Consider the following 71,000-nt stretch of genomic DNA (forward strand, 5'->3'; position numbering starts at 1 on the left):
ACGGGCATGTGTCTTTTATACCCCTGTGTATCAATTCGTTGATGAAGATATGCAAAAATACTATGAAGTAAAAAAATCACATCACAAAAACATTTTTTTTTCATAACATGTTTTAAATTTGTCGATATATCATTGTTTTCTATTATTTTATTTTCTAAAAAAACCATTGACCAAAAGACTTTAACTTACATAGTGCACATTTAAATTGGTTCAAATGATAAACCCAGGGTTAGGATGAGGCCACAATTAATGTTAAATTAATGTTTTATAAAGGAACAAATAGGAAAACATCTGGAAATTTCTTCTTCTGAGGAGAGCAGTGGTTGATCATATTAATAAAGAAGAATCCCCGCATAGCTTAGATTCAAATCTGTTGAAATGATGACACTGGGTTAGGATGAGGCTACCCATAGGGATCAATAATTTCTTTTCCACACATGAAAAAAAACTTTAAAAACCCTTTCAAGAACAGCAAAGCTAAGATTACTAGTAGTTATATTGATATGTATGGAAGCATCATCAGAAAGTGTTGATTTTGGTTTGTTTAAATGATGACCCTACTGCCTGGGTCATTAGTTTAAGAACAAATAGAGGATCAAAGTTTTACATAGATATTTAAAGGATAAACATTTAAAAATTTTCTTCTGAACAATAGCAAAGCTTTAATTAGTTATATTTATATCAGGTCCTCAGGTAGTATAGATTTAAATGTGTTTCAATCATGACCTCCGGAGGTCGTTGAAAGCTCAACAGGTATGAAATATTTTAAAAAAAAAAAAAGGTTGAAAAATCTTTTTTTTTCCCCTGGGGGGAGGTGGCGCTTGAATTTTACACCCCCCGAGGGTCATGATTTGAACAAACTTGAATCTACACTACCTGAGGATGATTCCCTATAAATATAACGAAGCCTGGCTTTGAAGTGCTTTTAAAGAAGCTTTTAAAAGGTTTCCCTATATGTTTTTACACTATCTGAGGATGATTCCACATGTGTTTCATCTTTCCTGGGCCAGTGGTACTTGAAAAGAAGATTTTTAAAGATTCTTTTTCTATATATCCCTCTGTAAAACTTTGATCGGCCATTTTGGCCCCACCCTAACCCCGGGGGTCATGCATGATTTGAACAAACTTGAATTTACACTACCTGAGGATGATTTTACATGCGTTTCATCTTTCCTGGCCCAGTGGTTATTGAGAAGAAGATTTTTAAAGATTTTCCCTATATATTCCTATGTTAAACTTTGATCGGCCATTTTGGACCCACCCTTGCCCCGGGGGTCATGATTTGAACAAACTTGAATCAACACTACCTCAGGATGATCCCACATGAGTTTCATCTTTCCTGACCCAGTGGTTCTTGAGAAGAAGATTTTTTTAAAAATGCCATTAATTTTTCTCTAATTCATAATTATCTCCATTTGGAAAAAGGCCTGGCCTTTCATTTGAACAAACTTGAATCCTCTTCACCCAAGAATACTTTGTACCAAATTTGGTTAAAATTGGCCCAGTGGTTCTTGAGAAGAAGATGAAAATGTGAAAAGTTTACGACAACAACGACGACAAACAACGGACAAATTTTGATCAGAAAATCTCATTTGAGCCTTCGGCTCAAGTGAGCTAATAAAACAAAATGATTTATCCCAATTAAAGGAAAGCGAATAACAGTTCCATGACTTTAGAGCAAAAATACCTTCTTTCTTAGATTTGTTTTATCAAATTTAATTTATAAAATATATTTCCACACTTGTTATTATTTTTGAAAAAATTCAAGATCAACCATAAAAAATGATCAGCTTCAATAATTGTAATCCTCTGATTTAACTTTGGGTAAATTATATGCGAAATTTCACAAAAAAGCCTCGATTTTTTTTCTTCACAAGTTACAAGAAAAGTTTATGTTTCTGGACCCTAGTTAATTAAAGCATGAAAAATGGACAATTGTTGAAAAAAAAAATTATATCTCATAAATATCTTCAATCTCAGGAGCACAAACTAACTTAAAACCTTAACTCACAGGACCATGAAACGCGAGGGTTAGAGGGGGGGGGGGGGCGCCCCTACGTTATGACTTTTAGTATTTTATTACAGTAAATTTTCTTTTAGATGCCCCCCCTTCCCCATCATCCGGCAATACACGTTCTCTTTTTTTTGCTCTAAGGTTGATCACTAGGAAGTTCCAGTATTTGGACAGATAATGATTTTTTGGCTTTTTTTTCTGAGACCCCCCCCCCCTTTTTAAATCCTGATTTTAACTTTTGTCGTTTGCTAGTACCACCAAAGCCCAAAGAAATTGTGACATTTTATATAAAAAGATTTGATACATATAAAAGAAATATTTCATATACAAAAAAATTACAGAAGTCTTTACACAGTTATATTGCCTTTTTCCTTTTTAGTTATACGGTATATAATATTTACCAATAGAAAAACCGAATATTTACAGCATAAAAACCTTCCCAGTCTAATATACATAATATTTTTTTTCCGTGTATGATTAGCAATATTACAACATTTGATGTTGGGTGTGTACAAATATAAAACATTACTTGTTATTTAATAACTGATTTCAATCGAATGCAACATTTTCTTGGGGAAGGGGGGGTGGTGTCAAGGAATGAAGAACAAATCCGAATACCTAATGCATGTATATAGTTTAATTATTGCTAATCCGAGATTTCTTATATTAATGAAAATATTAGCTAACCCGATTTGGGGCTCAAACTATAGCAATTAAACTTCATATTTTCAATTCACAAATTCCTTTCAAAATCTATCGTTTTCTTTATTCTTACTTATTCTTACTTTCTTATTTATTTTTTTATCGTTTACCAGCTGTCTTTGTTGGTGATTGTGACAACAGAGTCTGATTTCAAAACTTTGCTCCCGTGGGAAAAATATTAAAAAAATCTAGGATTATCCTAGGCTTTGTCACCATAAAAATTGCATGAAAACTCTTATCTGAATAAAAAAGAAAAATATAAGTGACCTATCATTAGAATCAAACATTAATTTTATAGATATTTTAAAAAAAATTATTACTCTACACAGTGCTGCTCTGCACTTTGTTATTTACACTTTAGGTTAACCATTTAGCATATCAAAATTAATATAGAAATTTCATTCAGTAAAAAAATGTTTTAGAAACCAAAGATTATTCTTTTTAAATGCTATTACCCAGTATGTACCCGGTAATAACCCTTTTAGATACTAAAGGTATATTTAATTCATATATTATCAATCAAAAATAAAATTCATGGTAATACAGTTTCTCTATAACATGTTCGGAAAACATCAAAGGAACAAAAGTTCATTAGGTCGCCACGAGTCCCAAACAATGTGTACAGGGTATACACAGGGACCAGTAAGTAAGTGTCAATCAAGTTCCAGCATCCAATGATGGACCTTCATAAACTTGATTGACAGGGCTACCCAGACCAGGTATTTTTGAAGGCGGTGCTTAAAATCTCTGCCTTTAAGGATTTTTTTTAAATCAGGAAACACGGTTATCTTCACCGACCCTCACAAACCCTGGGATGAACGCATATTGAGTATTACATCTCATTTCATGAGATATTGTTGTATAATATGGTAAAAAAGTAGGGGGTCATATTTCTATGGGGTCATTTTTCAACGTGTGTGGTGTCGTAGAATTAATGGTCTGGAAGGGTTTTCTACAGTCGAAAAATGACCCTACTTGCCGTAGAATAATGACCGGGGGTCATTTTTCTACATAGAAATTTGACCCCCCGGTCATTATTCTACGGGGGTCAATTTTCCTCGTTACATCGGCATCAATATATGTATAAATGATGGATCCAGTCCTCTTTATATAGCTTGTTATGATGGACATGATAGCACGGTACAACTGTTACTGAACAACGGTGCCGACATCAATTTATGTAAGAAGAATGTAGCCAGTCCTCTTTATATAGCTTGTCAAAATGGACATGATAGCACGGTACAACTGTTATTGAACAACGGTGCCGACATCAATTTTTGTGAGAAGAATGGAGCCAGTCCTCTTTATATAGCTTGTCAAAATGGACATGATAGCACGGTACAACTATTACTGAACAATGGTGCCGACACCAATATATGTACAAACGATGGAGTCAGTCCTCTTTATATAGCTTGTTATGATGGACATGATAGCATGGTACAACTATTACTGAACAACGGTGCCGACATCAATTTATGTGAAAAGAATGGAGCCAGTCCTCTTTATATAGCTTGTCAAAATGGACATGATAGCACGGTACAACTGTTACTGAACAACGGTGCCGACATCAATTTATGTATAAATGATGGAGCCAGTCCTCTTTATATAGCTTGTCAAAATGGACATGATAGCACGGTACAACTGTTACTGAACAACGGTGCCGACGTCAATTTCTGTAAGATGAATGGAGCCAGTCCTCTTCATATAGCTTGTCAAAATGGACATGATAGCACGGTACAACTAATACTGAACAATGGAGCTGACATCAATTTATGTGATAATGAGGGATTCAGTCCTCTTAGGATAGCTTGTCAAAATAGACATGATAGCACGGTACAACTTTTACTGAATAACGGTGCCGACATCAATTTATGTGGTAACAATGGATTCAGTCCTCTTCATGAAGCTTGTTATAATGGACATGATAGCACGGTACAACTGTTACTGAACAACGGTGCCGACATCAATTTATGTGATAACGATGGATTCAGTCCTCTTTATATAGCTTGTCAAAATGGACATGATAGCACGGTACAACTGTTACTGAACAACGGTGCTGACATCAATTTATGTACCAAGAATGGAGCCAGTCCTCTTTATATAGCTTGTAAAAATGGACATGATAGCATTTTACAACTGTTACTGAACAACGGTGCCGACATCAATTTATGTAAGAAGAATGGAGCCAGTCCTCTTTATATAGCTTGTCAAAATGGACATGATAGCACGGTACAACTGTTACTGAACAACAGTGCCGACATCAATTTATGTGAGATGAATGGAGTCAGTCCTCTTAATATAGCTTGTCATAATGGACATGATAGCACGGTACAACTGTTTCTGAACAATGGTGCCGACATCAATTTATGTGATAACGATGGATTCAGTCCTCTTTATATAGCTTGTCAAAATGGACATGATAGCACGGTACAACTGTTTCTGAACAACGGTGCCGACATCAATTTATGTGATAACGATGGATTCAGTCCTCTTTATATAGCTTGTCAAAATGGACATGATAGCACGGTACAACTGTTACTGAACAACGGTGCTGACATCAATTTATGTACCAAGAATGGAGCCAGTCCTCTTTATATAGCTTGTCAAAATGGACATGATAGCACGGTACAACTGTTTCTACAACAGTGCTGACATCAATTTATGTACCAAGAATGGAGCCAGTCCTCTTTATATAGCTTGTCAAAATGGACATGATAGCACGGTACAACTGTTACTGAACAACGGTGCTGACATCAATTTATGTGAGATGAATGGAGTCAGTCCTCTTAATATAGCTTGTCATAATGGACATGAAAGTACGGTACAACTGTTACTGAACAATGGAGCTGACATCAATTTATGTGATAATGAGGGATTCAGTCCTCTTCACATAGCGTGTTTTAAGGGACATGATAGAACTGTACGACTGTTAATGAACAATGGTGCCGACATCAATGTACGTAATAAGAATGGAGCCAGTCCTCTTTTTATAGTTTGTCAAAATGGACATGATAGCACGGTTCAATTGCTACTAAAAAGCGGTGCCGATATCAATTTATGTTATGGTGATGGATTCAGTCAAAAAGATTTGATAACACGGCATAATTGTTACTGAACGACGGTGCTGACATCAATTTATGTGAAAAAAAAATTGAGCCAGTTCTCTTTAAATAGCTTATCAAAATGGACATGATAGAACGGCACAACTGTTATTGAACAACGGTGCTGACATTAATTTATATGTAAAAGATGGAAATAGTTCTCTTTTGATAGCTTGTGAAAACTCACCTTGCAGCACAATCGAACTTCTATTTAATTCAGGTGCTGATGTAAATTTATGCAATAAAGGCAACGGCTGTCCGCTGTCCCTAGCATGTTTCAATGGTAATGACAGCATGGTTATTTTTTTTTTGTTGTTGAACAACGGGGCAGACATCAATTTTTGTGACAAGGAGGGAACCAGTCCTCTCTACATAGCCTTTGAAAATGGACAGTACAGCACGGTCGAAGTGTCATTATAAAGTAATGATACTTGCGTTAACTTATGCAATAAATACAATAAGAGTCCATAACACAGTTATATGGTCAGGACAGTATCGTTGAACTCTTACTACAATGTGATGCTGGGTTTTTATTCTGACAATGGATTCAGTGGTTTCTCAGTACCACGTGCGTTCACATTATTTCTGAAATATGGAATGAAAGTAAAGTTTAGCTTTGAATATAGCTGGCAAAAATGAGCGGGATAGTATCATATAGAATTTAAAGCATTTATGAAAAAAATACATAAAAAGAAGAAAGCACTTGCTGTTTCCTTCAGTTCAACATTCAGATATATCGACGATGTATTATCAATTATCACTATTTTACGGATTCTCAATTTATAGTGCCAAATCGACTTTGGGAAATGTCAAAAAAATTTGTGAACTGAATCTGACACGATATATGTCATTTGAAACTTGAAAGAGGATAGTTATTAAAAATCACAAATTCATTTACATACTTCATACTATGTTTTGTTGACCTCCTTCGAAATGAATGCTGTTGTAGGGCAAATTTCAAACAAGATATTTACGTGATGTTGAAAAGCCACATTTGGAAACGAAAGAAATTTTTTAATACAAAATTAAGATAATACACATCAAATTTGTTAACTATAAACAACATTTATGAATCCTTTTAAGCACGTAGGTAAAGGGATGTGAAATCTTTGTTTCAATTATTAGTAAAGACAAAACAGGGTCAATTTTCATTTTAATGAAATTATTTTCTTTTTATTTTAAAAAGTTTTTATAAAATCTGAAGATGAGCTATATAATGACATTAATCCCTAAAATTCTTCATTATTTGATTCTTATTAATCTGTTCAGAGAAACGCACATTATTTAAAAAATTAGAAGGTAAAATATTTCGTCATTAACCTGGTTACGAAGAGTTTGTAAAATAACACGTAAATATCGCACAAAGATATCATTCAAAAATAAAAGTATATTCAGTGGAAAATGATTATGCTATTTCAAATTATTGAATTTCATGAATATTCCTATCTGTGTTATTGACAAAGGGTTGAATTGATAATTCAAGTTATGATCTATCTGTATGGTTTATTCCCACTTTCCAATCAATTAATTTATAACCCCCTCCCCCCATCCACTGTTAATTATTTCAAATGCTTAATTGCTTGTGAAAACTTTATCGCCAAATCTCAAAAACAAAATAAAGTTACTCCCACCACCCTAAAAAAGTTTGTTAATAATCACAGTTGCATATTACATGTGCTCTAAAGAGCAATTTACATTCTACATTCATATAACGTACATTGAATTTTCAGTACCATTGAAGTATGGGTAACGTAAATATCTTTCTGAGATTTATCGTAACTTTTAATGCTGTTGTTTGATTATTCCAAATGAATGTTAATTAAAAGCATATTCTAGTGCGCGAGTGTAAGGCATTTAAACCCATAGGAAACAGTGCAACTCTCTTACTTAATTTGTGAATAAATACTACTGCAAAATCACTAATTTTCGTGGGGGTTTAATTTTCGTTGTTTTCGTGGTATGAGGAACGAAATGTAAATTTTCATATGCACAACAAATTAAAATTTCTTCATTCTAGAAAATATGTGATTTTACAGTAACACGTAAATATCGATGAATTTTTTAACCAATGGATTATTAGAAAAGAGGGGCTTTTTTAATAAATACAGATAAACAGTGTTTTTTTTACTGTTCCATGCAATAGAAGAGGTGTTCATGATGTTATAAAATGACACTTCATCCTATTGAGTCAGTTTAGCAGTCCTTCAAGTCCTTTTGAATTTCCAAATAGAAAAGTATTAATTTTGCGACGACATCAAAATTTGATAAATATATTAATTTTTTTTTTAATTTGTGACACGCATATGTGTGAAGGGTGTGATATTCAGAAAATATAGCTCAAATGTAGGACAACATTACTTAGAAAAAGATATGTAAATGATTTAAAAGTTCTTTTTGGTTGAAAATAAAAACTTAACGATGAACGGCGACAGTAAGGGAAATATCGATTTCTGCTTTAAAATGCGATTTTCTCCTAAGATAATCATTCAAGTTACAACAAACAATTATTGTATTTTAATCAACAACCAACAATGGTTTTATATGACAGCCGGAAATAGAATTTAATAGAAAAATTATATAACTTAAATCACGGTACAATTTGTAAAGCGAATTGAGACTATACTTTGAGAATCAGTGATTTACTCTCATTGATATGTCGACTAGCTATATTCTAGTGAACTTGAAATCAAAGACACCATAAAATATGTCACTTCTGTTTCATATTGGAATGTTTTGGAAAGTTCTATTGTATTTTTTATGGCATTGTTAGCAAATATAACCTTTGAATGGGTATTATTTTGGCAGACATAATTATACCAAGTTATAGGCTTTTTTTAACAATCCCTCCGGAATACTATCGGGAAAAACATACGGCTCACGGCAAATGTGACCGGTATCCCGGTCAAAAGGGGATATTTACTTCTCTGTAGCATCTGATTCTGCCCTGGAGTTTCTCGGCGTCTGTGTTTCGTGTCCTGTTCAGAGATATGTAGTGTTTGTGTCGATTGATCTTTTTTTCATAATTTTTTTGTGATTACTGTTAATCGCCAAATTTTCTGTGACAACTTATTTTTTAGATATGGATGATTTGTATTTAAAAGTGAGATAGAGATATTGTACTTAAAAGAAATTTTCTCTGGAGTTCGTGTTTTTTTTTTCTATATCATATGTAATAATAATACTTTTATACGCAGAAATTATTTCTTCAAGTAGACACACAAAAAAAGTTCTTTCGAATAAAAAAGTATTTACAGAAATTTGTTAAGCTTACTTACACTTGACATTGGTCTTTCTATTTTATTGTACTACTGCTATTTATAGTTGTAAGTTATAAAACTTTAAGTATAATAAAACGTCTTGTTTCAAAAGAGTAAAGTTTTGCGGTTACATAAACCTCTTTTTATAACTGGCAGGAAGGAGGCAGTCTGTTATTTGATATTAATTTATGAAATTGCAATGTATTTCTGCAACATTTTAATTAATTTTTCTTTGAGATGTGAAATAATAAAATAATTTATTTCAATGTAATTAATTAAGGGCTTTATTTATCTTACCTGTATACGGGCGACACTTGAGTTCGAACCGTAATGTTTACAACAAACAGTAATATTCTCTGGATTAATCAGAATTAGATTGGACCAATTATTGTTTATTATATAAAGATTATATTTTCAGGGGGAATAAATTTCAAGTATTCCCTATTATGTACACATCTTCACGGGCATGTGTCTTTTATACCCCTGTGTATCAATTCGTTGATGAAGATATGCAAAAATACTATGAAGTAAAAAAATCACATCACAAAAACATTTTTTTTTTCATAACATGTTTTAAATTTGTCGATATATCATTGTTTTCTATTATTTTATTTTCTAAAAAAACCATTGACCAAAAGACTTTAACTTACATAGTGCACATTTAAATTGGTTCAAATGATAAACCCAGGGTTAGGATGAGGCCACAATTAATGTTAAATTAATGTTTTATAAAGGAACAAATAGGAAAACATCTGGAAATTTCTTCTTCTGAGGAGAGCAGTGGTTGATCATATTAATAAAGAAGAATCCCCGCATAGCTTAGATTCAAATCTGTTGAAATGATGACACTGGGTTAGGATGAGGCTACCCATAGGGATCAATAATTTCTTTTCCACACATGAAAAAAAACTTTAAAAACCCTTTCAAGAACAGCAAAGCTAAGATTACTAGTAGTTATATTGATATGTATGGAAGCATCATCAGAAAGTGTTGATTTTGGTTTGTTTAAATGATGACCCTACTGCCTGGGTCATTAGTTTAAGAACAAATAGAGGATCAAAGTTTTACATAGATATTTAAAGGATAAACATTTAAAAATTTTCTTCTGAACAATAGCAAAGCTTTAATTAGTTATATTTATATCAGGTCCTCAGGTAGTATAGATTTAAATGTGTTTCAATCATGACCTCCGGAGGTCGTTGAAAGCTCAACAGGTATGAAATATTTTAAAAAAAAAAAAAAGGTTGAAAAATCTTTTTTTTTCCCCTGAAGAACAGCAAAGCCATGATTACTCATATATTTCAAATATATTTGAATTAAAACCCCAATTGTAAGGGAGGGACTACAATTAATTTTTTTACAACGGAATATAGAGGAAAATTACTTTGAAAAATCTTAATCATTTCTGCTTAAGAAAAGCAAATCCATCACTAATTATTATACGCAACATTGGAAAAGTGTTAAATTTAGGTTTGCCCCCCCCCCCTCTCCAATTCTTTAAAAGCTAAATTGATTTCCAATTTTTGCTAACCAATGTACATTTATATTATGTATACATGTAAACGTCATTCTCACGGAATTAAAAATTGCAAGATCTTTCTGAAATCAATCCTTATAATTCTGTGTGTAACATTTCTTAAGACAACTCGCCCCAACATTTCTTAAGACAACTCTCCCCAAATTTAGGACAACTTGCCCCTTCTCAAGAGAAGATGCCCCACTTATCCTTTTCATTGAATAAAGTGTATGAGAGGAATCAATGGGTATAGTCATTTAACTATCTTCATGTAAAGAGCGATTTTATCAAATTTGATTACATCTAAAAATTATTAGTTAGAAACAACTTCGAAAGCTTAATTTTTTTTAATTTATATGATCAAAGACCATGACTTTATACACTTCTTTTTCACCATTGCATTCAAGAAAAAAATAAAGAAATAATCATGCTAACAAGAATTTTGTGTAACCGATTAAAAAGCTATTTCAAATGTAATTGTAATGAAAATATGTTAAAGTATACGTTAATTTAATGTTAGCTTTCTAACAAAGTATTTGTATTTGTTATCAGATCTTAAATCCATGCATTGCAAATATAAAGACGATCTTTTCGCTTTAACAATGGTAAAAAAAGAAAAAAAGCTATTCAACCAGAACAGTGGGTATTCATTTATTCATTATAGATTTAAAAACCGTCCATACCGATCTCAAATATCATGAATGGCGTCTGACCTAAACGTTTCCTCTTACACAGATTATCAATATATACAAAATGGATTAATTTCAGGAACCATGTTCTGGGTATATTTAACATGATTTATGATTGAAAAATCTGTAAGTATTTTTTTTTCAAAGGGAATTAACTCATATAAATTCTACAAAACAATATATTTATTTATTGGGTACAGTTTTAAACACCGAATTGAATAATTATTACAATATGCAAATTACTCCTCCATGGCAGCTGATCCCACCTCTGATATTTCGGAAGTCGGTGTTTGCTCTGCTCCTATTATGTATTGCTTTACGAACTTTGATGGTGAATACTGTTCTTTATCTTCATATCCTTCTTAAGGTAGCTAAGGACACCTGACCCCTAAAAAACCTGTCAATAGATTTTGTTGAAATTTTCACAAGGTGTAAAGGGATGTGTAATGAACACTTAGTCGAAATATGAACATGGCATTGTGGGTAAATCACGAAACCAGGAGGTAATGAGTTACCTCCCCTTTCCAGTCACTCCAAAAATCATAATACAAGATAATTATTACCCCCCAAAAAAATATTGTGCAATATGCATTCAATATTAAAAATTATTTTTTAACAATATTGATACTATTAATTTATTTTAACTATGGATTGTCTGAACATATATAAATTAAGAGAATAATCCATGTAAAACATTCGAAATTCGACTAATTTGGCCATTTTCATGCACACAAATTTGACACTTTTTAAATTCTAAAAAAAAATCTGTCCAATAGAATTTTTATTTTTTATCATTATATGAAAGATCTGTCTAAAACTATTCTTCACTCAAAAAATCTTGGTCACATTGAGGGCTAATAAAGGTACAAGATGGCCCACAACTACCCCCCCCCCTCCTCTTTTGGTTTCCCGTCGTAAAGGTAAGAATAATGATTAAAGTGGCTATTCAAAAAAATGCATAGCAAATTAGGGAAAAACAACTGAAGAAATAAATCAGAAGTAAAAATCAATTGCTAATAAATGACTAAAGAAAATATTTTTATGAAATAATAGTACATGTAGAGTTATAACTTGAAGAGTTACCTCCCCTCTCCCCTCACAATAAAATGTAATTAAACCAATATTGAAATTATCCATAAAAAGTTCTTCAACAAAATTAAAATATGAATTTATATTTCAACAATAGATACTTGAACAAAAGTGTATTTAAAAAAAAACACATTTAAAAATTCTTCAACATGATCCCTTTTGATTACTTTCATGCAAACACATTCTTTGTTTTCTTATAGATTTCTAAAAAAATTATTGTATGACAAAAATGTCCAATACTATTTTTCACTCAGAAATCTTGGCTGCATTAAGAGGTAATTAACTATTAAGTTACAGAATGGTCTAATACACCCCCTCCTTTTATGCATCTGATATTGTTTTCATTGCAATGTCAAAAATCCCCCTAATTATTAACATGTCAAATGCATTCTACTTTGTCCAAAAATACACTTTGGTCATACAGAATAAAGAAATCCATCTGACATAGCACTGCAAAATTCGCAAATTTCTATTTCATAGAAGAATAAGAATATCATTGAAAAAAATATGATCAGTACTCTTTCAAATTCATCAAAAGTCATTTTATTCCATGAGCAGGTAGGATAATAACATTTAATAAGCCATTCCAAGTCTTTTTCTTTTTGGCATCCAATCCCACCTTCGTTTTTGACACCCACATGTATCAGACATATCAAACAAAATCAGAACCCCTACACTTACACTTGAATTTTTTTTGTTGAAATCTTTGAGTTCTGTAAATTTCTCAAATATGTACAATAAATATGTCATAGGTGGTGTACTTTAGGCATTTATTATTTTGATTTTGCTGAAGAATAGATATTTCTACCAGAAAAGTAGATTGATGAAATAAGATCCTCAGATTTACACTATTATTATTACTATAGACATGATACACGTACAGTCTGTGTTTTATTTTTTGGTTCATATTTTTTTTTTCAAATAGGTACATGTACGTAGGTTTTTGATTGAAGGTTGGACGCTAAACAGAGAAAAAAAAATTAAAATGGGCTTAGTCTAAAACAGTCCTTGACCTGAGACATAAAATTACATAAACTATACCTAAAAATTAAAAACAAAATGACAATGCTGCACCGGGACATAACACTTGATGCAGGACATTTCATATTAAAAGTTAAAAAATAAAGATTCTACATGAATATCTGGAGCAGCTTATTAAAAAGCCTGAAAAACACTCACAGTGTATATTATGCATAATAGAGAATATCTGTTGATTTGCCTATTACTGAACCCGACATCACAAGTCGACATTAAATTATGCATACATTTTTTTTTAAAAAGAATAATCTACACTCTTCAGCAGTATAATACTGCAACTGACATATACAAAACATAACATAGTACATTAAATATGAAAGGCTGCATGTGGAGTGATATATTACCACACCAGACATAAAACAGGGTAGATTAAATATGAAATGGGGAAAAAAATCTAAGTATATATGTGGAGTGATTAGTTTCCACTTTAAATGTAACACTCAATCAAGATATACATGTACCCGGTAATATAAAGCTGACAAAGAAAAGTAGTCTATTGACTATATTAGTTTATTTTCAACAAGCTATTCTTGTCCTGCTCGTTTTTGGAAGGAATGAAAAATCATTCTTCCGTTGAGCTGCAGTAGTTGAATCATCATCAGCATGAATGGTCTGGACTTCACATTCATATACCTTGTACTCTGTACTGATGAATCTATCTGTAATTTATAAAATTTAACAAATACATTATCAAAGACAGTTATGTCTTATGGAATATCCTACCCAGAAATCCGTAATATACATGGGCTTACATAAGCCCTATGCTTGCATTTGCAACATTGCTTATGAATATTTTCAGAATTAAAAACACATTAAAAGTTTATTGTTTATTGTATGGCAGATTTTGGCCACAGTGGTCAGATAAATGTATTTCAACAATCAACAACAACTTTGGGGCCGCCAGACAACAGGGCTCACCCCCTACAATAACATTTTATGTGTCGTCCGAAACGGCAAGTAGCATGCTGGGTTGGCTTTCACAATCATGCCACCGACACATCAACATTCTTTTTACTTTAAATTATTTATATTATTTATTTATATTATGAAAATATTATCAAATCAACATCAACGTAACAACAGTCAACATCAACGTAACAACAGTCAACATCATATTTCACAACCAACTTGAAGGTGACGATATGGCTACACCGCAATTATAATACCACTGTGACGAAATGTAGGTTTAAGGATTCCCGTCTTTTCCACGACCAACTTAAAGGTGACACTATGGTTTTGTCGCACTTCCTGATGAAAATTAAACCATTGTGACGCGATTTATGTCCAAGAATTCTTGTGTCTGCTTCAACAACAAACTTAAACGCTCGATCCTGTGAAGAATTGGGTCCAGTCCTTTATTTATTAAATTCTGCATCATTTTTAACTTCTAACATTGAATCTGAGTTTTTAAATATCAGGATCCAACGCCGTTAAAGGTGATGATATGGCTTCACAGCACTTCGTGTTGATAATTGAAATAATGCCGCGGTGATAAGATGTACGTCTGAGGATTCCTGTGCCTGAAGACAGCTAATGTCATCTGAAAGTACAAAACTTACACGGCAGAAACTCTGAACATGTAAAACAAAGAAATTAAAGGTGGTTGGGTGGGAGGGAATTTTAAACAATTTTAGCTCTGAATTTCTAAACCGTCTGCTGTTTATCGGCATGGATAGAAAAAGGAAGTGTGGGTATTGTAAGATCAGAGTGCAATACGGTTTGTTTATAAAATTCCGGACAAAATTTCCGGATTTCACAACTGACTGATACACAAAGTAATCCATTATAAATATACCATTCTTTCAAATCAACAACATACACATAATATCATCATCAATATTAGCTTAAAACTTTATTATAACAAAGAGAGCTTTGATAACGGCATATATTTACAGACAAGCTGAAATATATGCAATTATCAAAGACAGTTATGTCTTATGGAATATCCTACCCAGAAATCCGTAATATACATGGGCTTACATAAGCCCTATGCTTGCATTTGCAACATTGCTTATGAATATTTTCAGAATTAAAAACACATTTAAAGTTTATTGTTTATTGTATGGCAGATTTTGGCCACAGTGGTCAGATAAATGTATTTCAACAATCAACAACAACTTTGGGGCCGCCAGACAACAGGGCTCACCCCCTACAACAACATTTTATGTGTCGTCCGAAACGGCAAGTAGCATGCTGGGTTGGCTTTCACAATCATGCCACCGACACATCAACATTCTTTTTACTTTAAATTATTTATATTATTTATTTATATTATGAAAATATTATCAAATCAACATCAACGTAACAACAGTCAACATCAACGTAACAACAGTCAACATCATATTTCACAACCAACTTGAAGGTGACGATATGGCCACATGGGCACCTGATGAATGTGTGCATTTGCAGACATACATTCAGGTTGCCCACCGCCACATGGTGGGGGTAGGAACCTTCAAGCTGACCACTGTGACTCTGCCAAAAGGAAAACCCAATTCTATGGACTATAAATATGCTTTGTTATTATTTACAAGGAAATTTTTTGCTTTCACCCCAATGACCCCATCTGAGAAAACACCCCAAGGGCCCCTGAATGATGATGATGGAAATTTGGTTCCCAACTCTGACAAGTGTGATTCATCCGAGTGATACAATATTGCAATTATTCACCTATCAATTGGGGACGCATGATACCCCCCCCCCCTTTCCCATTTGAAGTACCCGTTTTGTTTCCCATCAGTTTAGCCTATTACTTGTCTGCTTCATTGCTCTAACATTTCTTGGGTATCTCAATGAAATACAGGGTAGGAGAAAAACCAAATACTAGTAAGAGTAGTATTGATGAAGATACTAGTAACTAAATATCCCACTTATTTCTATACCATAGTCGTGTGCTTAATTTGACCCACATCATTGACCCCATTGTGTGTGAGTAATTATGTTAGAGGGTCCCCCAAGTACCTAACCTTCTGAACTAGTTCAATGAATCAACCCCCGTATATTTGCCATCAGAATCTATATCCCTCTTTGTTTTAGCCCAAGGCTCCACCCCTGGTCTAACACACACTGCTATTGATGACGTTCCCTGTTTATATAATTGATGAGCAGTGCCAGATATCCATACTATAAATTAACCTGGTTTGGGGAACCCTGTAATATTTATTATCAAATGCATGCAAGCTAGTACAATTGAATGTGAAAACTTAATGATAAATGCAGCCTCTATTCTGGAAGAATAAAAAAAAAAATAATACTGGCTCGATATACCAATATGTACAATGACTTGACCTTTAACTGCTGAGAATTGATATACCGCCAAAATGACAAAAGAAGGGTCTTTGGTCTTACTTTTAAAATTTAGCCATTTCCTGCATTAGGTAAATAAATGAACCATGGTTATTTATCAGAACTTACACCCCCTTCCGAAAATGAAAAGTTTTAGAGCACCTTAAAAACAATTGACTAATATATTTGTGGGTTAACATAACTAATACCCAAAATGCCCTGAGAGCTGTTGCCCCTATATATACTAAGCCATTTTTTCTCTCTAATTGTTAATTGAATATTAATGCTGCCAATATTTTTTCTTGCACTGCTCCCATTACACCCCCCCCCTCTTTTTTGTTTTTTAACAACTTGGTATAATTTTAAAATTAGCAACTTATTATTCACCTTAGAATTGATATCTCTGAAATCCTCCAATACTTTAACAAGTTAAAACTAAGAGTTGGATTAATTGTCGAAACTGTCCCCTGGACATGCACTGTTAAATGCGGACAATGAATTCTAGACTACATATGTATGTTTTGCTTTTAATATGATGTTATAATGCACATGCGTCAAACCTACTTTTCTAATCGAAAATAATTCATGGAGACCTTAAACATGAGTGTACAGAATGCTTACCAAATTCAATGTTATCTGTATGAATTAGAACACCCCCCCCCCCCCCGATCGTATCTGACAACAATATGGGAGCTAACTCTTGAAATGTTTTATGCTTAATGACCTGATCTTAGCAATCCTGATAGTCTTTGGAAAGAAAATGTCTTGAGCTTCTTGCAACAAATGATTCCATTCTCTCATCTCAACCGTCGACCTTTCAATTAGTTTACATAGCAGATACATGAGTTTCTTTATCTTGTTTCTATCTATCCTTACAACTTTTAGCACTGTGTCACTTTTCCAGGTCTAGGAATACTAAATGTCTCTGTATGTACAATGTATTTGATCTTAATGCTGAGAGAAACTTGAAAATCATTGCACACTTCATGACATGCTGGAATAATAACAGTATACGCCTGATCCCCTCCTACCCGCAAGATAAAATCGACAAAGTACGGCTCAGCAATACTAAAATTTCATTTATTTATTATAATCCTCTGTAATATCATTAATGTTGACATTTTTTTCAAAAATTGTAAGCTAAATGGGACATCCAGTGGGTAAGCACTTTTCAACACAGTAGTAATCCTTAAATCTAAATCCCTACTTCTGTCCCCAGGGTATATTGGTAGTAACTAATTTTATAAAATGCACTTTTATTATCAACATTCTTTAAGTGTACTTACTGAGTTAACACATGGTTCATGATTTGGAAATTGTTCTAGAAGCCAAAAGCAAATTTTCAATTAAAACAAAGATTATTGGACCTGTATTATTTATACATGAATCCCTGTACTATTTTATTTATTTGCTTCAGAGATATGTCAACTAAACATGGCATGATCTGGACCTCGCTTAAATTTATACACATTTTCATGAATGAGCATGGTTTCATCAAAATAAACCCCCTCAAAATTAAATGCATGCTGTTTACCTCAGAATTCCTGTATTTATGATTTACTTTCAACCAAAACTATATACATGTCATACGCCCCCCCCCCCCCCCCCCCCAGTTCTGTATATATATCTATACGGCTGAACTAAATTTGCAGAAGTCACCATAAAAATTTAAAATTACCTACCGGGCCCAGCAAGTTCAGCTTGCATGTATTTTAGTAACTGATGATCAAATGTGTGAAAAGGGGGGGGGGGTATATAGGCATCCTTCCATTTTTATTGTTGTGATTTTTAGACGGTGCTCTGTTACTTACCACTATAGTTTACTGTTGATCAAGGCTTCAAAACAGAAGCCCTGTCTAGAACATATGAATCAAACTTTTGCTAAATGAAAGAGTGCATTTATAATTAAATTGTTCTGATCAAAATACAAACATTCTGAATCAATCAAACTGAAGAAATTGATATGGAAAACAAACAACTATTCTATAGCATTACATTGTTTACTTCCTAGAAAGTGTTAATTAATTTATTTCTTTACTCCAAATGAAATGGAAAATTGGTGTCAGGAAAATTAATGTTGATTTGACATCGTGCTGTCTCAGTACTTTGATTTTATTTTTTAGTGTTCAATCTTAGGTTTGCTTAGCATTTGGCGATCATTACCCAATATTGAAAAATTGCTCACTGGCTGAGTATTAGAAATTTGATTTATTTTAGTATTTATTTCTCAAGCAATCAATATATTTCATTCAACAATCCTTCAACGAACGTCTTGTTTACATAATGGCCCGATGTTAATTGAATTTAGTGATGTTCCGTCCTATGACATATTTTACTTTTACCTGTTGACTGGTTGGAATTTTAGGTCCCCATAACGGCGCTTATTTCCTGTTTCCTTCCGTTGCAGATCGATTCCTTCCCCGGAGAAAACCTGATACTGTGCCTCTCTTCCGAGATGTCTTGTTATATATTCTCTCACTCCATCTTGTCCTTATAAGTGACATGCTTATACCGTTTGTTTAAAAATTAAGTTTCACAATTGAGATAAAGTATAAATACACAACTGAATGTTAGAACCGTCACATATGTTAATCTTTAGAGCATGCTGCATTTTGTCACCAAATAATCTCCGAAAATCCAAAAATTATGAAGCCATCGAAAGCGTTCCAGGTTTCAAATGTCTTCTAAAGCGTTTCATATTACTGATAATTCAAACAAACTAACATTTTGTCCTTTACTTAACCATGATTTTAAACAATTTTAGCTCTGAATTTCTAAACCGTCTGCTGTTTATCGGCATGGATAGAAAAAGGAAGTGTGGGTATTGTAATATCAGAGTGCAATACGGTTTGTTTATAAAATTCCGGACAAAATTTCCGGATTTCACAACTGACTGATACACAAAGTAATCCATTATAAATATACCATTCTTTCAAATCAACAACATACACATAATATCATCATCAATATTAGCTTAAAACTTTATTATAACAAAGAGAGCTTTGATAACGGCATATATTTACAGACAAGCTGAAATATATGCAAATATTATCTGCAGTCAACGTCAAAATATATTTCCCACGATGTCTATATCTTACATATAGCATATCGGTGAAAAAACATGTATATGTAACAGGAAAAGAGAATACATATGGATGGACCGGGAATCAAACCTGAGACCCCTGCATCACTAGTCATGTGCTATACAGACTGAGCTACCCTTGGCGATATATATCCATGACCAAACCATTACATATTACATACATGTATATATAACTTGCAAAAGTTTACACCTCATACATGTAAATTGCCATTTTTCTAAACTTATTAAATTTGGCATAGCAAAATTTAAATGATGACTTAACCATTATCACTATTATGCTTACATCAAGATCCCCTGGTCTGCTATGGGTTGGTGGTTCTTTACCAGAAAGTACCATCTTGATGGCTGAAAAAAAATAGATAAAATAAATATACATCTATACCAGCAAAACCTAAGTTTAATTATATTAGTTGATTGGCAAATCACTTTTTAACCAGTAAATCTAACATTAAATAACATTAAATTAAAATGCCCCACTGCCTGGCCAATATTCTAACTATACAGCAGCAGTAATATAAAGATTTGTCAATTTCATCAGACCAGCAAACAACATGTAAACAGTTTCAATGTTTACCACACTGTCACAGTTTTTACCAGTGAAGAAAAACAAAAATAATCTGTCCAGGGTTGGACACTAAGGATAGTCCGCTGGCACGCGACAACTGAATATTGAGTTTAGACTACTAATCATGCCTTTAAACTTGCCCTGCAGGGCTACTGTAAATTTTACCAAACTGAAACACTCACGCAGAGCAACAAAAATAATTATAATTTACACAAAATTTACCTGATTATTGATAAATGAATTTAATTTTCAAACATATTTTATCCTCAAAATTATTTTTGTAAGTCAAAATGGAAATACTTTAAAGGTGAATCGAAATACCCTAAATGATTATAAATGTGGAATTTTTTTGAATAGAAAAATATCTTAGGTACAATCTGACAAAAATTAGGCCCCCAGTAATCTTGGAAATAAAAATAAATTATCTGTCCTTCACTGTAAATACATAATATGACACCCATAAAATTTGCCCCCCCCCCTCCCATCAAATGGATGGCAGTCCCTTTATTACTTTCTCTGAATTTACTAATACTAGGGTGAAGTTTAATGCTGAATTAAAATAGGCCTATTATTATGAAAGTGTGTCATGTAAATATCTATAGATATGACTTACCGGTAGCTACTTTTGAGCTGATATCAACAGTGTTCATAAGCCTCTTCATCGTATTCCTTTCGGGGCCGGGATTCCCCGTGGAAAGTTAAGTGTCGATAAATCCATAAATAGTGCAGTACTATCAATCCCATTTACATGTACCGAGTTATGTTATTTATGTACATATTTTGAATTGTATTGAGGTGTATTTACATTATTGAAGGCAACTTCTTTTGTCCAATAGATTCAATTGCTTTAAGTTTTATCGACTGAAATAATATATTGATTTTCAGATATTGCTTTAAACAAAACATTTAATCTTATCGTTATAATGTTGTTGATATGATAAAATAAAGATATAGTTATATCAATTTTAATTTATGTATATTTGCGATAAAGAAGTCAGAATAAAGTCAGAATAAAGTGTTTTTGAATTATTTTGGCGGGGGTGGAATTCCAATGAACCTTCACTTCACTCGGGATTCAGTGAAAGCTTTAGTATCATGTCAGCATTTACGATTAAAGACTGAGTCAAATTAAAAAGTATATCAAAAAAGGGAGATTGAGAGAAATTGAAAGTTATAGATCCATAGTGGGCTATTGCACCGATCACCACTTTTGAAGAGGGGGAGACAAAAGTATCTTTGTGCGCCACATCCAGCTATAAAAAACCCAAAACTGAGTACAGCAAAGATCCACTGATATGTCCCCAAATTTGAGAAAATTCTTGCAGTTACGTAGATTATTAAATCCCTTGGGGTGTTTTTCTTGTTATAAATTTATTTTGGCTGACACTACACTTTCATCCTTTAAACTTTGTGATTAAGCTTATACAGATTGGCTGAAATCACAAATTATTTAATATTATTGAAAGCAATAAGAAGTTAGATCTGGTGTTTTTATATTTTTATGCAGGGGGGTGGGGTTGGGAGGTTTCAAGACATTCATGAGTCAGATTCTATGTATATCACAGAGTGAAATATCAAATATTTACAAAGTACATATATAATCAGTGTTACTTTTTTAATAGTGTTACCAGGTACTTTCTATTTTCGCTTCATTAGCGATTTAAAATCCCCATTGAAATCAAGAGATATAAGCATTGAACCATGATAGAATATATCATATTCCCTCTTCAAAATGATGGGTACAATAATTTCCTATGACATTGCATATAATTTAACTGATGATGTCTTTCCATCTCCATTTTTCAAATATTTTTGAATTTTATTTCAGCCTATAATAGTACACGATAGCAAATACATGGTACATAAGCTTCCCAAGTGAAGTGAAGATTAATTAGAATTCCCGCTCCCGCCAAGTTAATTCAAGTACCTTTTTCTGAAAATATTCATATATTTATATCGATATAACTTCATATCTACTAGTATTTCTTCATATCGACAATACTATATTGACATGAATAAATATTTTGTTTAGATCAATATTTGAAAATTAGCATAATATTTAATCGATAAAAGTTAAAGCAATAAAAGCTAGTGAACAAAAGAAGTTGCCTTCTATTATGTAAATACACCTCAATACAATTCAAAATATGTACATAAATAAGGAGGTATAACACTTTATATATTGATAAGTCGATAAAATATAAGACAATATACAAAGTTATAACACAACAGGTGTAGAGCCATATACGCTTCCGTAAGAAACAACTTCGTAGGCTTAAATAATCAAAGATCATGATTTTATACACTTCTCTTTCACCATTGTATTCATGAAGAAATAAGACGTACGTATTCATGCTTACAAGAATATTGAATAATCCATTAAATAGCAATTACGAATACATGTGTACTTGTAATGAAAATATGTTGAAGAATTTTATGTTAACTTTTAAACAAAGCACTTTTATTTGTTATCATATCTTAAATCAGCCTGTATTCACTCAGTACACTGTATTGCAAAAATCTTATCGCTTAAACATGGTTGAAAAAAAAACAGCTATTCATCCAGTACAGTGGATAATCGATTGTTCACTATAGATTTAAAAACCGTCGAAACCGATCTCAAATATCATGTATGGCGTCTGATCTACATATTTCCTCTTACACAGATTATCAATATATACAAGAAGGATTATTCTTAGGAACCATATTCTGGGTATTTTTCACATGATTTATGACTAAAAAAATTGTAAGTATTCTCATAATGTACAAAAAGAAGGGAAATAACTCATTTAAGTGTACAAAGCGAAATGTTTATTGATCAGGTACAGCTTAAAACGATGAAAAAATCATTAACTACCGTTATTTTATTACAAAGTTTTATAATGAAGAAGCATAAGAATATGCAAATTAGGAAAGCATAAGCAAGTTTATTGATACATGTTTATAATAAACACAGTTTTATTTTATGATACTCTTGGCATTCTTTTTAGAGAAGCAGACAGGCTATTGCCTACATCCACTTCTCTTTGCAGACCTTCATGTTGGTATTCTGGAAAACATGTAATTGAAGGCGGCCCACACTTCAACTACAATGTCGTCTGAAATACTGTAGAAGTGGAATATATGACGGTGTTTTTAATTTTATTTTGTTAACAATTTAATAATTTTCGTGAACTTTCAACAATCGTGACTTTTGTTTCACTTCATGTCTATCAAACACAGGTATAGCGCATTAATATTTATAAACTATTCACCGTGAATTCAAAAAAAAAGAAAATTCCGTTTTAAAAAGTTGGGTCGCATTATTAAAAGCATCAGCAGAAAATATAATAAAATTCCTAAAATGTAAATTTATTTCCAATTTATGTGTATTTTTACACACCATGATTTTCGCCATGAATAGCAAATATTTAATCAAATAGAACTTAAAATATAGCTTAATTTCACAATAATAGTGTTAAACCACTATGCGCCTTTTGCAACAATCTAATTTGTGGTATGATTGATCTTGTATACTGTGAAATCACAAATTTTTGTGGGGGTTTAATGTTCGCTGTTTTCGTGGTATGACAAGACGAATTCGTGTCCACCAAGAAATGTAAAATGTCACACACTTAAGTACTCAATAATTCTTGATCCACGAAATCAAATCCCCACGAACCAAGAAATTTTCACCCCATGAAAATTTGACCCCACGAAAATATGTGATTTTACAGTATGTTCTCCGCCTATAACATCATTTGGGTTATGTGCTTTTTTAATCTGATTCATATACGTCATGCGACAATAAATATATTGAGGCAGCATACATACCACAGACAAAACTTCGAAGAATTTTTCCTAATAAGTAGCACGGATAAATCGGAAAAGTCATTGATAAGACTTTTGCTATCTTTATGAAAGAGGTAGGTTCACAAACTCAATAAAATGGCCCTGTCAATATATTAATTAACTCACCAAGTCTGAAGGTCCCATTTCGAACATCAACATAAAGTAGAGACTTAGAGCCTTCAGTTCATGTAAAAAAAATCGTCTGAGAGTCAAACTTTGGAAACTCGGACGTTGTGAAACTACATTATTCTTGATTTTTTAAGAAAATGGTTGAAATTGAGCATCTTTAACTTTTGATAAAAATATGAGCCCTCCCCGCGATCCAAAAAAAATTTTCATGGACTAGATTCTTCTGATATTGTTCTTTCATTTTATAATTAAATGATTTAGATTAGAGGTTAGGGGCTATGCAAAATATTAAAAAAACAGCTTAATTTTTTCGTCTTTTTTTAGAGAATTTTTCCAGATTTGAGGAAAATGACGAAATTCATGACATCATAATACATAGACAAGAGACAAAATTACGTCATTTGTATTGGATATGAAGTCACCAAGGGTCCAAGTGAAATTTAACATATTTTAAACTAAAACTGAGTTGTTCTGATTTTTCAAAAATTCACAGGGCCAAACATGGACCAATGTGACATTTCTTCTCTATATGTTTTAATGGGACTTATACTACAGGGTTAGGGTTACCACGTGACATCTATTATTAGAAAAATATGCCTTAATGAAAATGTGAAGAGTTCAAAACTTCCCCGAGGTTAATTAATTTCTATTTGAAATAAAAGTAATGTACAATAATTTCTGTACCATGAAATATGCTACTAAAATCGTTCTCTCCTAATCCTTTCACAGAAATAATTATTCAACACTTACCAACATTTTTACATTTTGTGTATAGGATTAAAAATTGCATCACTTCCTGTTTACCAGACGATTCTAGCAACATTTTTCAAAAATAAGAGGACAGGTACTTTCAATAGAAAGAAGAAAGTCAGTTCAAAACAACTTATGCGGCGTAGTGTTTTGCATTTTTTTGTTAATGACGACAGAGGAAAGGCTGATCGCTAAGTAAAAACACTGTTATAACAAATTGTAGAAAAAATATTAGCATACCTGATTTATAAGCTTTAGTTCCGGATGAATTCCACATGACATTTCTGCTATTTATGAATGCTTTTTAACTCCGATTCCTGTGTTTGTTTACAAGAAATCTCGTGACGTTTCACTTTCAATCTGCTGATCAACAATTATGACGTCATGAGTTTGGTTATATTTAACCCCTGACATAAACACAAATATTCATATCACCTGGAAACGACAATATTCTTGTTTTGCATGTATCTATTACAGCTATGGTCAAATATTTTAATAAAAGTGGGTCTAACGCTAAGGTCGCATGAACAAATTTGTTAGTATCAAAAGAAGTCTTTTCACAAGAAATACACTTGTGGAATATGAAAGCACAACGGTTAGCGTATTGCGGATAAAGAGATAAACAGACAAAATAGAGGAAAATGTAGTCCCTGTTAGATTTTAGAATCATTAGTACTATCTCCTTTCAAGTTCACCAATATTAAGAAGGAGAATAAACGATCTCCCAAGTTTGTAAACTCGCTTTTAAACCTAGCAAACATCATCCCTGAAATCATTTGCTAATATATCAAAAGCTCCTTTTAGAACGTAAGTTAGGCTTTTATTACTGTTCAACATGATAACAACTTCATTGTAATTTCAGAGTGTTTATTAAAAAAGAAGAACCCAAAGAATGGCTTCTACGCCAGACCCTGGCGGCTGTTCCAGGTTTGCTAAACTAGGAATGGCAATAAACGAAGAACTGACCCAGGCCTGTAGAGATGTCTTAGAAATGGAGGTACCTCCTGGTCTTGTCTATAGCAAAGTGAAAGCCTCATCAATTTATAAGAAAATACGTCCCGAGCAAGAACTTCGTCTCATAGGCGCCAAAACAGATGGTTATAAAGAATTTGATATTACTTTGTTATATACACTGATAAGAAACATTTGTACAACAATTCCTCGTCCGACAAAAGGTTGGGGTGGGAACTCGATGCCGTCTGTAGGAGAAACAACGATTGGTGATGATGTTGAAAGGATCAGGTTGATAAGAAACAACATGTTTGAACACATAAGCTCGGCTTCTACCTCACAGTCAGAGTTCGATGACACATGGCAAATAATAACTAATGTCTGCCAAAGACTGCAAACGTACACAAAGAAAGATTATATGTCTGGCCTGAGTAATATTCAAAGTCAGGCCTTAGAAGAGGAAAATGAAAAGGCCATAATTGAAAATCTTGAAGCCAGTTACAAAAGTATTACAGATCTTATGGAAAAGATGTCTTCTTTGGAATCACATTTGTTAGGTATGAATTCAAAATCCGAATTTTAAGAGCTAAAGAATGTTTACTGTGTACTTATTAAGTTTGGAGGAACAGTGAGTGTTAATTTTTCCGTAAAAAATACATTTCTTTCGCAGTTTTTAATCAGAATTAATTTTGCAGATAAATGTTTATAGTAAATCTTTAAGGCCGCATTGTGCAGCTATTACCCAATATCGATTTTCAAAGCAAATTATACAAAACGCACAAGGGTTTTTTTTGGTCAAATTAAAATATGTGATGAGTATTATTATATTGTACAAAATATGTAGGAAACACAGAATTCTTCAACTGGTTTCCAGAGAGGGCATCTCTAAATGTCAAATTTAGAAAATCTTTTATGAAGTACTACAAAGAATGACAGATACAAAGAATTTATACCAAAATTAAGAAAGATAATTGTGGGATTCACTAAATTCTGTGTTACATTTTATTACCTAATATTGTACACTGTTGCCTTTATAACATTTTAAAACCCCCAATGAAAAAAATACATGAAGTATCCTGCCTTAAAAAAATACTTTTGCATCGTCAATCTATCTATCGTTTGAAAAAAAATCCCTTTACAAATCAATAATGTACATATAGAATTCTAATTAAGTTTCATAACCTGTCATTTCTGAATTGAATTCAATTCTATTATTATTTTTTTTTGGGCGGGGGATTCTCTAAATTTGCTTTATTTTATTAAAAAGCACAAAGAAATGAAAAACTTTATTGACCCCTTTAAAGGAGCATTGACACAGTTTCAGCTTAAATTTAAAAAAAAAATTATTTTTACAAATATTTAATTAATGTCTTTCTAATGATTATGAAAAATTTGAACGCCAGTTGTCCAGATACAAGACAGATTTAGAGCTGCTAACTTTTTTATGTAAACAAGGCTAGTGCAATGTTTGTTTTGTTTATACAGGTTAATATACTAATATTTCTTCGTTAAAAGTGGATAAAAGTAAGTAGAATTTAATTTTAAATACAATTCGGCAGTTACTTTAATTTGCTGAAATTCATTTTGTATAAATATGCTATTTTCTATATATAAACAAAATCAAGTCAAGATCCTTGTTTACATTATGAAGAACTTTAAGTTCAGTATCTTGTTTTAATCAACAAATAATGTGCAAATGTTTGCTCATCAATAGACTATAGGTAAAAATAGAAAACATTAAAATCAGTTGAAACTGTGTACAGGCCCCTTTAAAAAGAAATTCAGACTGACTTCGTAGAGGCTAAGAGTCATGACTAAAAGCTTTTCTATACACCTTCATGTGGCAAATACTTTTTATTAATGTCAAAGACATTGAATTTATTTTAGGAATTCCAGTAGTAGATGAGATTCTTAATGCCTGGCGAGAAGAGAACAAGACTTTTGTTCCTACAAAAGCAAGTAGGATTGTCGAAGAAATGTTTAAAAGTCATAACCTAGTCATAGTGGTCGGAAATTCTGGATCTGGCAAATCGGCGATTATTCAGCATATTGCACTCAAGCATAAATATCAGGGCAGTAATGTTATACCAGTGGATGAAGTAAGAGAAATAAAAGAGAAATTTTCATATTCAACCAAAAATGATACCCTTTTTGTATTAAATGATCCTTTAGGTAAAGAATCTTTAGATGAAATATTGTATACTTTATGGAAAAATTATCAAAACACGATAGAGACTTGCTTGAAGAAAGCCAAACTTCTTTTGCCCTGTAGAAGATGTGTTCTTTATGACAAGAGAGTGAAGGGTATTTTGTTTGAGGAATCCACCATAGTAGAAATTGACACCGAAACAAATCGATTGACAGATGAAGAGAAAAGATCAATCCTCAATCAATACACACAGAATCGAGACCTTTCTGATGAAATTGTTTCCGAAATAATCAAAACAGAAGCATATTTCCCATTGCTTTGTAAGCTTTTTTCTAGGCCAGTTTACAAGGAAAATGGGCTTGACTTCTTTAAATCTCCGAAAAGGTTCATTAAACAAGAAATAGATATTTTCAAGAGAGTAGACAAGAAGAAATTATGTGCTCTTATTTTAGTTGTAGCTTTTAACAACAATCTAAAAATAGATACAATTGTAAGGAATGATGATTCTCAGGAGAAATATAAAGACATTTTAGAAATGTGTGAATTACCAGAAAACACACATATTTCGATTTTTCGCAGTACTCTCCAAGAACTTAAAGGATCATATGTCAAACGTGTAGGAAATTCTTTCCAATTTCTTCACGACTTTATTATGGAGATAACGACTCTTGATTGTCCACAAGAAACAATACAGTACGCAGAGAGTGGTTTTCTGAGACGTCGGGTGAAGATAGAGGACGATAGAGAAGAGGAAGATCGCGATCCCTTCACTGTTTACCTTCCTGAAGAGTACATTGATGATCTCGTGGACAGGTTTATCATTGATATGCAAACAGAACATATTGTAGATGTTCTATTAAATCCATGTTTGAGAAATAAATGTGTGATAAGAGATTTTGAAGACAAAATTGAATTATTAGAAAATCTATCAAACATTCTCTCAGGTATTAACGGGGTTTTAAGAGATATATCAGAGTTTGGAAAACCGTTTAGTGATTTCAGCATATCAAGACTAACTTTTCTTGACTGGAGAGGTAAATTGTGTCCTTTAGTTGGCTTTATAGTACTATGTCATGATGAAATTTCTCTGTCTTTTATACGATGCATAGACAAAAATGCATTGCAGGATCTTTTAGTTTTTTCTGCCGTGTGTGCTAATGGAACATTACCACTGTTTCATAGTCTTAGCTTAGAATACAAAGAAATGGCTATAGAAGAACTTTTGGGGGTTATTTTATCCCATCCATATTGCTTCAGTCTTCCATAACTATGAGATTATTCCAGAGTTAATAAGACTCGGTGCAGACGTCAACATGTTGAGTGCTGGTGATGTTTGGACTCCGTTAATTTTGGCAGCAGGGAATGATGACGAACATTTAAGAGAAGCTGGAAAGAAAACAAAAGAAAGAGAAAGACGTAATAAAACCATTTCCTTTTTATTGAACTATGGCGCCAAAATCAATTTATGTGGCGACGATGGAAAACCTCCTCTGTGGATTACTTGTCAAAAGGGATATACAAGCACAGTACAAGTGTAACTGAACAACGGCGCCGACATAAATCTATGTGATATTCACAGAGTCAGTCCTCTTTATAAAGCTTGTCAAAATGGACATGATAACACGGTTCAATTGTTACTGAACAGCGGTGCCGACGTCAATTTATGTGATAATAACGGAACAAGTCCTCTTTATATAGCTTGTTATAATGGACATGATAACACGGTACAACTATTATTGAACAACTGAGCCGACATCATTTTAAGTGATAATGATGGATTCAGTCCTCTTTGTATAGCTTGTTATAATGGACATGATAGCACAATACAACTGTTAATAAACAACGGTGCCGACATCAATTTATGTAACATTTATGGAGCCAGTCCTCTTCATATAGCTTGTCAAAATGGAATTGATAGTACGGTACAACTGTCACTGAACAACAGTGCCGAAATCAATTTATGTGATGAGAATGGAGACAGTCCTATTCATATGGCTTGTCAAAATGGACATGGGAGCACGGTTCAACTTCTACTAAACAACGGTGCTGAAATCAATTTATGTGATAATGATGGATTCAGTCCTCTTTCAATAGCTTGTCAAAATGGACATGATAGCACGGTACAAATGTTACTGAACAACGGTGCCGACATCAATTTATGTGATAATGATGGATTCAGTACTCTTTATATAGCTTGTCAAAATGGACTTGATAGCATGGTACAACTGTTGCTGAACAATGGTGCTGACACTAATTTATGTAACAAGAATGGAGCCAGTCCTCTTTATATAGCTTGTCAAAATGGACATGAGAGCACGGTAGAATTATTACTGAACAACGGTGCCGACTTCAATTTATGTTATGGTGATGGATTCAGTCCTCTTTATGTAGCTTGTCATAATGGACATGATAGAACTGTACAACTGTTAGTGAACAACGGTGCCGACATCAATTTACGTAATAAGAATGGAGCCAGTCCTCTTTTTATAGCTTGTCAAAATGGACATGATAGCACGGTACAATTGCTACTGAAAAACGGTGCAGATATCAATTTATGTTATGGTGATGGATTAAGTCTAAAAGACTTGATAGCACGTCACTAAACAACGGTGCTGAAATCAATTTATGTGATAATGATGGATTCAGTCCTCTTTCAATAGCTTGTCAAAATGGACATGATAGCACGGTACAAATGTTACTGAACAACGGTGCCGACATCAATTTATGTGATAATGATGGATTCAGTACTCTTTATATATCTTGTCAAAATGGACTTGATAGCATGGTACAACTGTCACTGAACAACTGTGCTAACATTAATTTATATGAAAAAGATGGAAACAGTTCTTTTGAATAGCTTGTGAAAACTCAGCACAATAGAACTTCTATTTAATTCAGGTACTGATGTCAATTTATGAAATAAAGGCAACTGCAGTCTGTTTTATGCAGCATGTCTCAACGGTGATAACAACATGGTTAAACTTTTATTGAACAACGGTGCCGACATCAATTTATGTGACAACGAGGGAACCAGTCCTCTCTGCAAAGCCTGTGAAAACGGACATTACAGCACGGTCGAATTATTGTTATTAAAAAATGATACTTGTGTTAATTTATGCAATAAAGACAATATGAGTCTACTGTACGTAACATATTTATATAGTCATGACAGTATTGCTGAACTTTTACTAGAATATGGTGCTGAGTTTTTATTCTGACGATGGATGAAGTGGTTTTTCAATACCAAGTGCGTTCACATTAGTTCTGAGATATGGAGCAAACGTTGATTTGGACTTTTATCATAGCTTGCAAAAGAAATTAAGCGTGATGCTTTCACAAGGAATTTACCGCATTTATTCAAATAATTTCACGTGGGAAGAAGAAAACACTTGCATTGGCCTTCAGTTCGGTATTCCAATGTATCAAAGACGTATTATATACTACCAATACATACTTTCACTCACACATTTTCTGTATGTCGACAAGCCAAATCCTGAACTTAAAATAGAAGCCACCAAAGACTCTTCCAATCCTCTTCATATCGGGATTAATCTTAAAACTCTGTTTTTGGCATTTTTAGCAAATATAAAATTTCATTAGGTCCCATTTCGCCAGACATGTTTTGTACCAAGTGTTTTTGTACTTAATTTGACAAAGGAACTTTCCCTTTGTATATCGGATCACTACATAGGTCTTACGACAAGTCCGGTCGATTAAAAGGGGATGTTTACTTCTCTGTTGCATCCGAATCTATCCCTGGAGTTCCTGGTGGTCAGTGTTTAATGTTCTGTTTATAGATTTGTAGCGTTTATAAAACATTGTGAACATTGAGCATTTTATAAATTGATGTTAAATTTAAGTGATGACTGTAAATTGACATTTTTTTTTTCTCTGCAAGAAACTTATTTCTACGAGATGTATATTTTGTATTTAAAAGCGGAAAAATAAATAAAATATGCAAAAATTAATTTTTTTGCAGGTAGACACACAATAAGGTTTATTCGAATAAAAAGTATTAACAGTATTGAATTTATTAAGTTTACTTACACTTAAATGTCATTGGGCTTTCTTTTTCATATTGTACTAATACTAATCAAAGGTGTAAGTTATAAAAATTCCAGTCTGATAAACTTCTTGTTTTAAGATAGCAAAGTCTTGCAGCTCTTTTTATTACGGGCAAGAAGGAGGCATGAAGTCTGTTATTTAATATAAATATATGCAATTACTCGGTATTTCTGCAATACTTTAATCAATTTCTCTGTGAGATGGGGAATAATAATTTATTTGAATGTAGTTATGGGCTTTATTTATCATAATTCTATACGGCGACACTTGCGTTCGAACCGTAATGTAAACAACGAACAGTAATATGCTCTGGATTTATCAGAATTCGTTTGGACCAATTATCATTTATTGTATAAAGATTATGTGTTCATGGGGAATAAATTTCAAGTATTCCTTATTATTAACACATCTTGACGAACATGTGTCTTTTCAACTCATGTATATCATTTCGTTGACGAAGATACGCAAAAATTCTATGAAATAAAAATTCACATCACAAAGCATTTTTTTTTAAATTTTATATTTTGAATTTGTTGATATCCGTGTTTTTTTTTTTCATCCTTTTCTGAACTACAAAATGTGTGTATCAATTTTGTTTGTTTTATTTGCTTAATAGTGCTTTGTTTTATATTATGTATTGTTTATTGTTTGTAAACCAGGACAATTTATTCCCTTTTGTAAAGAAAGGAAGAAGGAAGGAATGTTGTGCAATTTTTTTTAATTGAATTACCATTAAAATTGCACATCGAAATTTATAGTACGAGTTACAACTGAATTTAAAGTTTTAAATTACGCAATAATCGTGCATAAATAATTGTGAAATACTGTAAACATATTACATTTGGCTGTGTATTCTTTTTAGCGCCTTTCGCGGAAAGCAGCCTCCGCTAAATCAAGTACATCGCTAAATGCGTTGTGTATAAAGGTTTATGTAAAGCACATTCAAAAAGCGCTAAATCAAATCTACGCCAACTTGTTGAAAATTCAATTTCCGCCAAATATTGTACACGCCAAATATAATACATTTTCAGTTTGCAAGTTTTGTTTGCGTTTGATATAGAACATGTAAATATATTTTTAAGGTCATACTTTATACAGTTTTATATTTTGTGATTAACTGTCAGAAAATATAATTTCCTTAAATGAAATAACTGACTTTTTTCTTACTGATTGCTAGACCATCATTTTTACACTGCATTGTCCACGGATTTCTTCCGTTTTTTTTTTCAAGCAATTACTGACATATTTATGCCTCTTGGATTTAAAAACAAGAGGCCCATGGGTCACATCGCTTACCCGAGCACTGTGGCTAGGAAAAATTAGAAATTGGTTTACTATTGATAAAACTATATCAAAAAGTTTTGCCCCGCCCTACCCCTGGTTTGTTTGATTTGAACAAACTTGAATCTACACTTCCTGAAGAGGCATCCATATAAATATGAACAATTATGGTTTTGCTATTCTTGAGAAGAAGATTTTTATAGAGTTTTCCTATATATCTCTAAATAAAACTTTGGTCCGCCCTTGTGGCCCCGCCTTACCCCCAGGTTTCATTATTTGAACAAAATTGAATCTACACTACCTTAAGTGGGATGCTTCCATATAAATATTAGAAATTATGGCTTTGGGTTCTTGAGAAATTTTTAAAGAATGTACGTATATATTTCTATATCAAACTTTGGTCGGCCATTGTGGCCATTTGTTCTTGAGAAGATTATTTTTAAAACTTACCACCAAATTTTCACTAATTCTCAAATGTCTCCCCTTGCATGAGGGCGTGGCCGTTTATTTGAACAAATTTGAATCCCCTTTACCCAAGAATGCTTTGTGGCAGGTTTTGGTTGAAATTGGCCCAGCGGTTCTTGAGAAGATGTCGAAAATGTGAAAAGTTTACAGACAGGGGGACAGCTAGACAGACAGACGGACAGACGGACGCCGGGCAAAATGTGATCAGTCAATTAAAAATAAATTTATTGGGCAGGGGAGATCTAACTGTTTCACAAACTGTTTGCTTAAGATTTTTGTTTGCATAGATTGTTATTTGTATGTCTAATCAGTAGACAGTTTGATATTTGAATATATAACTGAAACAAAACTTATTCAAATCTTAAACAAAAATTATACACAACTTAATCAGAATTTATACAATTAAGGATCAAGCTAAATTTTGTGAAAATACAAAGATGTGTTTATCAAACGCCTCCCGAAATTAGTAGATTAAAATAATTTCCTGGAAATATGATTTTTTCATATTATCGTTTGAAATGCTATACCGACATATCAGTCGTGATATTAAACAGAAAATTTGAGAAAATATTAAGCTCCATCCGTTTTATGCACCTTTAAGAACCTATGTAATTTTACTTTTATTTTATAATTTGTCTAGAATTCATCAGTCAAATTATGTTCTATGTGCTTTTCTGAATCCTGAATTAAAAACAAATTACCTATTAACGTTTGTTTACTAGAATGCTCACATCCTTCTTCAATATTCAAAAATTGTGAAAATGTGTAGCATCTTTGAAAATCTTCTCAAAAGCCATTGACCAAACGACTTTAACTTACACAGTACACATTTAAATTGGTTAAAATGATAAACCCAGGGTTAGGATGAGGCCACAAGTAGTGTTAAATTATGTTTTAAAAAAGAACAAATAGGAAAAAATCTTGAAATTTCTTCTTCAGAAGAGATCAATGATTGATCATATTAATAAGATAGAATCCTCGGGTAACTTTGATTCAAATCTTCAAGTGATGACACTGGACCTAAGACGAGGCTACTAATGGAAATCAAAGATTTCTTTTCTATATAAGAAAAAAAAAGTCTTCTCAAGAACAGCAAAGCTATGATTAGTCCTAATGATATGAAAGCATCCTCAGAAAGTTTAAATTTTGATTTGTTCAAATGATGACCCCGGGGTAGAGTAGGGCCAAATGGAGGATCAGTCATACATAGCAAATTATAAGAAAAGTTTTCTTCTAAAAAAAAACGAAGCTTTGATTAGTTGTATTAATATTATCTACGTTATACTGTAGGGAAGATGTATGGAATTCCTCAGGCAGTATAGATTTAAATGTGTTTAAATCATGACCCCCGGGGGTAGCTGAGAACACAATAGGGATGAAATGTTGAAATATAAAAGCAGAGAAAAAATTGAAAAATTGTTTTCTCAAGAACGGCAAAGACATGATAACTCATATATTTCAAAATTGTTTGAATCAAAACTGTAATTGGGAGGGGGTGGGGGGCATCAATGGGAGAGACTACAATCAAATCTTTTTTCAAAGGAATATAGAGGAAAAATACTTAAAAAAAATATTTTTAAAAATTTTGCTCAGGAAAAGCAAACAAATGATTGATAATCATATCCTTATTATGGAAGATTTCAAAGGTATAACATTTACTTTTGTCCCCAGGTGGTCCAGGAAACTTGTTAAATGAAGTTGTGGTAAATAAAAGTTAACTTTCATGAAAGTATCCGTCAAATTTGATATAAAGAACATCCAACTTGCGTATAACAACCTGCATAACATCAATCAATCGTGAAAGTGTTCAAGAATTACTTTTACTTATTCTTTTCGATGAGAAAGATCAAGATCAAGTTCACAGATTTACAAATTCTGAGAAAAGTGTATACAAATGTAAGTATATTTATTGCATTATCGCTTTGTTTCCGTAGTTGAAACACGGTCTTACAGAAGAAACGGAATCAGAGCCTTTCTTTCTTTTGGATAATCCTCAAATTTCTTCCGATAAAATCTACAAAATAAATAAAAATGAATAAATCAAGCAATCACTGATGTGAGTAAGGTGTGATTGGAACATTGCTTTTATTGCTGGTGTTAAATGTTTTAGGTGAGTGCAATGTCATGGGATTTCAATGTTTTCCTATCGACAGAATTTTTATCTATACTCAGTATATTACCTGTGATGATGGAAAGCCCTAGGGCCGATATTACACAGGGTGAAGATAGCAAAGGCTAGAGAGGGGAGATTACAACACGCCACAGAAAAACCGACCCACTCCACTTTTTTTCCCATGTGAGCACCAGAGACGTACTCGAATAGGAATCCTAGGGATAAAAATAAAAATTAGCACCAGAGACGTACTCGAATAGAAATTCTAGAGATAGAAATAAAACTTAGCACCTGAGACTTACTCGAAAAGAAATCCTAGGGATAAAAATAAAACTTAGCACCAGAGACTTACTCGAATAGAAATCTTAGGGATAAAAATAAAAGTTAGCACCAGAGACTTACTCGAATAGAAATCCTAGGAATAAAAATAAAAGTTAGCACCAGAGACGTAATCGAGTAGAAATCCTAGCGATGTAAATAAAATAAAGTTGGATAAGTTTTAAAACCACATGCATTTCTCTTTGCATTTTCACCAGAATACTACATATATATGTACCACAGAACAGGAATGAAATTTCTGAATACCTCTTGGAGTTTGATATGTGCCCTCTTTCTCTCTCCTTAGTGACGTCAGCAAAATGTCAGACCGGATGTTAATGTACATCCCCGTAAAAAATAAAATAATACCTATAAAAAACAAATTACATATGTTTCTTTAAGGGTTTTAATGGGTATGAACATTTTAGATATTTAAAACCAGTTCGCTTCCTTTTTATGTGTCATTTGTATTGATTAGCCAAAACAAACAGTGGAAAATTTGTGTTCTATTTGGTATAACATATCCAGACAGAATCTTGCCTTCTGAAGCAGTGGTGGATCTTGGTATTGGGTAGGAGTATTTCGTACGTCTGCAGAGTGTCGTTCACTGAACAGAAGAAAACGGCGGCCACAAACGGAAACAAAGGAATAGATTTACCTCCCTTTATCCTTAGCGGGAAAATGAAAAACCTGAAATCAAGGTAATTATTTTTGAAAAAAACATTGATGGTCAAGCACGGATATATAGGTAGTCCATTCCCATCTCACCGCCTGCGATTTTCAGAGTTATAGAAATTATGTACAGTTGATGCAGTAAAAAAATGAAGTAGGACACCTTAGAAAACATTGGCGGGTGAATTTGAGACAATCATACCAAAATGTATTTTTAGATATTCCCCATCCCCCTCCGAAATAGGGTTTTCGGGTATTGAAAAGTTGTTTGCATTTTTTTATATCCTTGTGTCGGATTTTTTTTATGCTTTTGTGAAAAGAAATAAATTTAAATTTAAAAAATACAACCTTGAAAATCCCCTTGTTAGCGCATGATCGTAATTTTACAGTGAAGAGTGAACAAATCAATTTAATTTTATTACAAAAGTAAATTGGCAAAAAGAAATTCAGGAAAGAATAACTCTCGGAAATGCTCCATTTTTTTTTTCTTTTTAAAATCATAAATAACGGACTGACAAAAAAAGGGCTACTGAATCTCACCTGTGAAAGTAGTGTAACAAAAAGCATCCAAGCAAAATTATGTTATTGCCATGAATAATCACTAATTCATCAGAGCTCCTCCTTTAGAGTATTACAAAGGACGGTAATTCCTTAAGGAACCAGGCACGGGGGATCCCCACCCGGAACGGGGGCCGTGGTGAACTGAAGCGTGACTAAATTAGTAATCCCCCACAAAACCATTAGACCTGAAAGAAATCTCAGCGAATCGGGGGCCGAAAACACGAGGTAAACTTGTTCCAATATTAACTTCATGTTTTTCTTCCTTTATTTTTTTCTTTAAAAACAGAGAAAAATAATTACACTTAACTTTGAAATTAAAGATTCTTTTAACTAAGGATTACTGCATTTAATGATTTATATGGTGTGCAAGTCACATTTTATTAACATTTTGAAAAAGGATGATGTCATCCTCCCTCCTGCTGTTTGATTGTTTATTCTGAGATAAGCACTCTGATTCGGCTAGCCAGTGATTCAAGGAGCTATTTCATAACCACAACAATAAATGAAAACTCTATTGAATTCTGTGATGTTTGTTTTCGTTTTTATTTTCTATTTATGTATATGTACACAATGAGTCTAAATTTACCCCCTGTAAGATAAAGGATATATTTTTTTGCATGAACTTTTGAGCAATGAGTTATCTCTCTCTCTCTCTTTCTCTTTCTCTCTCTCTCTCTCTCTCTCTTTCTCTCTCTCTCTCTCTCTAAATGTGTTTAAATTCATAAACTTTGGATCAATGAATAATCTCTCTCTCAATGTGTTTGAATTGATGAACTGCAGAGCGATGAATCTCTCACTCTCACTCCCCCTTTCTCTCCCTTTCCTCCTTTTTCAATTCATTAAACAGTGAAATAATTCCATTATATACATGATATAGGCCTATAGATAATTTTACAGAATTCCTCGTTTCATTTCCAGACCTGTGTGTATCTAGTAATACAGTACAATCGTCAGACACTAATATATGGACGTGATTTTTCCTTTACTGGCATCAATAAATCAATATTCAAGTCGGGACTTTGAGATCAGAATCAACATTGTTACATGTGATACGAGAGAGAGAGGGAGAGAAAGAGAGAGAAAGAGGTCACTTCACATGGATGGATACTCATAGCAATACTTGAGCTCCTCGCAAGCTTGTGTATGAACCCCCTATCCCCTTAAAGTAGATTCTAAAATCAAATAATTATGCATATCAAATATAAGTATATGGAAATATAGAACAATATTCAATCTCAACGTCCATTAAACAAATATACAAAATAAGAGCAGAGCAAACACGGACCTACGCAACATCAGAGGTGGGATCAGGTGCCATGGAGGAGTGAGCATCCCCTGCTGACCAGTCACACCCGCCGTGTTCTCATTGTCATAATCAGGAAATAACGGAAAAAATCCGTTGTCAATTCAGTGTATAAATAATGGACTAACAATTGGTATGAAAAACGTCAGTCAGCATTTCATTCAATGATAAATTGTATTTGCTGACAAGGTCATTGTATCGACCATAGAATTTACGAAATGATGACTTTAAACGAGACAGTTGATATTCTTGTTTCATCAACTTGCTTGTCAATAATTTACCTCGTTTAAGAAATTGTTCATACGTAGAGCATGCTCTTGCGTATCGAATCAACTGAGATATAAATACTCCGTATGCAGGTGATGAAGGTATATTGCTGCATAAGTAAGGGAAGTTGACGATAGAAAAGTTAAAGTCATCACGTTTATCATATAGCTTGGTTGTTAGGTTGCCATTTGTGTCTTTTTCAAGTAAAATATGTATGAAGCAGAAGTGTTGGACTCTGTGGTATCTTTTATCTCAAGCTTACCAGGATATATCGTGTCGACGTAGGAATGGAAATTATCATTATTATATCAAAATGTCGAGTTGAAGGCCACAGCAAGTGTTTTTTTTCTTTTCACGCAAAAGATTTTGAATTAATTCTGCATCATCAGAATACACGAATAAGAAAATAAACCAAACTTGTGTAAATATTTAATTTGAAAAAAAAGGAGAAAGAATTGAAACGGAAAAGTCGGGTAGAAAAATACACTAGATACCATTATCCTTTACATCATGAGTGAGACACTTCTGCATATCGCATGAAAGACTTTAATTTTTCTTTGGCTTTTCGACAATAGATAATAAATGTAAAGTCCGTTTTCTATTTTAATCCACCTTTCATTAAAGATTTTCAAAACCATGCATGCTTTTTTGGTCTCACCGATTAAACGTATAGGCATTGAAATACTTTTATTTTGAAAGATCTTTCTTATAAATTAAACTGCCTTATATATATTTTCTTCCGATCATGACAAAAAGCACAAAGCTAACTGTGACCTGTCGACAGAGGACAGGCTCACTCCTCAATGGCGTTTACATTATATTTTGCAGGTTCGTATTTCTCTACTCCAAGTTTGTATCAATTAAGGAATGAAGCTTATTTCAACTTATAAAATCCGATATAACATAACTTGGGGCAGTTTACGCTTTATAAAGTTTTGTTATATCGGATAACATAAGTTCAAATAAGCTTCATTTCTTAAAATTTAATTTCAGTATAGACAATGAGACAATATTTCCTCAGGAAAACTCTTCAAACTGGACATTATTTTAAAAATAACGTCAAGCGGAGTAATACGTCCTTGACGTAACTCATTGTGACGTAGGCAAGTTATGTTATAAAAAATATCATAAGTTTCTAAGAATGATTCAGCCAATGAAATTGCTTGATACAAGTGAAATTTAATTATTATTGTTCAATGGACTTTTCAAATTAGATACTGTTCATTATCCCCATATAATTCATGATATGACGCATATGTCTTTCACAGTGATAGAGGGGCTTGCTGGTCTAAAAGAAATTAGGATAAATTAATGATCAGCATTTTTTTCTGACCAGCGAGCTACAGATGTGCAGGTACAATTTCAGCAATATATTTGCTCTTTTGTTTAGAGTGAAATGTTCAATAACAAGTATATCATTTATGAACATAAGTAAAAATATGATAATAACTATAGTATATTCTAAGTTATATAAGTCACAAACGATAAACTTTTAGATCAAGTCACTCAACAATATAATTTAAATTTTCAAATATCTTTAAAGATTCAATATATATATTTATGATTAAGACAAATATATTTCTCTAAGTAAATCGAAGTAGAGTGGGTTGTTAGTAGGGCTCGCATTATTATACCATCCGGATAATAACAGGTATTCTTCAATTATTACAATCGTCAAGTGCGACACCTATCGGGAAAAGTATTAATGGCCGCTAAAACTTAGAAAACAGACACAAGTCGTTAGAAATTGCAGACGACGAAGGAATACATAAATTGAAAGCTGGTAAACAAATGGTGCATATCAGTAATTGATTATCATTCAAGTTTTTAAGCATGTTTCTTCTACGAAACACAAGAATCCACCATTGTTTACTTGGTATCTGTTTGGTCCGGTGTGGCGCTTCTTTGCTACACATGTACATCCCTAAGTCGGTGTGTGATGAAATTTTGTGAACTTTTTTTTCAACAAGGACGACGGTATATGATTAAGCCTGAAGCTAAATGCTTCAATTATTTGTTTGAATGAGATTCGAGAAACGAATTTTATTTTGACACAGTTTACCTTATAATCAAAACATGATAAAGCTAAAGCTAAGAATCACATAGTTGAAAGGATGAGATGACATACAGCCCCGGTATATTTACTAAAATGAAATGTCAAAATTTTACTGTAACTTTTTTTTTGCATGCAACTTATTACTTTCACTGATATGTTTACCCCAAGAGACTACTAGACTTTTAACATTAATAACAAATACATTAATTAAGAAGATAGGGAACTTTTGTTTGGGTAGGGGTATAATATTTATATCCAATATTCCCATTGAAGTTTGGCCCTTCCTCTGATAGAAATTGTGAAATTGCATTGGCCGAGAAGAATACTGCAAAATGTTATGCTGTCTACCCACCTCATATTGCTTATGTGCCTCCTCCATGTGACCTACCCACCACACATCAATATTGAACATGCCGAACAGCTGACATCATATAAACATTAAAAGACGTCACAATGTACAGCTCTAGACAATATTGTTACAGAACGGTTAGCTAACGCAGAAAAAAAGTGTTCACTTAATTATGAAATCGTCGACTAGATAAATTCGTTATGTAGACACTTAGAGGGATAAAACGGAAATATGTGGGGTCCTTGAAAAAATAGATATTGGGCTCGACTTATGCCTCGCCGAAGTATTACTTCTCAGAGTGTCTACATAAATAATATTGGCCACGTCCCACTCTTTTTCTTGTGGTTGGTAACTGATCACTGTATTTTATTGAAATATGTGAAAGTAGAAAATTGTACCTAATTGCTCTCATATATGCTATTCTTAAAATAATGTAAAATCTAGCTGGTTTTTCCCTTTATGAACAGATCGAAGGAAGTATTCTCTATGATTTTTTAATTTCATATGCTTATTGTGCAACTTTCAAACTAACTTATATCAGCTGAGATGTATTAAGATTGCAGAATATTAGCTGGCAAAATTGGTAATATGGAGCTTACGTCATTTACATATGTTACGTTTAAAATGTTAAATAATGGGTAGACTATGAAATGGGCGGGTACAATTCGACTCGGTGGATTGAGAATGACTTTTAAACTAGAATTCCAATCCAATGTTTTCTGGGATGTCTGAATTCATTCATCGTCATAAACATTTTGACTGTTAGTAAAAGGTGGAAAATATTTCTACCAGTTAATGTGTCTGAAAATTTTCCTCACTCCTGTGCAAAAATTAATGCTTGAAATAATTTTCAATATGCGCTAGGATTGTGAAATCTACAGTTGAAAAGATCATTTCAGTCTGTTTTTTTTTTACAGAGTCAGTTAACATGCATTTATATAATTCATTTAGTTCAAATCCGTCTTTGACGACTTTAAGTGACCCTATTGTCTTGTTTCTAAATAACCCTATATCTTTCATAACTTAACTAAGCAAATTATGAAATAATACAAATGTTATACATGAGAAGAATAACTGTGAAGTAACTTATTTTCGTTAGGGATTAATTTTCGTGGTTTTCGTGGTATGAAGACACCCATGAATTCATATTCTCAATCTAATGTATTTTTTCACAGATGTTAGTACTGAATGATTCTTCAATCTCAAAAATAAATCCACAGGAACCCTTATTTTTCCTCAAACGACAAAAATGTGCCCCTAGAAAATATGTGATTTTGGAATCAGGACAACTCGCCCCCAACACTTTTTAAAACAACTCGCCCTAAATCAAGACAACTCGCCACAAATCATCCTTTTCATTGAATAAAGTTGATAAGAGGAATCAATGGATATGACCATTTAACTATCTTTATGTTATCAAATTTAATTTCATCTAAAAAGTATAATCTAGAAACATTTTCGGAAACTTAAATAATATTTTATTTATATGATCAAAGATCATGATTCTATACACTTCTTTTTCACCAGTGCATTCTTGAAGAAATAAAGAAGTAATCATGCTTACAAGAATTTTGAGTAATCGATTAAATAGTATTTTCGAGTACATGTGTACTTGTTATGAAAATATGTTAAAGTATATACTAATTTTATGTTAACTTTTAAACAAAGTACTTGTATTTGTTATCATATCTTAAATCAGCTTTTATTCACTCAGTACAATATATTACAAAATAAAAACACGGTTTTTACGCTTGAACAGAGGTAAAAAAAAAAACCTTTTCATCAAATACAGTGGATGCAATCGATTATTCACTTTAGATTTAAAAACCGCCAATACCGATCTCAAATATCATAAATGGCGTCTAGCATAAATGTTTCCTATTATTCAAATTATCAAGATATACCAAAAGGATTATTCGTAGGAACCATGTTCTGCGTATTTTTTACCTGATTTATGATAAAAGAATCTGTAAGTATTTAAATAATTTAGGGAAAAAAAACACAAAAATAACTCATATAAAGTCTACAAAGCGAAACGTTTAATTATCAGATACAGCTTTAAAAGGTGAAAAAAAATCAATAACTGCCGCCTTTTTACTACAATGATTTATAATGGAGAACTATTAAAATATGCAAAGTAGGAAAGTATCAGCCAGTTGTTTTAACATGTTTATTATAAACACAGTAACATTTGTGACACTATTGATATTCTCTTTATAGAAGTGAATAGTTACGCCCCTTTATCCCACCTCTGTTGATTTTTCCGTGAAATCCTGGCTTACGATTGGTTGAATATTGTCACGTGAAGGCGGTGGATTACTTATACCGGGTCACTTGTAATTCTATACACGGTCAGTTGTAAATCTATACCCGGTCGATGTATTACGTCACAAACACAAACATGACGTCATAATATGCACAGTATAAGTCTGATGAAGCATTTAGCAGAGAAAACCATTTAAAAAACTACATATAAAACGTAAATGTTTCATCGGTGGGGTAAATTCGTTACATAGTCTTTTAGTGACAGGGTATGGGATGATACCTGGTTAGTAAATGTCACTAAAAGACTATGTAATTAATAATATCCAACTCATTTCGAAGACTTTCATGTTGTTGTTCTGGAAAAACATGTAATTGAAGGCGACCAACACTTTAATTAACATATCATCTAAACTACTGTAGAAGTGGAATATATTAGGGGGTTTTTGATTTTACTATGTTAAAGATTTCATAATTTTTGTGAACTTTCAGCTATCGTGACTTTTATCTCTCATCATTTCTATTAAACACAGGTACAGTGCCTGAATATTTATAAAGTATTCACCGTGAATTTAAAAGAACCATGAAAGGTGAATTTTTAACAAACCATGAACTTCTAGACACGTGATATTAAATAGGTCTACAGTACGAGATGTCTGATTAAACGTAACATGCATATTGTATTAATATTTCTATTTCTAGTTGTTTTTTTTTTCTCTGTGATTTATAACTGTTTGAAAGTTAACCGAGTTAATTTCTTATTAATTCTACCTGAATGTAAATTAGGCAGGTCTATAGGAAAGGAGCTATGGGGGCCTAATATTCATGCAAATCTCTTGCGCATCTGTCTCTGAGTCTGACGCTAAGGAGGCCAAATGTGCATGAATATCTCGTGCGGCCGCCGTTGTTTTATGTCAGTGGGCGAAGACTATTGAAATTGGGATAGGAATCCTCGTGTAATTTAAATCTATATATGCATTTTGCAAGTCTAAATCTACAATTCAATTTCACAATGAAATGGAAATATAAGGAATCACTGTCTAGTTAGTATAGTATATTATGGACATCATTCGTTATGCAAAGTATTCCATGTGTCCCACTATTGTTGATGCCCTAGCATACTATACTAGCATGAAAGTGATTTCTTAAACAATTTTAACAGAAATATAGCATTTCCATTACCATCCATACTAAAATGATTTTTTTTCTACCTTACATTCAACATTCCTAGTTCAATGAGGATTAAAAGTATTTCCAAGCATTACATGTAAATGTGAGAGAAATTGAGATTTAGCTATAGACTATGGTGAAAGCAAACACAATCCCCGTTGCTATATAAAAGATATAGCTTCCGTTTTAAAACGTGGGGTTGCGTTATTTAAAGTATGAGCAGAAAATATAATAAAATTTCTGAAATGTAAAATATTTCAAATTTATATCTAATTTTACATACCATGACTTTTGCCATGAATAGCAAATCTGTAATCTGATTAAATCGAGGACAAATACGACCGAAAATGTAGCGAAATATAACTATCATAGTGATAAACCACTATGTGCTTTTGGAACACTCTAATTTATGGTATGATTGATCTTGTATATGTACTTTGCCTTTAATAACATTTGGGTTATGTGCGTTTTGACCTATTCATGTATGAAAGCGAAAATAAATAAATTGAAGGATATAATAAATACAATGTATGCAGTATTTTTGGCGGATATGTTAAAGCAGCACACAAATCAACTTTCGACGAATTGACACTTTTTTTTAAAATAAGTAACACGGATAAATCGGAAAAATCATGAAAAAAAACGTTCACCTGTAAAACATAATGTTTATGAACTCTGTAATTTTTTTGCGTAAACACCGAGGCCCAACTCCTATAGCTCATGTGCACTCATCCTTTTCATTGAATAAAGTGTATGAGAGGAATCAATGGACATGGCTGTTTAAATATCTTTATGTAATTTGCTGTTTTACCAAATTTTATTTCATGTAAAAATTATTAGTGAGAAACAAATCGTAAGCTTAATATTTTATTTAATTCATAAGTTCAAAGATCATTATTTTATAGACTTCTTTTCCACCATTGCATTTACATGTATGAAGAAATTAAGCAGTAATCATGCTTACACGAATTTTAAGTAATCCATTAAATAGCAATTACGAGAACATGTGTACTTGTAATGAAACTATGTTAAAGTTAATGCTAATTTTATGTTAACTTTTAAACAAAGTATTTGTATTTGTTATCATATCTTAAAATCAGCTTTTATTCACTCAGTACAATATATTGCAGAAATAAAAATAATCTTTTAGCTTGAACAGAGGTACAAAAAACTTATTCATCCAGTTCAGTGGATAATCGATTATTCACTAGGCCTATAGATTTAAAAACCGTCAATACCGATCTCAAATATCATAAATGACGTCTAACCTAAATATTTCCTATTACACCAATTATCAAGATGAACCAAAATGATTATTCGTAGGAACCATGCATGTTCTGGATATTTTCACCTGATTTATGATTAAAGAATCGGTAAGTATTTATGTAATTGGAAAAAATAGGGATATAACTCATATAAAGTCTACAAAGCAAAACGTTTATTGATCAGGTACAGCTTTAAACGATGAAAAACAAAATCAATAACTACCGCCATTTTACTACAACGTGTTTTAATGGAGAACTATATAAGAATATGCAAAGTAGGAAAGTATAAGCAACTTTTTTGATACATGTTTATAATAAACACAGTTATATTTTGTGATTCTCTTGGTATTCTGTTTAGAGTAGTAGACAGGCTATCGCCTACATCCACTTCTCTTTGCACACCCCCGTATTGTTAATCTGGAAAACTTGTAAAATGAAGGCGATCCACACTTCAATTAACATGTCGTCTGAAATAATGTAGAAATGAATGGTATATATTAATGTGTTTTTAATTGTACTGTGTTAAGGATTTTATAATATTTGTGAACTTTAAGCCATTGTGACTTTTATTTATTTTTATTCCTAACAGGTATATTTATAAACTATTCACCTCGGATTCAAAGAAATGTAACTTACGTTTTAAAAAGTGTGGTCGCATCATTAAGAGCATCAGCAGAAAAACATAATAAAATCCGTAAAATGTAAATGTATTTCAAAGCTGTGTCTATTTTCACACACGATAATTTTCGCCATGAATAGCAAATATGTAATCTGATGAAACGAGGACAAATATAGAGCTTAAAATATAGCAAAATCACACTATAATAGTGTTTAACCACTATGCACCTTTAGGAACAATCTAACTTGTGGTATGATTGATCTTGTATACTGTGAAATCAAACATCTTTGTCGGGGTTTAATTTTTGTTGTTTTCATGGCATGACGAGACTCACGAATTCATGTTCACCAGAAAATGTAAAATGTCACACACATAAATACAAATGTACTCAATAATTCTTGATCCACGAAACCAAATCCCCACGAACCAAGGATTTTTTCTCAAATCACGAAAATTTGACTCCACGAAAATATGTGATTGTACAGTATGTACTTTGCCTATAATAACAATGAAGTTATGTGCTTTTTAACTGATTCATACACGTCATGGGACAATAAATATATTGAAGGATCTTTTATATGTACGAGGGTTGTCCAAAAAGATCGTTGACAATCACGTTTTTGTCAAGATAAATGGTTCTATATAAATATTTTGGATATCAAAATATCTCTTATGAAAAAACAAATCAGTAAAATTTGATTTCTATGGATGGAAGGTAATATTTTTGTAAAAATCGGGGTCTTTACAGGTCGCAGATTGTGCGCATAGACCAGTCTGACGTTAAGCTACTTTCATTATAACGTCAAACATTTGGATTTTGACTTAACACATATTCATGGACAAACACTTCATTTCATTTTAATGGCGCAACGCACTTGCAAGTGCTAGCAATAATCTTTAAGAATAGATTATAATTTATTTTTTTTAATTCAAAACAATGCACAAATATTTACGAGCGTCATCTAAATAAATAGGTTCTATACACAAACTGCACAGCCTAGTCCGACGTGTGCTAGATATATAACGACATCTTTAAATTTTTGTAGTGTCTTCGAATTTGTACACACAGTTCAAAAATCGTATATATCAATCTGAAATTGATACAATAAATATTATTTAATAATTTCATATTGTTTTAACAATTTTTTTTCTCTTAGGTCTTTTCAACCGTTTAAAATCTTATTTTTTGATCGAACCCTACCCCGTTCAGACAGGCGACGTCACTTTTTTGGTCGAGTTTTAGCACATATTTGTGAGGATTTTTGTTTCGTATTTGTACTGTCTATATAGTAAACGATACATTGGATATTATATAATGAGTATAGCCTCTTTATTTATGTTACATCAATTTTTTATTAATTTTTGACTTATATAGAAAATATTCCTTTTAGTATGAACACTTTATATCACATTTTATATCATTTTAACCTTGGTCCATGCGTACTATCCGCGACCTTTAAAGACCCCGATTTTTAAAAAAACATTACGTTCAATCCATAGAAATTAAAACATTCTGATTTTTTTTTTCATAAGAAATATTTTCTTCAAAAGTTCAGCACTACTCCTGGGATAGTAAATTTCTATTTGTACCCTAACAAAAAAATACTATAGTTTACTATAGTAAACTATAGTTTACTATAGTTTACTATAGTTTACTATAATTTACTATAGTTTACTATAGTTAACTATAGTAAATCATAGTGTACTATAGTTTACTATAGTTTACTATAGTTAACTATAGTTAATCATAGTGTCAAAGTTTTTGTCAAAGTTTTTCAAAGTGTCAAAGTTTATGTCAAAGTTTTTCAAAGTGTCAAAGTTTTTGTCAAAGTTTTCAAAGTGTCAAAGTTTTTGTCAAAGTTTTTGTCAAAGTTTTTCAAATTGTCAAAGTTTTCGATAAAGTTTTTCAAAGTGTCAAAGTTTTCGATAAAGTTTTTCAAAGTGTCAAAGTTTTTGATAAAGTTGTTCAATGTGTCAAAGTTTTTGTCAAAGTTTTCAAAGTGTCAAAGTTTTCGCCAAAGTTTTTCAAAGTGTCAAAGTTTTAGCCAAAGTTATTCAAAGTGTCAACGTTTTTGCCAAAGTTTTTCAAAGTGTCAAAATTTTCGCCAAAGTTTTTCAAAGTTTCAAAGTTTTTGATAAAGTTTTTCAAATTTTTCAATGTTTTTGATAAAGTTTTTCAACGTATCAAAGTTTTCGATAAAGTTTTTCGAAGTGTCAAAGTTTTCGATAAAGTTTTTCGAAGTGTCAAAATTTTCGATAAAAGTTTTTCGCAGTATCAAAGTTTGCGATAGGGTTTTTCAAAGTGTCATATTTTGCGATAAAGTTTTTCTAAGCATCAAAGTTTTCCATAAAGATTTTCTAAGTATCAAAGTTTACGATTTTTTTGGAAGTGTCAAAATTTTCGATAAAAGTTTTTCGCAGTGTTTAAGTTTTCGACAAAAATTTTAAAAGTATCAAAGTTTTCGCCAAAGTTTTTCAAAGTGTCAAAGTTTTCGATTAAGTTTTTCTAATTATCAAAGTTCTCGATAAAGTTTTTCAAAGTGTCAAAGTCTTTGTTAAGATTTTTCAAAGTGTCAAAGTTTTCAATAAAGTTTTTTTAAAGTATCAAAGTTTTCGATTTTTTCGAAGTGTCAAAATTTTCGATAAAAGTGTTTTACAGTACCTAAGTTTTCGATAAAGTTTTTCAACGTGTCAAAGTTTTCGATAAAGTTTTTCAAAGTGTCAAAGTTTTCGTCAAAGTTTTTCAAAGTGTCAAAGTTTTCATCAAAGTTTTTCAAAGTGTCAAAGTTATCACTATAGTAAATCAAAGTTTTCAAAGTGTCAAAGTTTTCACTATAGTTAACTATAGTAAACTATAGTTAACTTTAGTTAAATATTTATACAACCCAGAAACGACAATATTCTGTTTTTTCATGTTTCTATTACAAATAAGGTCAAAGATTGTAATAAAAGTGGGTCAAACGCGAAAGTATGGTCACATGAACAAATTTGGTGGTATCAAAAGAAATACACTAGTGGATTATGAAAGCACAATGATTAACGTATTGCAGATAAAGAGATAAACAGACAAAATAGAAAAAAATGTAGTCCCTGTTATATTTTGAACTTATGAGTACTTTCTCATTTCAAGTTCACCAATTTTAAGAAGGAGAATTAACGATCTCCTAACTTTGAAAACTCTCGCTTTTAAACCTATAAAACAACATCCCTGAAAACATTTGCAAAAATATCAAAAAGATCCTTTTAGAACCTAAGTTAGGCTTTAATTACCGCTCATATGATCAACTACTTCATTGTAATTTCAGAGTTTTTATTAAACAAGAAGAACCCAAAGAATGGCTTCTGGACCAAACCCTAGCGGCCGTTCTAGGTTTGCTAAACTCGGAATGGCAATAAACGAAGAACTGACCCAGGCCTGTAGAGATGTCTTAGAAATGGAGGTACCTCCTGGTCTTGTCTACAACAAAGTGAAAGCATCATCGATTTATAAGAAAATACGCCCCGAACAAGAACTTTGTCTTATAGGTGCCAAAACAGATTATAAAGAATTTGATATAACGCTTTTATATACACTGATAAGAAATATATGTAAAAAGATTCCTCTTCCAACAAAAGGTTGGGGTGGGAACACAATGCCGTCAGTAGGAGAAATAACGATTGGCGATGACGTCGAGAGGATCAGGTTGATAAGAAACAACATGTTTGGACACATTAGCTCGGCTTCTACCTCACAGTCAGAGTTTGATGACACGTGGTCAATCATAACTGATATCTGCCAAAGACTGCAAACATTTACAAAGAAAGACTATATGTCTGGACTGAGTAATATTCAAAGTCAAGCCCTAGAAGAGGAGTACGAAACAACAGTCATAGAAAAACTTAGGGAAGATTATAAAAATAACCAATCTCTAATGGAGAAGATGTCCTCTCTAGAACAGGATTTGCTGGGAATGAAATCAAAATCTGAAAACAAAGGTAACTAAAATTTATAATTTGTAAACATATTCACTATGTATGATATATTGCGGTTATAAGCATTTCATAATTACATAAATTTGATAACTAAATCTCCCATTATTAGTATTTTCGAAAAAGTTTCCTGAAAATTCTCTTTAAATTAAACAAATGTGAATATTCCCATTGTACTACCATGATTCCGCTCTAGATTAAATAACTATAGTGCAAACTGTGCAAACTATAATAGAAAGTCATCGTTACTTGGCATAAATGCCCTGCTTGACATAAGGGTAAATCTCTAAATTTACAATATCTCTTTGATCTCTAAAAAAACTACAGCTCTTACGGTCTATATATGTAGCACTGAGTTGTTACATGCCGGTGAAGAAAGTACAAAATTTATCAAATTGGCAACTTGAGTTATAAAAAATTCAAGGTACACAAACTACAACGCTTTAGGCCTGTATATGTATTATGGAGTTGTTAGATGTCGGTGTTCTCGGTGACATTCCCATTTTTACTGACAAACTTAGAAAATTACTGACAATGTGCTGTCGTTACTGTAAAACGTAGACAATTATTGACCTTTTTACTGCAGGTACTGATAAACTTAGAAAAGTGCTGACAATCTTAGTCGGTGCTCAAAAACTTAGACAATTACAGACCCGTTTACTGTCCCTGCTGAAAAACTTAGACAAGTGCTGACATTTACTGATAATTACTGTCCCTATTGTTCTCGCTCTCGGGCAGGCTGCAGTGGTGTGGAATGATTTTTCTTTTAACATAGATTATTATTTCATTTATTTGTTTTTTCATATTATTTTTAACTATGTCCAGATTATATCTTTGAAAAAAAGCTTCTTTGATCGATTTATAGAAAATTGATTTGCAAAAAAATATTTTCAAGAGAAGGGATAAAATTTCAAAACCTTCAAAAAGATAACCAATTAATTAAAAAAAAACTTCCTATAGTAGTGAGATGAAATTTAACAGAGGTCTTTTCCTTTTTATAATAAAACAATGCTATTACATGACATGCATTTTATAATATTTTCTTGATTGAAATTGACTCCCTGACTTTTTTAAATGTTAATTTAAAGAATTAAACAGTTAGGTTACATGTGTTATATTCAATTTTAATTTAATTCATTCAAATTAGTTTGAATAATTTTAATAAACTCATAGCGCGCGGTGAGGCCGTGGGTAACCCCTTTCGAGGAAAGGTGTTTGTTACAGTTTTCATATTATGTAATTTTTTTTAAATTATGTGGAGACCGTCCATATTTGTTTCTGTGCAGTCAAACATACCCGAATCCAAGCATTGGCAAGAAGAAACCAAAATGTAAAGACAGATGGGGGATTTAAATAAAAGAGAAGACTTTTTATTTCATCCATTGGGCAGGGGGAAGGGGGCTGCAGGCTTGCATTGATCATTGATCCTTTTGATATTTATTGATTTAGTTACTGTCCGCATTATTCTTTTGAAATATTGTGCATCTTTTAGCTGATTTTCGAATCTTGATTTTCTGGATCCCCACCCGAAAGTGTTATTATTTCAATTCAAATACATGTAAAACTACGACATTTTATATTATCAACATTTATCTATGCATACTATTAAAACAAGACTTTGATAGAAATTAATATCGATGTTCTTTTCAATAAGAGTGTCGGTAGACGTTCACCTGGATCTTGTTTCTTTTGAAATTGAAATGGGGGGAGGGGCACTGCCGTGCGAACTAAATGTAGAACGATTAACATGTTTTGTAGTTGATTTTTATATATTTTTGTTTGAGCCTGATTCCCGCTTGGCTTCTGAGGGATGGCAACACTTGTTTTCAACATCTGATGATATCGGTCTTAAAAGAAAACAAGTTGTAAGCTATTATAGATTTATTTTGGAGAAACCGCAACTCATATCAATAGAATTATTAATTTTACAAAACACTCTAAAAAAGAAACAAATTATTAATAACATTTCATTTTTATCAACTTATTACATTTCAGTTGCCTAAACTTTCAAAGTATATAAACATGAATATTATAAACATAAGGATGATTGAATTTACATGTACGTACCTTAAAAGAAAACAAGTTGTAAGCTATTATGGATTTATTTTGGAGAAACCGCAACTGAGGTTGTCAGGGCGCGTACGACCATTATATACCCCAGAACCGGTTTCCATGACAATTTTGCAACTTGTTAACTTTTTCGGTACCCATGTGACATGACCGCATGTGGTCAGCATGTGATCAGTGTTCCTTAATACCAAGTTTTACTTTTGCCAAATTTAGAATTCCGTATTTCATAAAATCACTTTAGGATGCGTTCAACGTCATTAACCTTGACCAAAATCAACATTGTTACTTCTAAAGAACACTGACCACTTACACGAATTATTTGATCTATTGATAGTGCTTAACTATATTGCTCAATCGCCTGGTCCAAATACACAATTTGTAAATAACATTTGCGGAATATCTTTACAACCTCTCAGTAATAAATGCTAAGTAATTTCAAATACAACCTTGCATTTGATATATGAATAACACATAGAAAATCAATATATATTGAATTTGTACTCAATTTACATAAAAAAATGGAAAAATAACACAAAAATTCTATATTAATTACTTCCTCGCCCATAAAAATTTGGTGCTCCAAATTTAAAACAAAATATCATGAGTGCCCAATATATCTTTAAATGTACATGAGAAACATTGTAAAAATCGTACTGTTACAATTATAAATAAAATAATCATTTAGATTACAACATCTCACTATATTTAGCCACATAATTACACAGTTCACTTCCAACCACTGTTCAGAATACTCACTGTTCGGAAGTTATTTAAAAAGTCGCATGATCACAGTTTGTAAATAAACGGAGTTGTCTTAGTATCACACAGTTCACTTTGTATTCATTTGTAATTGCACAGTTCACAAGTGGTTTCACGTTTACCGTTTAAGGTACATATAGCGTCATGGAGATGTTTACATAGTCCTTAAGGCACTCCTTTTGTTTTGATTAGATTGTGTAAAATATGGTGTAGCACCTTGGGCGAGTCATCATTGAACATCATCAGTGGGATACATGAAAAATATGAAAAAAAAACATAGTTAGTTGTTATACAGATAATATTTTTGGTTATAACAAATAGAATAGTATTATTAGGGTCTTTCGTCTTCAGCGGAAGACCCTTCTATTATTCTTATGTTTCTTTTTTACCTTTATTATTAGGGTCTTCCGTCTTCAGCGGAAGACCCTTCTATTATTCTTCGGTTTCTTTTTTACCTTTATTATTATTATTAGGGTCTTCCGTCTCCAACGGAAGACCCTACTATTATTCTATTGTTTCTTTTTCATTTTTAGGGTCTTCCGTCTCCAACGGAAGACCCTTCTATTATTGTATTGTTTCTTTTTCACTTTTATTATTATTATTAAGGTCTTCCGTCTCCAACGGAAGACCTTCTTGTTATTCTTCGGTTTCTTTTTCCCTATTATTATTAAGGTCTTCCGTCTCCAACGGAAGACCTTCTTGTTTTCGTTCGGTTTCTTTTTCCCTATTATTATTATTATTATTAAGGTCTTCCGTCTCCAACGGAAGACCTTCTTGTTTTCGTTCGGTTTCTTTTTCCCTATTATTATTAAGGTCTTCCGTTTCCAACGGAAGACCTTCTTGTTATTCTTCGGTTTCTTTTTCCCTATTATTATTATTTTTTTTCCAACCGATTTTTGTGCACGCGATTTCTCAAAAACGGCTTGGTCGATTTACATGAAATTTTCATATGTAATAGATCATCAATTGATCTTGATAGGTTTTTAAGCGTTTTTATGATGTCACTTCCGGTCGTGAGATATAGACAATTTTCTGATTTTAAAATGCAATTTTGTCTTGATTTGATAGCGAAAACTGCTTAAGATATGAATTGAAGATTAATTGGAGATGATAGTTTATGACTTATAGCGTTGCAGAATCGCCTTTTCGTGCGTCGTCAATACTTCCTGTCGATACCAGAAGCGAATTTAAAAAACGCAATTTTTCAACTTTTCTTTTTTAATATTTTTCTTTTAGAATTGAATAGAGACTCTTTTGCAGAAGCGAAATATGTAATTAGTTTGAAAATCGAAAAAGCCAATCTCGAGATATTTGCATTTAAAAACGCGAAGCGGCGATCTCAATGGCTAAATGGTTAGCGCGTTGGATTGTCACGCGGGCGACCCGGGTTCGATCCCCCTTGTGACCAAAAAATTTTATCATTTTTTCTGCTCGATTTTTCGATATTTTTAATTTTTAAACCATTTGGAACAATATATTATAAACTTTTAAGCATATCTTACGTAATTAGGGGTCACAAGGGGCCAGAATGTCAAATCGTTGACGCTTTATATCTTGAAAAGGGGGAATATTTTGATAAGCAATATTGAACAAAAGATGGTCAGAATAATGTTCTAAACAATATGCATACTTTAATTTTTTTGTAAAACGGACCCATTAAGGACTTGTAGGAGTGGGCCCTAAATATTTTCATTTAGCATATCTCTGCAATAGAATAGAAATCTCTGAGTAAGTGTTGAACAAAATATCTTCAAAATCACATGACCTTTCATTTGATATCAAGAAAAAGGGGCTGGCCCTCAAATTAGGGGCTCAGAGGGGCCAAATGTCTTTTATCTATAACTCTCTAATGATCAATATTTTGTTATACATTACTGAAGCAAAAGTATTTATCTTAACAATTAGCAACAATATGTAATAATATTTTGATAATATGTTACGTAATTAGGGGTCACAAGGGGCCAGAATATCACATCTTTGATGCTTTATATCTCGAAAAGGGGGGGAATATTTTGATAAGCCATATTGAACAAAAGATGGTCAGAATAATGTTCTAAACAATATGCATACTTTGAATTTTTTTAAAACGGCCCCATTAAGGACTTGTAGGAGTGGACCCTAAATATTTCCATTTGGCATATCTCCACAACGAATAGAAATCTCTGAATAAGTGTTGAACAAAATATCTTTAAAATAACAAGACCTTTCATTTGATATCAAGAAAATGGGGCTGACCCCTCAAATTAGGGGCTCAGAGGGGCCAAATGTCTTTTATCTATAACTCTCTAATGATCAATATTTTGTTATACATTACTGAAGCAAAAGTATTTATCTTAACAATTTGCAACAAGATATGATAGTATTTTGATAATATGTTACGTAATTAGGGGTCACAAGGGGCCAGAATATCACATCTTTGACGCTTTATATCTCGAAAAGGGGGAATATTTTGATAAGCCATATTGAACAAAAGATGGTCAGAATAATGTTCTAAACAATATGCATACTTTGAATTTTTGGACAACGGTAAAGGCAGAGATTTTTTACTGGGTGGTAAATTCCAGGTGAGGGAGGGGCTTATTTTGTACAAGTGTGAATGCCTTGGGGCTAGCAGTCTACCTTTTGTCACCTGTCTCCTAATCCCTATACACAGGAAGTGATTTAATACACAGTGAAATACCCCAGGTGTCAAACTTTACCTGTGTTGGGGATTTTGAGACAATTTTAAATTAGAAGTGAAAAGTTGTAAGGAAAGTCTACATAATCTAATAGCATATTGACTTTTTTTTTTGAATATTTGAAAACACCCCTACCCATTTAAAAATAAAATGTGATATCATAATGTAAATTCAAATAAAAAAAAACAGAGATTATTTTAGATGTAAGTGTATGTAGTAATTAAAAAAAAACGCTAGTAACAACCAAATTAGAATTAATTTATTTGTTCCCAGGGAAGGGTCTGATCTATTAAAAAGGAAAGTCGAGTTAACTACATTTCATTAAAAATCTTTCTTTTAGGTTTATCCATGTTATCGTAATCTTAATAAGGCTTTGTCACTAAATTCGTCTGAATGAAGTCTGAATAACAAATAAAAATATAAACAACCCATGATTAGAAACATTTATGAATATTTTCCAAATTTAATAACTTCACATAGTGCTGCTCTAAACTTAATAACTTTTCCACTTTAGCATTACCGTTTAGCATATTAAAATCTAAATCGAAATTTCATTGGAATTATATTTAAAAATATTTTTTGAAAAATGTATATTTTATCATAATCCTTTTAAATACTAAAAGATATCTTTAATTCAAATACCATCAAGCAAAATTTTTTCATAGTAATGCAGTTTCTCTTTACCATGTTCGGTAAACATCAAAGAATCAAAAGTTAATTTGAAGGTCCCCACGAGTCGCATACAAGGTGTACAGGGTATACACAGGGACCAGTAAGTAAATGTCAATCAAGTTCCAGCATCCAGTAATGAACCTTCATGCAATTGATTGACAGGGCTACCCAGATCAGGTATTTTTGAAGGCAGTGCTAAAATCTCTGCCTTTAAGGGCATTGAGCGATAGCCCCTAAATATTTCGATTCTGAATATATCCACAACAAAAAGAAACCTCTGAATAAGTGTTGAACAACAGATCTTCAAAACCACAAAACTTTTCATGTGATATCAAAAATGGGGCTGAGTTCTCATTTACGGGCTCAGAGGTTCAAAAGTCTTTCATCTTTAGCTCTATTATGATCAATAATTTGTCATACATTACTGAAACAATACTATTCATATTAGCGATTTGCAACTACATATTATCAAATTTTGTTCATAAATATGTTACGTAATATGGTGTCACAAGGGGGCAGAATGCTAAATCTTTGACGGCTAATAATTTGATGAGTGTGAATATTTTGATTAACAATATTGAACAAAAGATAATCAGAATAACCAAGTATGCACTGTTTGGATTTCTTTCATCTTTAACTCCTTATTGATCAATATTTTGTAAAACATTACAGAAGCATAACGGAACGAAATCTCTGAAAAGATGTTGAACAAAAAGTCTTCAAAATCACAAGACCTTTCATTCGATATGAAGAAAACGGGTAGACTCGTCAAAGTAGGGGCTCATTTGGGAGGGGCCAAAAGTCTTATCTTTAACTTCTTCATTGAGTTTTATGAAGAGACTTACTTTTACATTCATCGACTTTTATATTTTAAACAGAGACAAACACCTGTTACTAAAATGTAAAAGTCAGCTGTCGAATGTAAAAGTAAGTCTCTTCATAAAACTCCAATGATCAATATTTTGTGATACATTACAGAAGCAAAGGTATTCATCTTAACGATTTGATCATATGTTACGCTCACACGGGGGCCAGATTGTTTAATCTTTAATGCTGAATATTGAACAAAAATTCTTCAAATTTACGAGAACTTTCATTTGAAATCAAGAAAAAGGGGTTGATCCCTCAAATTAGGAACTCAGATGGGGCAAAAGACTTTCATCTTTAACTCTTTAATGATCAATATTTTGGAATACATTAATAGAGAAAAGCTATTAATCTTACCGATTTAGAACAGTATATTGTAAAATTTAGATCATATGTTAAGTAATTAGTGATCAAAAGGGACCATAATACAAATTTTGACGTTTTATATCTCAAAAAGGGGGAATATTTTGATAAGCAATATTGATCAAAAGATGGTCAGAAAAAATTTTCTTTATACATTTTGCATTAGGTATTGAATAAAAAGTCTTAAAATCACAAGCTCTTTCATTTGATATCAAGAAAGAGGGGTCTTCAAATCAGAGGCCCAGAGGGACCAAAAATGATTCATCTTTAACTGTTTAATGATCATAATTTTGTAATACATTTACAGAAGCAACAACAAATTATAAAAATTTGATCATATGTTATGCAATTAGGGGCTGCAAAGCATCAGAATGCTTAATTTTTGACTCATTATATCTTGAAAAAGGGATGATATTTTAATAAACAATATTGAAAAAAAATGCTCAGAATATTGTTTTGAAAACGATGATACTTTTCAAGAAATCTTTCATCTATAAATCTATAATGAACAATATTTTGTAATACATAATTGAAGCAAAGATAATCTTTACGATTAGCAAAAAGATATAAAATTTTGATAATATGTAACGTAATTAGGGGTCACAAAGGGCCAAAAAGCTAAACTATTGATGCGTTATATCTTGGAAAATGTGAGTATTTTGATAAACAGTATTGAACAACAGATATCAGAAAATGTGTATAGTTTTTGTATAATGGCACCATTAAGGTACATTTTTGATACTCTGATAAAAGAGATAACTCTTAATGATACAAATGTCTATTATTCAAAAAATCTTCGAAATCTATATAAATTTGTCAAGTTGAAGTGCCCTTCTTGCCAAATTTTGCACGCCATGCTGTAATTGTTTGTATTTTATTCAGCTTATACATTTGCTTTGAAAAATCATAAAAGTTAAAGTATAATTTCATATGCGTAAGCAGAGGATTTATCACCTTTAAGGACTTATAGGGATGACCCCAAAATATTTCCATTCCGCATATCTCCACAACGAAACGAAGTCACTGAAAAGGTATGAACAAAAACTCTTTAAAATCTTCAAGAGGTTTTAATCTTTATCTGTTGTAACACATTACGGAAAAAAAGATATTCATCTTAACGATTTGATACAACATATTATGAAATTTAGATCACATATTACATAATGAGGGGTCACAGGGGCCAGAATGCAAAGGATTAGCTCGTTCTGGATTTTGGGTTAGACACGACTTAAAATATTTAAAGATTTTCAATGAAAGAAAAGGATGATGTTGAGTTGAAGGCAGGTGAACCAAATCTTTCTAGCTCAAAAGGCGTCGAATTACGATAGAGCCCGAAAAAATGTCTTGGACAAATCTCACAAAATTTGACACGTTTTATTTCATATCTTCGTCCCTGTTGATTATTTGTCAAAACACAAAGAAAAGTTGTGCTGAATGACAAGAGATTTCAAGTGAATCAAAAAAAAAGGTTGATACTTCAAATCATTCTCAAATTACCAATTTTCGAAATTTTTGATATCGTCATTTTGTTTCGATATTAAATACCCTGCGTTTTTTATCTTTTCTTTAAGGCCTATTTTGTACATTACTGAAGCAAAAATTTGTTCATTAACGATTTGCAATAGTATATTATAGATTTCTTTTTGCAAATACGAGGGGCGTTCAATAAATAATGTCATTAGCTCGATTACATACAACATAGCAGTCATATGACATAAAGCTTGACTTTCTGTCATTATTGAATCTTTAATGAATTTATAACAGTTTATGTGACCACTTTTCATCATATAGTTTTATCGTGAGATTGAACGAACTTTTTAGAGCTGGGAAACAAGGGCTACTCGAGACACTGCATTATAAATGAATAGTAAAAAATAGTAAACTAGAGTTGAAATAAAAGCAACATTAAAGCTGCTGTAAAACTTTTTAAAAATCCCAAAGAAATACTCATTGAAATATGTGTCATTTACAGCAACCAATGCCTGTTTTATAGACAAATTAGCAGGTGGATTTCAAACTTAAAAATTAATTTAACGGGCATAAAAAGTAAGGACCCTCCTTGCCAAAAAAAATTAAAAGAACTTTGTACTGTTTGCCTCCACAACAAAAATATTTGATGTGTTGATTGATTTTTAGGCACATAGCAAATTTGATTTTACATCACATCAGGGGTAGTTTACACTGTTTTTAAGAAACGTTTGAAAGTTTATTAAATCTTGGTACTCTTTAAGGTCATTCTGTATTTTGAAAAAATAGTGAAAACGACAGCGTGAACAAAAGTCTTGACAATTATTTTAAAATATCACTAATTGTAAAAATCCACGTTTGTTTTATATTCAAACAGATATTGTAACATGTAAAAATCTATTGCTTAAAACCATTAAAATACAATTAACCATAAGATGTATTTGATAAAAACGGCTAAATGTCTTTAAAATCACAAGATTTGCAAAGGTATGCAAGAGCACAAAAACAGATTTATATGCAATTTTCTTAAATATTAGTGGTATTATTCTTCAAATATTTGGGGAAAAGTTTAATATCTGGAGGTGTCTATAAAAGCAGTTTTTTTGCACATAAATCGAAAGGTTGATCAGAGAAAGGACCCAGAAAGGAATCCACTACATTGAATTTCTTCATGACAGCATTTAAACCCGCATGCCCTAAAGAGTAAAGGGGATTACCGGATAAACAGAAAGTTAATGTTTTTCATATTAACAATATTTGCCAGATCTTTGACCTTTTGACAACATATTTCCAAACTTGAATAAAACACCTTTCAGAAGGAAAAAACAAGTCCAGGAAATCATTGTATCTGCCATTTTCGAAAAGGGAAAATAATTAAAAACATACCCAAAAATGCGAAAGTTCTAAAAACAATCAGAAAATGGATAAAAAATGTTATGGACATGTGTTTGACATTGAAATAGATTAATAAGTAAAATCAAAATGAAGACTAATTCATTGAAAAGCGTTGTTTGGAAAAGGCTTCATTTCTAAGCCCCAATGACATTATTTATTGAACGCCTTTTCGTATGTATTTAAATCCATAATTTATTCTAACTATTTAGAAAGAAACTTCTGAATAATTGTTAATTCCGTTTATATCTCCCATTTGAGATGAAAAAGGGATAATTAACACTTCTCAAATGATATCTTAATGAGGATAACTCTTTATATATGTACTATTTTTTTGAAGTTGATTTGTCTCGGTACAATCTCCTTCCTCGTGACTTATATTTTTGAGAAAAGAAATTATAGTAATCGCTCTGATGGAATAACAAGTTCATCAAATACAACTACCATCCCTACTTATTTTAAACCAAATTACAAGAGAGAGTCTGGACACATACACTAGTTAGTAAGAGGAGCCAATTCTTTGTCTTTATATATCAATTTTAATTGTTACATTAATGCAACTTTCACTTTTTGTAAAGATGTTCATGATTGTTACCAGATAATGCATCATTACCATTTTTCATAACTGTAATATGTTGGTATCTTTTTCACTGTTGCCTGTAAAGATCTTGACAAGTATACATGGTCAAGGATAGTTCCCCCTTCTGTCGTATTAAAATCAACCATTTGCTTAAAACCTCGGTTAAGCATAAAGGTCTGAATAACCCCTGTACATCTGGCATCTTCATTGAAGTCTCCAAGACAAACAAGAAATTTACACTGTGACATGAAATGTGCAACCACTTTTTCAAACTGCATTAAGAAATGAGTAACATCCAAAGAATTTGGCCGATAGACAGTTAAAACTACCATATCTTTTGACAGATTTTTCAAGCAAATGGCCTCCACGTTCTTCTCAGGAAGAGAACACATGACATTTTCTTGTCCAGCATCTTTAATGTAGACAGCCACACCTCCACCCTTTGATGCACGCAACTGTAAAACGTTATCATTTCTGTCATCATACGCATCTCCTCTGGTTAATTGGTGAAAACTAAATCCCTCTATTGTAAATGCACTAACATTTTGTTCAGATCTCAACCAAGTCTCTGTTAGGCAGATTATATCTGCATTCCTGAATCGGATATCTCTTTGCAAATCCCCAAAATGTTTGTTGAGACTTTGAATATTGTGAAGCAAAAGTGTTACCCCTTGTTCTAACTTATCAAAGTTAGGCAGATCTAATTTTTGCATCCCTTGCAAAGCTGCTTTGACTTCTGGATCAGCGTATATCTTCTTCTGTAGCGATTCCACATTGTTTGTTTCAATATATAATCCTTCTTTTGACGTCACTCTACTTAAAGCAACATATCCTTGTCCAGGAGAGAATGTCTTATCCAAGTTGACTACAACCTTGTCCACTGTCATTCCTTGTACTTTGTGAGAAGTACATGCCCACGACAAACGTAATGGAAACTGATGTCGAACTACATTTTGTCTTTTCTGTTCTAGTATCTCTTCTTGAACTCTTTCGATTAGAACAATATTTCCATTTTTCGATTTTTTCCCAGACTTCTTCCCAACGTTGACATTGTCAAATATTACTCCAACTGCTATGACGATGTTTGTAGCATGCTTCTGACTATACACAAAATGAGAGATGTGCCCCATTACTCCATTTACTAGGCCGTCATCCACATTACAGTTTCTTGTGAGCATAACTCTTGCATTAACACCCATTAACAAACTGCTAGAAAGATTGTCTGTTTTGGAACTTGTTTTTGGTTTACTCCTTAAGATTAACTTGCCTGTTGTTCTATCTTTCGAAAAGTCTTGAGCATCAATCTCAACAAGGTCTGGACAAGTCCTTCTGAGCATTGTCAAGTTATATGCATTGACTTCCTCATTTGTTGCATAGACGTGGAGGACATTTTCTGGCCCCTCTCTTAAACAATCATTTAAGATAGAACTTATTTCCTCTTCCAGTGGTTGTTTAATTGGTCTAGTCCGAATTGAATTCAGCGCTGTCGCAAACGGAATGTCTTCACGTTGTCTCATAATCTCAGTCAAGTCAACTACTTTGAAAAAGTCTACCCAATAATCAACAGGATAAAGAGCATTGTCTTTATACAGTCTTTCATCTTTACGCTGTTTTACAGGAGGGAGCTGGTAGAAATCTCCAACCGCAATCACTGACACTCCTCCAAATGGCTCCTTGCATTTCTTAATCTGTACAAATCTCATGAACATAGTATAATAATCTTTTATACACCATCGAAATTTCATCAATAATCAAAATTTGCAGATCTCCCAGTTGAACTCTCATTTCGCTTAAAGTCTGTTCTTTCAATGGTTCATAAGGCAGAGACATATATTTGGGCAATGAACATAAATGATGGATCGTATTTCCTCCAATGTTGAATGCAGCTGTTCCAGTAAAAGCGGCCAGTAGTACTGAAACACCGTCAGGAGAAGTCATTTGTTTCCCTAGTATTCGAGATGCTTCGATATGTATGGCCTTGATAAGATGACTCTTGCCTGTTCCTGCTCCACCTGTTATAAAAATATGCAATGCATCAGTTTTTTCTCCAAACTTTTTCTGCAAACACCATTCCTGTACCAAATAAAATACCTTCATTTGTGTTTCATTTAAACTTTGAAGAATCTGCGTAGTTTCCTCCCTTGAGTGTGTATTCTGTTGTACTTTGTAAAGGACATCTGAACAGCTTTCTGTTTGCATGTCTGGCAGCTCTTCTGGTTCATTCAAATCTAGAATTTCATTTCTATTGACTGAGCATTCTTGTCTCATTGCCTCTGTTTCTGGACAAAGGTTTGCCCAAGCATCTTCTGGTTCCCCAATATTTTCATAAGTTTCCAATGCCTCTGCAATGATATCTTCGCTTTGAGCATAACGTGATCTGTTTCTGTCAACAATTGATTTCACTGACTGCACTCTCTGCTTTCCTGTTATTCGAACATATCCATTTCCATAAAATGCTTCATAAAGCTCAAACCCAGGAGGTTTCAACTGGCTCTGTGTTAAGTAAGGTAAGAAGAGCTGTAGCAGACATTGGTAATACTTTTCTGGCATCTTCTCTTGATTGAATCTCGGGTATCTTATTACAGCTGGTTTTGTACGAGTTCTTCTTTGGACAAAACCCTTCGAGTTCTTGAGTTCAAACACATTTTCGTTTTGAGTCTTTGGAACCTGTGATTTAGCAAGTATTCTGAAATCAGAACAAAATTCTGCCAAACACATATTCTGAAACAAAGGATCATTTGGTCGATTTTCATATCTTTCTACCACATTTGTCATCCAAATGTCATCCTCCTCATCGTCATCCTCAGCATTTTCATCGTTTCCCTTTCTGTGATTTCTTTTTAGTTGAGACAATGGCTTAGTTAGTCGAGTAGGATTATCACCCACTGGTACAAACACTACCTTTCTTGAACATTCCTTCATTTTGAGGTTACACACACGATAAACAGCTTCTTGTGTACTCACTTCTCTATGATTCAAATAGGCAGAACCAATTTTCTTTAAGGTTGTTCGTGCACTCTCGTTGCCTTCTTCTGCTTCTATTTTTGTTTGTTTCAACAGCATTCCCATTTCTCTCTCCGACTTTGAGATGTACGAAATGATGTAGACAATGCAGCTAAATGGATCCAAAACAAACTGAATGTCCATATTGGCATCCCAGCATTTTAAGAGGCATGGATTATACTGATTTATCCAGAGTTCATTTGGATTTCTTTCAAGAATCACAGTTCTCTTTTTTGCTAATCTTTTATGAGTTTCCTCATACTGCGCTTGGGTCAATCCTAGATGACTGAAAATATTTTCGGTCGTCTTCGAATTATTCGCTTCATCTTGCACTTCATTCCAAACTTGTAATAGAATTTCCTTAGCAATTGATTGTTGTTTTTGCAAATCCGTAGTCTCAGTATCGTCGTCTTCCTCAAAAGGAGAATTGATGAATGTGCATACAGAAGGTGGTCTTGGGAAATTAAACCTACATTCTGTGCCCTTCTTTTTGCATGACTTAGAATGTTTTTTGCTATGCTGTTGTACTGCTGAGACAATGTTCATCAGCTCCAAATCTTCTTCCTCAGAGGGCACTGCACAACTTACGTATTTATTTATGAAATTACACACGGCTTCCTCTCCGTCTTCATCAAGTTTTGGTGCATTTTCTATCCAATATAAGCAATGCATGTGAGGTGACCCCCTCTGTTGAAATTCGACTCTTTGGAAAAAATCGGATACTTTTCCAATTGGTTGTGCAGGTGAAAATATCACTTCTGTTTGAAAAACATGAAATCTATGCTCAAACATTCTGGCAACAGTGACAGGATTACTTCTCAGCACCTCATTCTTTTCAGACCAGTCTAACATATAAGCATCTCTGTTATCATTTTGTTGTTTCAATATTGTTGCGACTGCATCATTCCATCTATGTTCAGCTGCAGAGAAGGAACAAAACCAAGTAGGTATCCCTAGTTGTCGAAGCATAGCAAACAAATCCTTCTGTGCAGCTGACCAGTATGCTGGCGTTCCACGAATAGGCTGCATGAATCGCAAAGCTTCGTCACTTTTCATCAACTTGGAAAGTACTACAGGGTCCTGTACCATGTTTGCTGTCACTTCTTGGTCATTTTCTATTCTTCTGACAGATTTCCTAATAGATATCTGTGTCTTCTCTATAACCTGGTTTAAATCGGACATATACTGACTGAAGAAAATGTAATTACTGTCTTTCGCAAATCTCGCGTCTGTATTCATAAGACGATTGTTGAAGTATCTTGACAGTGTTATTCGTGTTTCTCTGATGTCATTCCATGAAAAACTCCCACTTGGGAAAAGGTATGGAAATGTTTTTGCCTCATTTCCTTCTTCTTGTAACATCCTTACTGGATTATTGCCTTCTCCTGGAGCAATGTCATAAATATCATCGAAATAATGATCAAGAACCTCCTGACCAATATCAACAGGTTGTAGACAAGTATCTGACACCATGCGCTGCTGTTCATCATCCTCTGATTGTAAATCGCCAACATCCGATATTTCTTCATCTTCAATTTGTCCTTTCCAGTTTGTATCAACAGCTACATCTTCATACCACTGATTGTTAAGTTTTAAAAACTTCAATGCCTCACATATGTGTTTCGGATCAACAAACTGGTATTCGCTGTAGCCTTTATAATTCAACTTTCTCTTTAATTTAACTTTAAGTAGAAGATCTTCTCCGGGTTTCATCGGTAAACTTGTAACTTTCTTCAGATCCGATGGTACACATACAACTGGCCCGTGGATATTTTTCTGACCACCATGGGGTAGACTCATGACTTTCATGAAAGGTATGTGTATTGCAATTAAGTGTTTCTCAAGACTGTTCAATTCTGTCAATTCCTTTGGAATATCTTCCAAGGCCATTTTGTTAGCTGCAGCTTCTGCTGGAAGATTACCACTCAAGATTTTCCTGTGACAAGTATAACAAATCCATAACGTTGACTTAATGCAATCTTTAGGACATGACTCTATGCATTTGTGACAGTACTTATCTTGAATACACAAGTCTGCAACATGTGCTGTCTGCTCAGTCTTAGCATATGCTTTTCGTTCACATCTTTGAACTTGATTTTGAAACAGGAGCCGATCACAACAACAGCACGAATATTCGATGCCTTGCACAGCCTTTTCTTTAAATACTTTCACGACCTCTTCCTGGTTTTGCAATCTTGCTCTTTGAGCACTTCTTTGACTTTTTACCATCTCTTTCTTTTTCGTTCTTGTTTTTACATTTGAAACATATTGATGTCTACTCAAACTTTTTATTTCTGACCTAAAAGATTCATCACTTCTGTACTTGTTAGCTGCAGTTTTGAGCTTTGCTTCTCGGAAACTTTCATTTTCCCTGTATCTCTTTTTACTCGCAGTATTGACTAGAATTCTGTGCGATTCATCTGTCTTGTACTTAAGTTTACTTTTAGCTTTTACCTCTTCTCTATGTTCCTCATCCATTTCATACTTTTGCACACTTCTCCTTTTGACATCTTCCCTATGCTCTTTGTCTATAGCATATTTATCAGTGCTTCTCTTTTTGACATTTTCTCTATGTTCATCATGTGTTGCATACTTGTCAACACTTCTCTTTTTGACATTTTCTCTATGTTCATCATGTGTTGCATACTTTTCAACACTTCTCTTTTTGACATTTTCTCTATGTTCATCATGTGTTGCATACTTGTTAATGCTTCTCTTCTTGATATTCTCCCTATGCTTTTCATTTATTGCATATTTGTCAATACTTTTATTCTTGACATTTTCCCTGTGATCATCATTTGTTGCATAATTTATAAACGATGTTTTTAGCTTCTTATCTCTAAATTTCTCATCTTCCCTATACCTTTGTCTCAAAGACTCATTCCGTTTCTTGACTGCACTAAAATTTTCTCGTTTCCTTGTTCTAGATTGTCTTTTAACCTGCATTCGTGTTCGATTTTGGTATCGCTTTTCATACTCTTGAGAAATTTTAAACAATTGCCTTGATGCTAAGTCAATTTCCTCTCCATTAACAGACAGTACAACATTGTAATGGTTCTGCTCTTGGTGAATCAAATAAATTGCTTCAGTTTTGCTCTGCACACAAGGTTCTACTTCAGCAACTGAAAACCTTAACCAACTTTCTCTGGAGAAGGTGTATACATCAATGTTTAGAAGATGAGCTGTTGCATATATTTCAACCTCAGTAGCCCAAGAACCGTCCTGAGACATTCGTGTGAAAGACAAGTGACTTTCGACAGACTGTACACCATCTCTTAGGAATGGTTGAAATATCTCTTTGTTTTCTATTATATGCTCACAAACAGCATTGCGTATAACATAATGGAAATCTTCCGAATTTGCAAGGCTGAATGAAACAGCTCTGAAGAAGCAGTTCCCATCTCCTGTTATTTTCTTTTCGGATAAGGGTTCTGAAATATTAGTTCTATAAAACTTGATATCACCATAATTTTCAATGCTAACGAATGGAATGTTCAAATTTTCACAAAGGTGTTTTTTCAAGTTTGTACTCAAGGGAATGAAGCTGAACTGGAACTGCTCATGACCAATGAAAAACAAGTCATCATCTGCATCACCTGTTTCATGTGTAATATCCCCAGATAACTTTGACCCTTCAGACTTTCCATCAATATTTTCTTCTACCTCAGACATATCACTGACATTCGCAATATCACCCATCTTGCAGGAGACGCTAGTCAAGTTACATTCAACATTTCTTGTATATCCCATTGAAAAAGCAAGACCTTGAAGATGAGAATACACTTCATTTACATGCTGAAATAAAACTCTTGTGCTCCTACCTGTCACACTTAACATTCCATCTGAACATCTAGAATGAGAATCAAAAGCAAAGAAACCACTTTCTGTTACTCCTATAAACATTGTATTTCCACCAAAGCATACAAAACAGCCATCAGTGTCTGAAAGGGCAACCTGAAGTGCTTCATCTAGTGGAAGTGCATTAAACTCTGCATAGTTGATATCATCATTTGCCATAATAACACTTGCATAAGTCTGATTGGCATGAAACTGATATGATCGGTTAAAGCATTTAAAGAATTGAGGCAATTCCTCTACAAGTAAATACCTATCATTGGTTGTTCAGCTTCTTTGCAAATATGTGTACAGTTCATCCCCTGTCATTAAAACTCTGTCCATATCCATTGCTGTCCAACTCTTTGCATTTTTAAGTTTGTGATAAGCTAACCCTGCTAAACAATTTGCTACACACTGAGTCCCTGCATTCTCTTCAAACATAGGATGAGCTTGATGAAAAGAGCCCTGAACTGAAAAGGGTATGTCATAGTTACCTTCCATTGGTAAATTCTGCCAATACTGATCTTCATTTCTTTTATTCTTTTTCTCTTCACAACCATTCTCTGAAATAGCATGTTTCTCATTGTTCTCTTTTCCATTTGTTTTCATTTCAGATTCTATATTGTATTCGTTCAGATTTCCTTTTGATAATCGTTCAGTTTCCGTTTTAGTATCCTTCAAAAATCCCTCATCTTTTGATATCCTGCTGGTCTCCTCCTCCCTGGAGGTATCCAGCTGCGCCTGACCTGCTGGACCAGACATATGCCCTATGTCCGATCCAGGTGCTCTCGGTGGAGCACAAACCCACGGTGGGGAGTCAGGGGACGGTGCCTTGCCCTCGTTACGGACAAACAGACGACTTCCCCGAGGAGATGGGAACCTCGGGGCAGGTGAATGCATTTTCACTCGAGGTGAGGCCTGCACCCTGGCCAGGGGTTTTTCCTCTTTAGGTGGTAACCCCATGGAACCAAGCCCCGGAAAATTACCGGGAGGAGCTGACATAGCTCCATCCTCTGTCCCGCATGGAACAGAAGACTCTGCAACTTCCTCGTCTGGGGACGCATCTCGAGTTACAGGTTTCTCTCTCGCCTGCCTCTTTTTAAGTCTTTCTCTCTCACGTCCCACTCTACCAGTAAGAGATTTCTTTCTCTTTGGCATCTAAAAATAGAATCTTTAACACTCTCCAGGTGAAGTATGAGGCAGTTTAGGCCAAGGAGAGAGAAAGATATGCTCCCGACAAGGATTTTTCATATAATTCTGCTATGACCTTGACCTTTAACCTAAAACCTGGTTCAAGGTCACTGCACATGGGTTACCCAAATGCACTCTGAGGGTAAAGTATGAGCCAGATTGGGCCAAAGAGAGAGAAGATATGCTCCGGACAAGGATTTTTCATACAATTCTGCTATGACCTTGACCTTTAACGTAGAAACCTGGTTCAAGGTCACTGCACACCGGTTACCCAAAGGCACTCTGTGGGTGAAGTATGAGCCAGATTGGGCCAAGGAGAGAGAAGATATGCTTTGGACAAGGATTTTTCATATAATTTAGCTATGACCTTGACCTTTAACCTAGAAACCTGGTTCAAGGTCACTGCACACTGGTTACCCAAAGGCACTCTGTGGGTGAAGTATGAGCCAGATTGGGCCAAGGGAGAGAAGATATGCCCCGGACAAGAGATCTCGGACAGACGGACGGACAGACTAATTGATTACTATAGGGCGCCCGCCAAGTGGGGCCCTAATAATGGCTTTGCTGTTCTCAAGATGGTTTTGAAATTTTTTTTCCTATATATTCCTATGTAAAGCATATATTGTCCATTGTGGCCCTGCCCTACCCCCGAGGGTAATGATTTGAACATACTTGAATCTACACTACCTGAGGATGTATCCATATAAACACGACAAATCATGGCTTTGCTATTCTCCAGAAAATGATTTTTAAATATTTTTCCTCTATATTCCAATGTAAAACTATGATCGTCCATTGTGGCCCCGCCCTACCCCCTGGGGTCATGATTTGAACAAATTTGAATACACACTACCTAAGAATGTTTCCATATAAATATGACCAATAATGACTTTGCGGTTCTCAAGATGATTTTTGAAAATTTATCCTATATATTCCTATGTAAAGCTTATATTGTCCATTGCGGCCCTACCCCCGGGGTCATGATTTGAAAATACTTGAATCTAACTACCTGAGGATGTTTCCACATAAATACCCGGTATGACCAATCATGGCTTTGCTATTCTCAAGAAAAAGATATTTCCTCTACATTCCAGTGCTAGACTTTGATCGTCCATTTGTGGCCCCGCCCTACCCCCGGGGGTCATGATTTGAACATACTTGAATCTACACTACCTGAGGATGTTTCCATATAAATATGACAAATCATGGCTTCGCGG

The 71,000-nt window shown here is 33.1% G+C and overlaps 3 protein-coding genes and 2 pseudogenes across 3 annotated transcripts; 3 read left to right on the forward strand and 2 right to left on the reverse strand.

Annotated features, from left to right (window-relative positions):
* Nucleotides 1–3,796: 3,796 nt before the first annotated feature.
* On the forward strand, nucleotides 3,797–6,692 carry LOC134258500 (ankyrin-1-like; annotated as a pseudogene).
* Nucleotides 6,693–25,916: 19,224 nt separating this feature from the next.
* On the forward strand, nucleotides 25,917–29,707 carry LOC134258501 (uncharacterized). The gene is made up of 3 exons (XM_062741067.1): nucleotides 25,917–26,577; nucleotides 27,908–29,203; nucleotides 29,427–29,707. The coding sequence occupies exons 1-3, from the start codon at nucleotides 25,962–25,964 to the stop codon at nucleotides 29,705–29,707; spliced, it is 2,193 nt and encodes a 730-aa protein (XP_062597051.1). The 5' UTR covers nucleotides 25,917–25,961.
* Nucleotides 29,708–30,051: 344 nt separating this feature from the next.
* LOC134258502 (putative ankyrin repeat protein RBE_0220) lies at nucleotides 30,052–30,772 on the forward strand. The gene has a single exon (XM_062741068.1). It carries the CDS (start codon nucleotides 30,161–30,163, stop codon nucleotides 30,770–30,772), a length of 612 nt encoding a protein of 203 aa, XP_062597052.1. The 5' UTR covers nucleotides 30,052–30,160.
* Nucleotides 30,773–35,927: 5,155 nt separating this feature from the next.
* On the reverse strand, nucleotides 35,928–37,896 carry LOC134258503 (3-oxo-5-alpha-steroid 4-dehydrogenase 2-like; annotated as a pseudogene).
* Nucleotides 37,897–61,781: 23,885 nt separating this feature from the next.
* On the reverse strand, nucleotides 61,782–68,772 carry LOC134258504 (uncharacterized). The gene is made up of 2 exons (XM_062741070.1): nucleotides 63,532–68,772; nucleotides 61,782–63,440 (listed from the first exon to the last, which is right to left on the reverse strand). The coding sequence occupies exons 1-2, from the start codon at nucleotides 68,770–68,772 to the stop codon at nucleotides 61,782–61,784; spliced, it is 6,900 nt and encodes a 2,299-aa protein (XP_062597054.1).
* Between the last annotated feature and the right edge of the window lie 2,228 nt (nucleotides 68,773–71,000).

This window comes from Saccostrea cucullata, unplaced genomic scaffold (genome assembly GCF_032062105.1).
Source record: "Saccostrea cucullata isolate Sc308-1 unplaced genomic scaffold, CSIRO_AGI_Scuc_v1 ctg2540, whole genome shotgun sequence".
Classification (NCBI taxonomy): Eukaryota; Metazoa; Mollusca; class Bivalvia; order Ostreida; family Ostreidae; genus Saccostrea; species Saccostrea cuccullata.

Coding starts and splice junctions, on each gene's coding strand:
- LOC134258501 (XM_062741067.1), top strand. CDS start 25,962: ATGGCTTCTACGCCAGACCCTGGCGGCTGTTCCAGGTTTGCTAAACTA. Junction 26,578..27,907: donor TTTGGAATCACATTTGTTAG/GTATGAATTCAA, acceptor AATTTATTTTAG/GAATTCCAGTAGTAGATGAG. Junction 29,204..29,426: donor AACTTTTCTTGACTGGAGAG/GTAAATTGTGTC, acceptor ATATTGCTTCAG/TCTTCCATAACTATGAGATT.
- LOC134258502 (XM_062741068.1), top strand. CDS start 30,161: ATGGCTTGTCAAAATGGACATGGGAGCACGGTTCAACTTCTACTAAAC.
- LOC134258504 (XM_062741070.1), bottom strand. CDS start 68,772: ATGGCAAATGATGATATCAACTATGCAGAGTTTAATGCACTTCCACTA. Junction 63,441..63,531: donor AGACTTTAAGCGAAATGAGA/GTTCAACTGGGA, acceptor AGATTTGTACAG/ATTAAGAAATGCAAGGAGCC.